At 28.1% G+C, this 71,230-nt stretch overlaps 10 protein-coding genes across 16 annotated transcripts; 5 read left to right on the plus strand and 5 right to left on the minus strand.

Annotated features, from left to right (window-relative positions):
- Window positions 1–288: 288 nt before the first annotated feature.
- LOC111041991 (serine/threonine-protein kinase SBK1) lies at window positions 289–4,984 on the minus strand. Of its 2 annotated transcripts, none has more exons than XM_022326469.1 (5): window positions 4,739–4,984; window positions 3,043–3,372; window positions 2,569–2,783; window positions 2,063–2,373; window positions 289–598 (listed from the first exon to the last, which is right to left on the minus strand). In XM_022326469.1, exons 1-5 carry the CDS (start codon window positions 4,841–4,843, stop codon window positions 309–311), a joined length of 1,251 nt encoding a protein of 416 aa, XP_022182161.1. In that variant the 5' UTR covers window positions 4,844–4,984; the 3' UTR covers window positions 289–308. The 2 variants fall into 2 exon arrangements, with proteins under 2 accessions (XP_022182161.1, XP_022182162.1); XM_022326470.1 differs by having other exon boundaries at window positions 289–595; window positions 4,739–4,983.
- Window positions 4,985–7,666: 2,682 nt separating this feature from the next.
- Window positions 7,667–13,488, minus strand: LOC111041973 (putative sodium-coupled neutral amino acid transporter 10). The gene is made up of 10 exons (XM_022326445.1): window positions 13,411–13,488; window positions 13,213–13,330; window positions 12,974–13,147; window positions 12,701–12,807; window positions 12,508–12,629; window positions 11,176–11,324; window positions 10,016–10,152; window positions 9,698–9,928; window positions 9,512–9,614; window positions 7,667–8,800 (listed from the first exon to the last, which is right to left on the minus strand). The coding sequence occupies exons 1-10, from the start codon at window positions 13,486–13,488 to the stop codon at window positions 8,127–8,129; spliced, it is 1,893 nt and encodes a 630-aa protein (XP_022182137.1). The 3' UTR covers window positions 7,667–8,126.
- LOC111041975 (ribonuclease P protein subunit rpr2-like) lies at window positions 10,228–11,182 on the plus strand. 2 transcript variants are annotated; one of them, XM_022326449.1, is made up of 2 exons: window positions 10,228–10,505; window positions 10,747–11,182. In XM_022326449.1, the coding sequence occupies exon 2, from the start codon at window positions 10,778–10,780 to the stop codon at window positions 11,159–11,161; it is 384 nt and encodes a 127-aa protein (XP_022182141.1). In that variant the 5' UTR covers window positions 10,228–10,505; window positions 10,747–10,777; the 3' UTR covers window positions 11,162–11,182. The 2 variants fall into 2 exon arrangements, with proteins under 2 accessions (XP_022182141.1, XP_022182139.1); XM_022326447.1 differs by lacking the exon at window positions 10,228–10,505 and adding an exon at window positions 10,579–10,631 and having other exon boundaries at window positions 10,747–11,169.
- Window positions 13,429–17,087, minus strand: LOC111041974 (serine/threonine-protein kinase 19-like). 2 transcript variants are annotated; one of them, XR_002605385.1, is made up of 7 exons: window positions 16,904–17,087; window positions 16,571–16,752; window positions 16,279–16,505; window positions 16,057–16,213; window positions 14,610–14,704; window positions 14,447–14,541; window positions 13,429–13,539 (listed from the first exon to the last, which is right to left on the minus strand). XR_002605385.1 is itself a non-coding variant. In XM_022326446.1 (6 exons), exons 1-6 carry the CDS (start codon window positions 16,920–16,922, stop codon window positions 14,502–14,504), a joined length of 720 nt encoding a protein of 239 aa, XP_022182138.1. In that variant the 5' UTR covers window positions 16,923–17,087; the 3' UTR covers window positions 14,402–14,501. The 2 variants fall into 2 exon arrangements, 1 of the variants encoding a protein (XP_022182138.1); XM_022326446.1 differs by lacking the exon at window positions 13,429–13,539 and having other exon boundaries at window positions 14,402–14,541.
- On the plus strand, window positions 13,888–14,585 carry LOC111041976 (ubiquitin-fold modifier 1). The gene has a single exon (XM_022326450.1). It carries the CDS (start codon window positions 14,070–14,072, stop codon window positions 14,343–14,345), a length of 276 nt encoding a protein of 91 aa, XP_022182142.1. The 5' UTR covers window positions 13,888–14,069; the 3' UTR covers window positions 14,346–14,585.
- A 3,874-nt stretch (window positions 17,088–20,961) lies between the features above and the next one.
- Window positions 20,962–22,370, plus strand: LOC111041989 (S-phase kinase-associated protein 1-like). Its single transcript, XM_022326467.1, has one exon. The coding sequence runs from the start codon at window positions 21,260–21,262 to the stop codon at window positions 21,746–21,748; it is 489 nt and encodes a 162-aa protein (XP_022182159.1). The 5' UTR covers window positions 20,962–21,259; the 3' UTR covers window positions 21,749–22,370.
- Window positions 22,371–24,575: 2,205 nt separating this feature from the next.
- On the minus strand, window positions 24,576–36,283 carry LOC111041963 (G protein-coupled receptor kinase 1). Of its 2 annotated transcripts, XM_022326428.1 has the most exons (17): window positions 35,002–36,283; window positions 31,663–31,739; window positions 31,381–31,457; window positions 29,955–30,056; window positions 29,482–29,556; window positions 29,351–29,412; window positions 29,218–29,269; window positions 28,939–29,130; window positions 28,684–28,849; window positions 28,352–28,493; window positions 28,118–28,292; window positions 27,523–27,635; window positions 27,289–27,451; window positions 27,038–27,206; window positions 26,712–26,965; window positions 26,426–26,590; window positions 24,576–24,599 (listed from the first exon to the last, which is right to left on the minus strand). In XM_022326428.1, the coding sequence occupies exons 1-16, from the start codon at window positions 35,112–35,114 to the stop codon at window positions 26,438–26,440; spliced, it is 2,085 nt and encodes a 694-aa protein (XP_022182120.1). In that variant the 5' UTR covers window positions 35,115–36,283; the 3' UTR covers window positions 24,576–24,599; window positions 26,426–26,437. The 2 variants fall into 2 exon arrangements, with proteins under 2 accessions (XP_022182120.1, XP_022182121.1); XM_022326429.1 differs by lacking the exon at window positions 24,576–24,599 and having other exon boundaries at window positions 25,270–26,590; window positions 27,523–27,623; window positions 35,002–36,282.
- Window positions 36,284–42,851: 6,568 nt separating this feature from the next.
- Window positions 42,852–45,337, plus strand: LOC111041966 (selenoprotein S-like). 2 transcript variants are annotated; one of them, XM_022326433.1, is made up of 5 exons: window positions 42,852–43,118; window positions 43,279–43,416; window positions 43,477–43,583; window positions 43,645–43,744; window positions 45,050–45,337. In XM_022326433.1, exons 1-5 carry the CDS (start codon window positions 43,052–43,054, stop codon window positions 45,133–45,135), a joined length of 498 nt encoding a protein of 165 aa, XP_022182125.1. In that variant the 5' UTR covers window positions 42,852–43,051; the 3' UTR covers window positions 45,136–45,337. The 2 variants fall into 2 exon arrangements, with proteins under 2 accessions (XP_022182125.1, XP_022182124.1); XM_022326432.1 differs by having other exon boundaries at window positions 42,855–43,118; window positions 43,258–43,416.
- Window positions 45,338–46,894: 1,557 nt separating this feature from the next.
- Window positions 46,895–52,443, minus strand: LOC111041964 (pre-piRNA 3'-exonuclease trimmer-like). 2 transcript variants are annotated; one of them, XM_022326430.1, is made up of 12 exons: window positions 52,084–52,443; window positions 51,196–51,430; window positions 50,843–51,127; window positions 50,557–50,776; window positions 50,106–50,207; window positions 49,931–50,038; window positions 49,492–49,591; window positions 47,522–47,621; window positions 47,362–47,451; window positions 47,189–47,271; window positions 47,010–47,117; window positions 46,895–46,945 (listed from the first exon to the last, which is right to left on the minus strand). In XM_022326430.1, exons 1-12 carry the CDS (start codon window positions 52,212–52,214, stop codon window positions 46,903–46,905), a joined length of 1,605 nt encoding a protein of 534 aa, XP_022182122.1. In that variant the 5' UTR covers window positions 52,215–52,443; the 3' UTR covers window positions 46,895–46,902. The 2 variants fall into 2 exon arrangements, with proteins under 2 accessions (XP_022182122.1, XP_022182123.1); XM_022326431.1 differs by having other exon boundaries at window positions 50,843–51,113; window positions 52,084–52,196.
- A 109-nt stretch (window positions 52,444–52,552) lies between these two features.
- On the plus strand, window positions 52,553–54,287 carry LOC111041967 (40S ribosomal protein S10). The gene is made up of 5 exons (XM_022326434.1): window positions 52,553–52,676; window positions 52,865–53,009; window positions 53,074–53,187; window positions 53,902–54,084; window positions 54,171–54,287. Exons 2-5 carry the CDS (start codon window positions 52,866–52,868, stop codon window positions 54,222–54,224), a joined length of 495 nt encoding a protein of 164 aa, XP_022182126.1. The 5' UTR covers window positions 52,553–52,676; window position 52,865; the 3' UTR covers window positions 54,225–54,287.
- The last annotated feature ends 16,943 nt before the right edge of the window (window positions 54,288–71,230 follow it).

Consider the following 71,230-nt stretch of genomic DNA (forward strand, 5'->3'; position numbering starts at 1 on the left):
AAGTTAAATATTTACCTTACCAGTTACCATTAATAGGCAATATAGACGACCATCGACCACGGTTTATACCCAAATGTATATAAAATAAAGTACATAATATAGTATAGTATGTAGCAATTGTATAATTAAAAAAAATTACAATAAATATAATTATAGGTACACTATTATATTAAAACTCAATTATATTAATGATAAAGATATGATGCATGTAATATTCACACATAACATATTTATATTAATATATACCAACATTTTATACAGTCTCATATATATTTTAACATTTGTATAGGAACCCCTGCATTAAAAGTCTAACCTTCGCGTTTGGTCAATGCGTATAATTCGTTTTCTTCGGTATCGTTGCTACCCTTACGCGATAAACTCAATTTACTGGTTCCTTCGCTAGAATCCTCTTCGTCTTCTTCTTCGATGACACTAGATTGGATCCACTGTTTGATACGTTCCTTCTTTGCAGCTCTATCAACAACAGCGGTTTCGATTCCACAGTTGGAAAAAGCTAACAGAAATTTCTTATTCTCTTCCTGGTCTGTTTGATAGCTGTATAATGATGGACTCAGTTCATCTATATCGTCTGAAACTACTTAAAACAAAACATGGTAAAAAACGATGAAAAATAATATCGTTTCTTAAATGTATCAAATTTAGACTTAACTACACTTCAAATATCTAAATTTATAATCAATTGTTTTAAGTTAAGTAAAAAATAAAGTATAAACATGAGAAGGGGAGTTATATTGTATACACGATTTCGTTAATAGTGTGGTATCTTTTGTTAATTTATTTACAGCTAATAATATTTTGAATTTAATAATTTTTTGATTAGTTTAAATGGAATTTTATTTTGCAATTCATTTATCGACTACAGTTTATAGAAATATAATACGTTAGTATATGATATTATAACCTTACACGGTTTATTTTTAACACGACATTTAAAAATTTTTAAATCAATTGTATTGCTTTTTTCGACGACATTACAGCAAAGCAATTTAAACATAATATAGTGAAAATAATTTTTACCCCGCTGGGAAGATTATTTGAATTTAGAAGAGTGGTTGCCTATATAATAATATGTCTTATAGTTCGTAAAAGTGAAAAGAGGAAATGCCTACTAGAAAGAAGAAAAATACAGTTAAGGATAATGTGATTAAAGTCACAGACCGTCTCATCTATAGATGTAGAGATCGAAGAGGAGGTGAATTTAATGAGCCTTGAAATTAATGGTGGAAGTAAACTGGGCCCAATTCGAAGACGGGTGAAAGTGAAGATAAACGTTTAGCAATAAAAACCTCTAAAAGTCTGAACCACGAGTAGAAAGGGGTGGTGGGACTCGTGGTGATATAATGTATATATTATGCAAGGGTGAAAGAGACATAATTGAGTAAAAAGGAGGATAACTTGAATTGTGTAAAAGTTGCGTAAAAGTTTACCGTGATACCTAGAAAGAAGCATTTTCAAAAGAGAAATACAATTTACCTTAATATTGTTATTTGTTCCTTAACAACATAACAAAAATAAGTACACAAAAATATAGGTCTAAGTAATTAATAATTATACGCCTAAGTAATCCATTTTGAAAATATATTATTAATACTAATATTTAGAGAAGAAAATTTGTTTGTTCGTTCGAGGTAATCTCTAGAACTATACTTGACCGATTTAAAAAAAATGTTACCATCGAAAATCTTCACTGCCCTAAGGATCTATAGGCTATAATTTAACTCGAAAAGTGTCCCATATTTTTATTGCAAATTCGAGATTTTTATATAAGTATTAGAAGAAAAATAATAATAATACATTTTTGTTATTATAGGATTATTATAGGTTACAAAATTTAGTATAGATTAATAAGAAATTAGCAACTGGTTATAACTTTATGAGATACCAATTTTAAAAATTGTTTCACCTATAAAAAGCTTACCACTATATATATTATAGTACTAAAATATGTAAGTAGGTACACCTAAACGGTTATAAATTTATTACAAAACAATCCATAATCCAGATAAAGTTTTCACCAGATTACGAAACAATGTAATATTACCTTTACTTTTGTCTAACATATATTTTGATAGCCACCGTTCATCAATAAAATTTTGTACTTCGTCCAAAACACTAGGCCTGGTCTGTACATTGGGTTGTAGGAACTTTCGAAACATTCTTTGCGCATTGGACGTCAGCATCTTGAACAGTTTAGGCCTCCTGAATGGACTCATTATGCCGTTGCTGGACACCCAATAAACATAACTAACGAACCTCGGGTCTTCGGAACTGGCTTTCTGCCACGGCAAGCACCCGGTCAAACACACGAACAGCACTACTGCAAACTGCCAAACATCGTGTGAAGTTTCTACTCTAAATATATATAAAACACGCAAAACGCTGTTATATGCCTACGTAAAACAAAATACGTTCAAATGTATAATGTATGCACGCTATTGCGTTTGTATATACAAGCACAGGCCATGAATAAAATAATAATCTGTGTTTGATTGATCTAAAAAAAATTGTACAGGTAAGTGTCAACCATCATAATATTTAGTATCATACTTGTATTTGTGTTCGGTGTCTATTGCTAGGATTTCGGGAGGCATGTATGGGATCCATTCGTTTCGCCGGGTTACCCAGTTGCCGTTTTTTCTCGTCTCGCCAAAATCACATAGTTTTATTCTTGAGAAATCACTTTTAAAAACTAAAATATTGTCTAGTTTGATGTCTCTGTGAACTAGATCATAACTGTGGATATACTGGATCGCAGAAACCAACTGAACACATACAAATATTTTACATTAATATGAATTATACATGATATATTAATATATATTATATATACAATATACTTATAGATCGTTATGTATTTACAAACTATGCTTTTACGGGGTGCTGCAATATTGTATTCCACTGTTAATTTACACGTATAATTTTGTTTTGTTTTGTTGCAATAAAGTTATTATTATTATTATTTAAGCTGTAGACTGTAAGTATACGAATAGTGCCACCAACGATTCAATTTACAATAACTACCTGTTTCGCAACGCTTTTACTGTGCAACTCTCCGATTCCGGTGTCGGATATGTTGGATGTAAGGTCGCCCAACGGCGCGTACTCTTGAGCAAACACGTAAAAACTGGCAGTCTGGAAGGCCACGTCAAACGTGGACACAATGTTACGGTGTGCGCTCAAGTGATAACTGAAATGGAATTCTCTATAGAAATCCTTAACGGCAGTGTAATTTTTGGGCAGTGATTTGAGCACCATCTCATTATCCGTGCCCCGGTGTTCGACCAGCAATATTTTCCCGAACCATCCTTCGCCGACGATTTGCACAATATCAAACGTTTCGACCAAATCTATCTAGAAAAAAAAATAGACATCATTTTGTTAATTGTAGTGTGTTTTTTCATCTACATCGATGAATATATTACATTAATCAACATGAGCATAGGTTTGTCAGCTTGTATGTATAGTAAAAACGAGATGACCACAATGACGCATATATATATAATAGTATAGGCGTACGATGGTAATTATTGAGTAGATAAATTGTTTTCTTAATTATCGTATTGAATCGACAATTTTGAAAGTTTTCAGTTGTCATTATATAGTAAAAAAATGGAAACAATATACAGGTATAAAATCTGCAGAGTTATGAAAACAATTTGGGCAATAATATGTCTGGGAGGGCCTGGGCCCCTAGCCCGGCCCCTGGATCCGTCTTTGATAATATTGTGTAACATTATAAAATTGTTTATGATTGATTTCTAAAGTCACGAGTTATGTATATTTATATTGTTTTCTCTGTTTAGCGAGAGAACACGCTAATTCTGAGCACCCCCTGGTGTCGCGAGGGGATGCGCAGAAAAACTGATGCTGGTCGTCCCGCGACATATTCTCTCGCTGGACAGAGTATAGATTTAATATAGCATTATGGCTGTAACTAAGTATAAGTTTAAAATGTTGGATTCTATTTTAGAATAATTAATCTGAGAGCAGGGTGGTTTATAAATGCAGTTTAAGTTATATTGTTATGACTTACAAGTAAGTAATATTAGGGTAAAAGGCGTTTACCACACACAATGCACTTGATTATTATTTATTACTAACTTAAATATGGGTAAGTAGGTACCTACCTAAATGGCTAAATGGTTTATCTCTGAGGGTTTATCTCGGCTTGACGGTATCATAAAGAGATAATATAGTGATAAGGATAACACTGTCAAATTTCCAATTTTGATTGATGTAATGTATTTGAATGTACTCACTACATATAGGTACCTACTATAAACCTAGGCAATGCGGTATTGCCATATCCGAGCATATACGTATAGACTGTTTAGTTTAATATAAGATTGGTACCTACTCTTTCTTATTTTTTTGGCTGGTGATATGGTAGATATGATGTGTCACGAATTATAATAATACTAGTTCACTGCATAAGTGCCTATGCGAATAGTTTGCTTAATAAATTATGCTGATATTAAAATAATGGATTAGAATTACGTAATACTTTTATTATTAAATTAAAGAGTAAGGTAGGTACGCCTAGGTAAATTAGACATTAGGACCTAGTTTTGATGTAAAAATTCTATAGAACCACCAAATAATTTAAGGTTTAAATTAAACATTCAAACAATTAATAAATATAAATAAGTAAGTTGCTAATGTTACAGACTACAGTAGATACCTATAGGCATACAATACGTAAGTACATACTATTTACCTTTTCCAATTCAAATTCTCGAATTTTAGATACGTTTCCTGCTTGTTTTAATTTTCTTGACACACCACCCGATTTACGTTCAAACTTAAATTGACTTTGTGACATGGTTCATATAATTTCACATATTAAATTGTTTATAGGAATAAATTAATAAAAAAATTAAGTAAAACGAACGTCAAATATAATTAATATTTCTTCAAGAGAAATGATTCAACACTTTTTAGCTTTTATAATACGTTCGACAATGCAGTATATTTATGTCAGACGCTCTATTTTAAGAACAATTATTTCCCCTTCTCCAGTTGTAAAAACAAAAAACAAAACAGAACTGCATCTCTTACAGCAATCTGATTCTGATAAAGATGAAACACTTTTAAAAGTAAAAAAATGTTATATATTTAATATTTCTCACTTGTAAGTTATAATGTTTTGTATTCTTATTAAAAACATAATACGACCAATATTGTTTTTAACGACAACTTGTCAAGCCGAACCGTATAAAATAAAATATAATAAATGTATCTTAAGGTGTTTAAATATTATCTGAAATTTTACTATAGGTACTATACATAGTAAACCGGAATGGTAACACAATACTCGTATGAATACAAAACAAAACTAACAAGTATAAATTATATGCATTAAGATAATTAGATGTGCCTATGGGTTCGTATAAAAAAATTGACATTAATAATAATATAGTAGGTACCTATTATATATGTATATGTACAAGTCCCATCGTACACCTATAGCTCAAAAGTAATTTTAAGCGTTTGAAATATTATAAAATATTTTTGAGTAGGTATCTATTACCTAGTAAAAAACGCCTAAGTCTACAACCTTTATAATTCATAGTTACAAGTCGAACACGAGGTATATTTTAATGTAAGTTTAAGACAGTATTTTTAAAATTTCCCAATTTGGTAGAATCTATTTTTCATGACAAGTTATGAATATAGTGATGGTATTTTAAGCTTTTAAATAAGTTAGTTTTTTTAGAACACATTTTATAATATCGGTAGGTGTATCGACGTATCGTGTATGGATATATGGTGTATAGGTAGGGGCCTATGTACCTACTGCTGTAGCCAGTAGGTGCACCACACTTTTAGTTACATAAAAGATTCATTCAATTATATTATAATACTTATTTCCTAAAGTAAATCGTGAAATAAGCACGAAGGTTAGGTTAGGTTAGGTTAGGTTATACCATAGTATGGCACTGACGTCTCAATATTGAAATTTAGGTCTGAACTCTGGTCTTTGAAGGTACAAAAATACTGAAAATATATAGGTAATTTTGTGAATTAAAAATCTATTTTGTAATTATTTATGAAACAAAACGATGAAAATGGTGAAAAATAACATATATGTCTATAAGTATAGAAACACGATAAAGTCACCAAACGGATGTAGGACACATTTAAAAATAGATTAAAAATGACGTGAATGACTCGATGAGGAAATTCGATGAATATAAAAAAATCATTACATTTTTGCATAACAGAAAAACTAAATACTAGCAGTATTGGTCATAATACAAATTTAATTGGTCAAATTACGAATCTGACAAAAACTCATAACTGAGAAAATAATAAGAATATTTATTTTGGTAATACCTACATTAGAATAAAATATTTGCGATCAACGTAAGTAGTTTAAATAGAAGTTTATTAATATAATTTATATATAAATATTTATTAATATATTAATAAAATTTGGGATTTAAGTAAAGCCGTAATGGGTTACCTGAGTGGCTGTGTAACTTTATACCCATGTCTATATTGTTTAGGTAAGTGAGTTATTAGCGGATTGCAGTGGTTAGCTAGTGCATCGAACTCAAATTGAAAAAAAAATGGGAAGTCGTTCAGCTTTATATAGTGGACAAACCTCAAATCAAAAATAAATTGATAGGTACAATAATTTTCCTCGTACTATTGAACTATTCATCAATCGATTAAAAATAAAAATAAATTACTGAAAAACGGGAATATTTATACAACAACGTAACTCGTAAAAATTATACACCTAAACAATAATTAATGAACAAAGGTTAACGATTATGATTTCACAAGTTTGTTATGAGCACGGACTAAGATGTATATCTTAGTCTGTGGTTATGAGTGATCTTCAAAAATTATCTTTTATTAAATTATCAAATATGATAGATATGACAATGTAAGCAATAACTAATATATAGCTAGTGTATAGCTAAGAAATACTAGGTATACGAGTTACCTATGAAAAAAAGTTTTAAGTCCCCACAGTAAATCTCGTTACAGATGCATTTTGTTTTACAACTACACTCTTAATATTTACACAACCTTAATTTTTCGATAATTATTAAATAAAAGATGGTGGAACAAAAGGGATAGGTATCGGAATATTGGATAATCGAAATACAATTTCAAACATTTTCAGAATTGAGTAAAAATGGTAGAATCTAAAAAATTATGGTCAACTATTTTGGTTGGTTTTTGTCTTTTTATGATTAAGATGAAAAAAGTGATATATGGAGCAAAATCATTAGGCCAGGAAAAATTTAGAATTTATTCGAAATTGAAAAAAAGCGAAAGATTAGGGATGAAGTGGATACAAAGTTGTCATATTTTAGAACCTGAAATATGGAAACAATTAAAGAGAAACATGTATTTATCCAACCAAAAGAAGTAAAATTTAAATATTTATGATAATAATTCTTAAACTATTTTCATTTTAAAAGATGAGGAATATCTAGGTGATGCAGAACATAAAGGAATCTAATACATAATTAATAACTATTATACAGTATATTTATTATTTAAAATATTAATAAATGTATCATATTAAAACAGAAAATAGACAATTAATAAACAAAATAAACTAAAATGCTCATGGACTGATAAGGCACATAGGTATGTTATGGTAACACAAGAAATTCAATTATAATTTAATCGTACAGATTTTTATGAAGTTTTTATTATACATAATTATAATAGGTTATACATTCAAATTTCACGTAGAAGCATATATTAAACAGTAATTACATTTGAATAGCCGAACAAATATTTTGTTTTCCATTTCATAGAGAGTACCCCGTGAATATATATAACTTTAGTAACATGAAAATAATAAATACAAATTGTAATTAGTAATTACTGTTAACCATATAGGAACTTTTAATTTAATACACATAACAATGTTGTAAATACTTAATAGTAAATATTAAAAATAATACAAATTTGTCCACAAAAAGGTTAAAAAAATATTGCAGCTTTAATAATTGTGGTAAGTACATATTAGATTTATATTATAATAGTTATATATAAAGTATTGCAAAGTATAGAGATCAACCATGGTGATGGGAATGGTGGGAAGAAGAAGTGGGTATGTTTACAAGGTTTAATATTCAATTTGATATACTTATATTTTCAATATTATCTATGTTATCAACATTTTTAACTTTTGGGACATCTTCATTTTCAGATTTTTCTTTTTTATTACAATTTTCTTCATTCTCGTCAGTATTGCTATGCACTGTTGACGTCAAATCTCGTTTATCTCTATTTGTTTCCATTTTGGTTTTATTGGGTCTGTTGGCTTCTTTCAACACTAACGGTAAAGGCAACTTATCTTTAACTAATTTGTTTTTTTTTTCATCCAAAGATATATAATTTTTTTTAATTTCTTGTTTTTTCATATCGCTCTTTAAGTCCTTTACATTGTTAACAAGTTTTCTTTTATTTTTTTCAAACTGTGTTTGACGAGCGCCTTTTAATTCTTCTAAAATTTGTTTGGATTCAGCTAATATTTTTTTCTCTTCTTTTTCGTGACTTTTTAACTTTTCTAGTAATTCTATTTCAGGTCTTTTTTCCAACTCCTCATCTTCTTTGTTAATTGCATCTTTACTAATAGTATTTCCATTATCTACTTTAACTGATTTTTCTTGTTTTACTTCAGAATTTGCTTTTATAATAGGTTCCACAGGTACAGGAGGTTCAACTCTTATCTCTTCGGATGTTTTCAATTTAGGACTTATGTCATGATGTGTATCCATAGGTTTAACAACCAATGATTCAGCTTCTATAACACAGTTTTTTGCATATTAAAATAAAAAAAAATTTGATGTTAATAGAAATATTATTAAAAAATAAAAATGTATGCCATGGTATATACTATTATAAAAATAATTTAATACAAATCTATATTTTAGAATTAAACCATAAAACGCTACTTTATATTTTTCTCTTCAATGAAAATAAATATGTTTTAGTTAATAAGTAGGGATGTGTGGATATCAGTTTTAGTACTGCCACCAGCCTTATTAATAAATCTATGATATTGTGATATTATTATTCTGATTCATTGGTTTTTTAATTTGGCATTGATTTAAAAAAACTCGAAACCACTAATATAAGCCAATATCAAGTATTTCCACACCCCTATTAATAAATAACCATGACAAAAAAAACATGCATCAAGCCCATAAACATAAATCATAAATATGTTATAATAATATGCTAAACCAATAACAGTATCATAATAAGACTAAAATGATCTATCTCAGTTACTAGAGTACAGTTAAAATACTATGAAAATAAGATGGAGAAACTATGTGATGTTCATGGTATAATAATTTATCATACAAAATTCAATTGATAGTTAATAATTACTACTGGTTACATTTTATTAGTACAACCAGTTAGGTGGTTAGTAGAAACATTTTAAGATAAATACATTTTTTAAATGTTATCTATTAAATCAGTAAAAATATTGTCTTCACTCCTACTTTACCTCTATGAACTGTTTTCACCGTATTTGAGAATGTTTGATGTATAGCGTAAAGATTAGCGGAAGTTCCCATTACCATAATGAAAATACCCACAAAAAATATGAACTGAAAAAAAATTAGTATATAGTTAATATTAGTTTAACACAATATTATTTATTATAATTTTCTATACAAGTTGACACACTTACTCTAGCCCAAAACCTTTCTTTAGGACATTTATTTGCCACACGTACTAAAAACATAGAAGGAAACATAACATTTATCATAACTCCTATGGTAGATCCAATCAGTCCCAATACGACTTCTATATTAGGCATTAATAGACCGGTAACTAAGGAAAATAATACTATAAAAAATGTGATGCATTTGAAAGGTGTTTCTGCAATATGTTGTCTTCCTCCAGATACGAGTACATAATCCTTAAGAAAACAAATTTAAAATTATATTAAATATACTTTATTTCAAATTAATTTTAAACCATATTGTTATCCAAGTTGTAATCTAACTTTTGTAGCAAGTAGAGAGTATATTGATGAACGGCATGGAAATATGACCAGAGGAAAACTAACAGCAATAGACATAACAAAACCAATTTTAATTATGTCACTGGACAGGCATTGGGAAAAACTAGTAAGAATGTTTCCTGTAAATAATAAAACATTTAAATAAAATATTTATTTGATATACACGATATACACAACAACAAAATATTACTATTCAATATTTATGAATACCTATTCTTTAAATTGTGAGTACAAATAGTACCTATACTACAATACATTTTTAAAAATAATTTAAAAATTGTTGAAAACCTTTTGTTGGCTACACTGACCATTACATGATAACCTTTTAAAAAACAGTCTTATCACAGAATTTTATTGCCATTTGCGAGTAACAACAATCATATTTGATAGTGTTTGAAACAAAATGTTGCTGATGTAAACAAAAATAATAAAATAGATCAGTGAAATACTGAAATATGAGCATTGAGGAAAGGTGAAAAATATTACAAAATATTATTTAATACTAGTTAATAATTTATAATACATCATTAAATAATTGATTATCAATCATACATTTAAATAGTATTAGTAAATTATATATTAATAAATCACAGGTTAGGTAAGTACAATTGATTAAAATATTAAACTATTGAAGAAACGTTTTCATAATTTATATTTATTAATTCACATAGATTAAAAATATGTAACTAATTAAGAATAATTCAATATTTTAGGTTATAAATAACTGTAAAATATTGTACTAATATGACAAAAACTGAGAAGAAAAAACAAGAATTCAATATGGAGATAAACCAAAATCGGATTAATTACTTATATCAATTAAGTACAGCTCTGGCTGAACAATGTCCTGGCTTGTCATCAACATACAACTCTATAATGAAAGGTTTATCTCAAAAAAGTTTACTAAAAATCGATCCAGAAATTAAAAGAAATATTTGTAAAGGTTGTGATACTATGCTAATACCAGGAAAAACTGTAACATGTCGTACAATAAAAAAGTCTAAAGGCGCAATTAAATGGTCATGTAATTTTTGTGGAAAGTCAAAAACTTTTAGAAAAAATAACAATAATTGTATGTGGTCAGAAAATTCTGATTTTTTGTTACAAACTATTATTTACGATGAATAAATAAAATGTTTTACCTGTTAATACTGAGTCGTAATGTGCAATATATCCTAGAATTCCAACACTAATGTAAACACTAGTGCACATATTCATTGATGATCGTATTACTGCATTTAACTTATCCAATGATTCATTTGTAATTGTTTCAAATATATCGAACAACTGTCTATTAATCATACAATTTTATAATTTAATTTAATATTACTAATTTATTTAAAAAAACTATCAACAAATACACTAACCTATTACAAATTATCAAATACTGAATGAAAATATTTTTAATAATTAGTAATTTCTTAAAGATATATCATACTCAAAATTATAAAAATAAGTAAAATATACATTCATTAAAGAATTAATTTTTTTATTTTATAAGAGATAATATTCATTAAATGTTTGGTCAAAAATGTATTCCAAAAATAACTATAAATATTTATGTTTAAATTAACTGTTAAATCGGATAAGGCATCTTAAACATTTGATTTGTTGTAGAATTAAAATGAATATACAAAATATTCTGAAATCATAACGCTCGTAATCAAGCAACTCTAAATTAAATAATATTTTAAGTTTTAAGAAAAGGATATACTATAATTTAATTAAACCATATTAATTATTATGAATAGAGCTAGGATTTTAATGACTTGCATTTTTTTTCCTTAAGTGCCATACAGTTCTAACCAAAAACTAAATTTGTTTTACGATACAAAAATTTAAAATGCGTAATTTTAATTTTGCATTTTCAAGCTCATTTTTATAAATATTACATTCACTGTGTATTTAAACTATTTTTGTTTATTTTAAGTTTTTTTATATGTGTTGTATAGGTTATCTCAATTAGTACCTACAATACTCTTATAAAAATAGTACCTTTGAACTTATATCGACAACATACCATAATATTATAGCTGTTATACCCATTTTCGATAAAATTATTGTCATATGTTGGCGAATGGGAAGAATTGAAACTTTATTAATAAAATAAAAATAAAAATATTTTAAAACTGGTTTATTTGTCGGCGAATTGGGATTTGGCAAAGTGGGTATGAATCGAAAAAGTAATATAATTAATTAAACTCACAAGTCAACTCAAATTTGAATATTATATTTGTTTAATTTACTTCTTAAAACAAATTTTTACCTTTTTGGTGTAATATATTATTAATAATAATATTTATTATAAAATTAAATTTTTTCACTTATCTAAGTACATTTTTTAAAGTTCACATTTTAGTATTTTTAGGTCATTTTTGCATTTATTTTAGTGCACTTTTGAGTATTTTTTAGGTCATTAAAATCCTAGCTCTAATTATGAACTAAGATAACTACAAATAATTTGTAATTCTTACGTTTGACAAAATAGAGACATTGAAAATATTGGTAAACATTGGAAAAGACCAACTGGTTTCCAAAAGTATATTTCTGAAACCCAAACAGAAGAGAAAAGTTTGTCAAAAGCTTCAATGAAAATCTGAAAATACATACCATATTATCAACAATTTAATTAATATTGGAAAATATTTATTAAATCTAAAAACATACCTTAAATACTAAACAAGCATAAAATATTATTGCTGCTGTACAAATTGTATTTAAACTATTGACGTCACGTAATAACCCCAACGGCAACACTACAAATGCAGCTAAACCTGTAAATAATTTGTATTAAAATAAAAAGAAGCAATTGCATAATATTAATTAAACCTAAGAGCAGTTCAATATTCTTAACATAGTCATATGAATATATAGTTTATATTTGTAAAAATAATGATTAATCCCAAAAAATATAATTTTTAATATCTTAAAATGTCTTACCAATCATAATGCTTGGACGAAGAGCTGTAGTATTTTTTATGTTAAACGTGTCACCAATAATCTGTGGTCCTAAATCACCCATAACAACAAAGAATGCAATACAAGTTCCCATTAGAAACATTATTATGCTCAACTCAACAGTGACTTTCCCCAATTTTCCAAATAAATGGAATGCTGAAATGAATAATATCAACCAACTATTAGTACCAAATTTTTTAAAAATAAACATTGTTGCTTACCTAGAAATTCAAAATCTCGTGTCCTCGATTTAATAGCAGACTTTAATAGAAAATGACAAGAGGCTCTTGACATAAAATTACTTAACACCAATAATAATGTTGAAAGTACTATTCCACACTATATATGAAAAGACATAAAGGTAACTAATGTTAATAATAGTTATATATTTTTAAATTATAATACAATATCATGTTTACCTCTTTATAACAAAATGGCATAGCTAGTATGCTAACACCAATAATGCTGTTAGCCAACGTCATTACATGAGCTCTCATTTTCAAAATGTATTTCTCATTCCTCTGTTTTAAATGGGTAAGTCATAGTAACTAGTAAGAAAATTCGCAAATTTTAAAACCAAACAATATTATTGTTATTAAATTTTACATTCTAAACTATTTCATTTTACTTCAATTATACTTTTAAAATTGTTATGTTCCATATTATATTAATTTTTAATCTTTTAACAGAAGTAGAATGTACAACATGTAATTGCCAATTGGATACATTTTATTATTCGCATATACATATTGCCTAAAATATTGTTGAATAGAATTTAAAAAACTGCCAAGTGTTAAAGTCAACATAAATAATATGTATGAACTCAGAAACAAACACGTAGTTATGTATGATAATACATTCTGAGAAACCCTGAACACCACATCAGCGGTGATAAGATATTAATTTTATGATAGTCGAGAAAATAGAAATAGTGAAAGGCACTAACAAGCATACAACTTAAATGCCTATTAATTAATATACTTGGCTGGCTGTAAATATCAATCAAATATTGTTAGTTGTACATTTTTTAACTTGTGTATAAGTATTTTCTGAAACAGTGCTATACAAACTGTGTAAAATGGGAGATTCTGTTCAAACAGTAGGATTCAAAATAACACTAACGTCAGATCCAAAACTACCATTTAAAATATTTAAGGTACCAGAAGCGGCGCCATTCACTGCAGTTTTAAAATTTGCAGCTGAAGAGTTCAAGGTATCACCCGAAACATCAGCCATAATTACAGATGATGGGATTGGTATTAATCCACAACAGACTGCAGGAGTTGTTTTTCTAAAACATGGAGCAGAACTGAGGCTTATACCAAGAGATAGAGTCGGATTAAATAAATGTTGATATGTAATTTAATATTGAAGTTTTAAACAAATTATCAAATAATCTGTTTCAGTTTGTATTATTTTATAAAAACATTTATTTTTTATTTTTCTATACAATACCTAAAAATAATTGAAAGTAAAATGATTCCATTCTGAAAGTAAGACAAATTGTTGTTCAAGCAATTCTTAAGAGACATCCTGATGTTGTATTCATTCTAAATATTAAATGTATGATCATTAATAAAATACTTATTATTTATCTATTGTTTATTAATTATATTACTTAATTATATCTTCTGATCCTTTAATGTCATGTAAAAAGTATTTAAAACCGAGTTCTTTTATCTTTGATACCTTAGCACAACGAACTTCCAGGTCCTAAAATGATAAACATATAACTTTTATTATAACCTTTATTAATGCATTATTGGTGTGTATTTAAGAAAAGAAACAAACTTAACATTAATTTAAGATGTGCCAAAACAATTTCCTAAAGTAAACATAGAATAATCATAAATAGGAATGCTATATGTTATGGATTTACTAGGACCCTACAGGCTTTTATGACTTGTATCCTGAAATGTGGTATAGAATATCCTGGGTTTAAAAATATTTTTGAATAATACTAATTTTTTATAAATCTCATAAAAAAACTATAACAATTAAAAAACACTTATCTATATGAAATGAATGCTATATTCAGTTATTTACACACAAATATGGTCTATTTAATTTTCCTATTACCAATTTGATAACAAACAGATATTTTGTAAATATTCCTGTTTCAAACTGGTTTTGTTAGTTTTTTTTTCAACAGTTAAGAAAGTAATAGGAATTTTATATTCTTGACCTCACTAAGGACCAATGTTCTACAAGAATCCATCCTCAAAGTTAAGATTAGGAACTTTTTTTAAACAATAAATGATAACTGCTGTTCAAGTTAAAGTGATGGCAAAAAAAAATAATAAAAAAAAATGACTGACATTTTTACAAACACTATTGTATTGCAAATTAAGTGAGAACTAAGATTGTTTCCTTAAAAACTAACTGTATGTGTCTAGATTAAATAAAAACTACAATTTAAATTATTTTGAGGAGTTGACTTAATTACTCAATCACAACAAATATTTATTTCAACACAATTAAGTTAGTACTAGATATAAATTGTATGCTCTGTTCGGCGAGAGAAAAGCTAAATCTGCAAATCCTTATGCAACACCCTATCATTGAGATTGGAGATCAGTTCCACTATGGCGGGGTGTCATGTGAGGATACACAAAAGAACCAATTTTTTTTAACTAGAAAATGGTGAGTTGACATATAAGATTATTTATTAAAAAATATATGGGATCCAAGAATTTATTTAATTTAAAAAATAAGCCATACTATCAAATGCTCGTGAAACATCTAGGAAGGCACATGTACAATATATTTTTTTTCAATGAGTAGGACGGGCATATGACATCTATTACTCCGTGTTGTAGATTGGGTAAAACGTGTTCAAATTGAGAATCAAGTAGAATGGAATCTTCAAAAATGATAAGTACAATTTGCTTTAGGAAAACTTTAACCAAATTTTTTTTAAAAAGAAATAGTAATAGATTTGTAAAATGGAATAAGGATATGGTCAGCCAGTTTGTTAGCCAGTTTATAAGGCTTGGCTGCTCGGGAACTAAAATAGTAGTAAGTAATTTATACCTAATCCTTACTAACAATTTAAAACAACTTACATTTTCTAATATCTCTTGAAATTTTCTACGTCTAATTATTTGAATAATATATTTTCGACCTTCAATGTAACGCCTAATAAAGTTACCAGATGATGGAAAAGATATCCAATAACTTTCTTGATTTCTAATCAATAAAAGTCCACAGTTGATCAATTCTCTGAAAATAAATATAAATTATTTATTATCAAGATAACAAAACAAACATTTAATTAAATTAATTACGTCAATTCATATTGCTGCAATTTAAATTTTTGCAGCAATGTACATTTTTCCACTCCAAATGATTTGATTGAAGGTAAAATGATGTTTAAAAATTTGTTCACACTACGATTTTCTGGATAAATATTTAAGGTATACTTAACATAATCTTCATATAAAATTAAGGCTGAAGAAGAATCAGAAGTTCCAATTGTGAGTTTTTGTATCTTGCACTGCTTTCTTAATATCTCCTATGGATAAAATTGAAATTATAAATTCTTATAATGAACAAAGAATGTAAAATATATATACCAACCAGCTCTTTATTAATCAATGTCTTATTGTGTATTATATCATATAGTTGGTGAATAAATACAACCGGAGGATATTTAAATGTATCCTTTTGAGTTACCGGTAATAAAGTTTTAATATACCTTATGGCTGCTTCTGTATCATTCGGTAAATCATTTATCACAATACTGTTGTCATCTAAAGATACTTTGACATTAAAACAATTTCAAATTAATCAAATATACTTTATCATTCAACAGATTATGTAGTATAGTCATTGTACATAATAAGAAAATACAAGAATAAAAATTGACTACCTATATTATGTTTAAAAAAAGTATACAATAGGTATATTTACCAATATCTGAAGTAGACATTTCCAATTCAAGGAAAATTAATTAAAAACTAAACGGATATAGTATACATCTTGTATCTTAATATTACTGATTACATCAAATTAATTAATTAAACCCTAGTTGGTAGAAAAAAAATATCAAGTATTAATTGAGGAATTTAAATTTTAAACTTTTTATTAGTTAAACACATAATTTTGTGGACAATAATACAATATATATACAATTATAAAATAATTAAGAAGTAACTACAATTTTTTTTCTAACTAAATTTACTATGACAGCATAACTTTTATTTTGCTCAATGACTTGTTGAATTCAGACTGAAGTACTGAACCTTATAGACAACTAGGTAGTAGGTATAACTGTATAGTCTATAGTTCTATACGTTAGACTGAGTACTGAAGTCAAGAATAACTGATAAGGGATATCTATACTCAATGTATAAATACATATATAAATATTTGGTATTATTGTGGTATTATATAGTCTGACGTCTGGGCTTTGGATTTCTTAATTATTTTCTGTGTATTTTTGTAAACAAAAATAATTTGTTGGTTGAATTTTTTGTTTTAATTTAACATTTTCCTTGATTTTTTCGAAGCTACTTACATAATTATACATTATTTATAATATATGTTATAATAAAAAAAATATTTTAGTGGTATTCTATTTTTAAATATTAAATAAAATTATATTAAAAGGGCCTTTATATCGTTTTTCCTTTGCCTATGGAAATAACTGCCTGAATCAGTCATAGAAGTTAATATTAGAAATTGGTTCTGGGGTGGGAAATAAGTTTTAATAATCATTAATTTTATCATCATTTTAGATATGCTACCCAAATTGCCAAATCGTCCTTCCTTAAATTGCATAGATCATATTATTATTATATCATAATATTGTAGATTTGTTTTTATTTATTATTATAAATTTATAAATTATATGGGTTAATGGATTAATAATGGTTTTCAAAGGCGATAATAAAAACAATGAAATTTAATTACATAAAATATTCATAAAATGAAGAAAGTCTATCTTTCGTTTTGTTTTATTTTACTAACATGTCTATAGTACCGTACCTATATAATATGTTATACTTATGTCTTCGGGATTCAATTTTATGCCAACTGATAAAATTCAACTATTTAAGAGTTCCTAAGTTAGTAAAAATGCATTATTATAAATTCTTGGATTTTGATGCACTTTGAATAATATTGTTTTCTGAATCTAACTACGCACGATGCTCGTTTAAAACATACACCTTTCATGCGATTTTTTATTGGAATATTGAAAAGTTTTTAATTTACATATTTGACAATTTAAATGTCGACTTAATTTTTAAAGCATTTTAGGATTTATAAAGTTTCTGAATCCAAAATTTGAATTTGAAATTTTATTTTAAGATTCTTTTATACATTCAATGGTAATAAGCAATAGCCAAAAGGCAGTACCTAGGCATACACTTAACATTAACAATAATATATATTTATAAAGTAAACAAATAATATGCCTTAAATATATTAAATAATTTTCAAACATAAACAATAGAATTTGATTTTATACGACGATAATTTGTATAATTTTTTAAAAATGTAATCTTTGAAATATATTATTACCTACATTTCCTCTAACATTTTCCTGATTTTTTTATTGAAAAAACCACAATATTAGGAGAAGTTCAGCAATCTAATGATAATAACTGCGAGTAACTTTATATTCATTCAGTGTCATGGACAGGAATTTTTATTGGGAGGGACGGATATATATTCATTATTTTTTAAGGTAAACCTTAGGGTTAGGGTAGTGCAGTGCTCCTCGCACTAATACTATATAAAAAAAGTAGATAAGTGGTCAATATTTAAACTTTAAATGCTTATAAAAAAAATGTGCGCACGTATATTTTCAATATTTTTAAATTGATATTATAACAACGTTTGACATTTTCAAGCTTTTTGCAGACTCAACTATAAATTTTATTGACGTATCTATATAGAAAAAACTAAAAATAATTGAAAATGTTTATAAATAACCCAAAAAAAGTCGAAACATTTTAGAAAAAGTTTCTAACTAACCTAGAAAATGTCCAACACAAAATAATTTAAAATTTTTGAAGAGCGTAGAAAATTGTATGGTCAATAATTTTTAAAAAATACCAATACAAATCGAAATTTTGATATGCCGATAAAAGTTCAAAATATTTTGGAAATTTGTGTTGTGTATAAAAAATGCTAATATTCGGTGAAAATTTCATGTAACTTTGGTAAAGTTATTTTTTTTGAAGTTGCACCAAATAACAAAATATTATTCGTATTATTCGACGTAGGTATCGATTATTTGAAAAGCAAAATATTTGTATAATGTATATGCTTTATTTTTAAGTGTAAGTACGTATGTTGGGTACATTCATAGGCGGAAACCCATTGGCAATTATTCTTGGAAAAAACCAAAATCGTGGGTGGCTTCGCTCCTTCACAATAACGATTGGACTTTTGGAGGGGGTTCGACGAAATTTTGGGAGGCTCAGGGATAGCCTTGGCCTTTATATTGAAACTATTGTTTAAGGATTGTTTACATTTTTTATTTTATGATATTAAATATTGCATCTATAAAGTTAAACTAGTAAAAATGCTTCCTAATAATTATATTTACATTATCGTCAAAATATTATAGGAAAAGTTATATTTTATTTCAGGGATTTAATTTTAACAGAATTATACATAATATCGTAATGTGAAACAAAATATTATCAAAATATATTTGTTAAAACATTTTCACATGGTTGTGACAATGTGACTTAGCAAGACGCAAGTAATATTGCGTAGCCGCGTAGGTAGTCAGGGCATTTTTTCCGAGGATTTTTATTTTGATTACCGGATGGGTAAAATAATATAGTATATTTTCTATTGTCTCTGCTATAATTTTATCTAACACAGAATTGTTATCAAATACATTATAATGATTAATGATATATAATTAGTTTAGCCCGTTTCACAATCATTCGAAGGGGTGAGTGGTGGATCAATCAATCTTTTTGAATTTTGAACTGCAAGTTTTAATTTCATTGCAGCGCCACTGCACGATGGCGACAGTCGATACTCTCAAAATATGTATCCCTTGAACATCTTTAGTTATTCAAAGATGTAGAATATAAATTTATATTTATATTATAATTAAAATCTAAACGATAAAATAAATCTTGAAAATCCTTAAAAAGGCATTTTAAGTTGCCAAAAAAAGCATTTATCAAATTTAATTCTAAAAAACAAATTTCAATTACACATAAAATTAAATATTAAAAAAGGAATTTACGACCATATATTTAATCACGTTACTTTCATTAAAACTCATACTAATAGGTGCTAATATAGGTAATTTTAATTTTTAACTTTTGGCATTTTTACGATTATAGAGAGCACTATACCTCACTGATTTATATTTACCAGTCAACTAAAGTATTGGAACGTGCTATAAAAATACGGAGGAATAATTCAGATAATTTTCACTTTCCTTGAGTCGTAAATACAACTATAGATAATTGTAGATAAAACTATTTTGGCATAATAACCATCGTTATTTTATCAGTCATACCTACATTAATTACTTGTTTTTTCACTGGTTGTATAATTTCTGGTAATATTAATTTAGTCCAAGTATAATATGCATAGAAATAAGTTAAATTTTCAAGAAAAATGTATAAAAATTTAGAAAAAAGAACCAAATAGGGGAAAAAGCAATAAAAAGCAGGTTTTGTGGAAAAAAGCAAAAAAAAGCAAAACAAAGTTTACTTCATTAAAATCGGAACGATTCAAAACGTATTTATATATAAGAATTATCTTTCTATCATACTCCCCCCAAAAGAAGCATTTGCTACAAAATCCTAGCCCTAGTAAATACCAAGTTTTAGAACTTCAGTTAATTATAGAGTAGGACAGTATGAGGTTTTCATCGTTTTCGACAACAGAGTGTAGAGTAGACCATCAACATTTCCGGTAAAATCACGTTGGACGCACTGTACTTTTATTTTCATTTATCCATATCCCGAATCACTGTTCCCTCTGTTCCACAATCCAGTATTCACTGTCTAGTGTCTACATTCCCATATGTGACATTTGAGTGTTTGACGTTTGTCGTTTTACCAAAACACAAGCCACAACTTACAAGCGTGAAGCGTGAGGTACTTTACACTCGAGTGCAGTTGATACATTATATCCAACTGATTCGAGTATCACTCAAAATACAATTTTAGCTTGTACCTTATCAAATATCAATATTTAATTTGTCAATTTTCATAATTTAATTATTTTCGTTTTTCTCGACTGTATTTTCACCCGCTGGTTAACGCATCACGTCAATACAAGATGCCTATGATAAAGCTGCAGAGTTCAGATGGAGAAGTGTTTCAAGTCGACTTTGAGATCGCCAAAGCTTCGGTGACCATCAAAACTATGGTGGAAGACTTGGGCCTGGAAGAGGAAGACGAGGAGATCGTCCCGTTGCCTAATGTGAATGCTGGTATATTGAAGAAAGTCATTCAGTGGGCAACCTACCACAAGGACGACCCACCACCAGCCGAAGACGACGAAGGACGTGAAAAGCGTACCGATGATATATCCAGTTGGGATGCTGATTTCTTGAAGGTGGATCAGGGTACACTGTTTGAACTTATACTGGCCGCCAACTATTTAGATATCAAAGGCTTGTTAGATGTCACTTGCAAGACAGTCGCCAATATGATTAAGGGTAAGACACCAGAGGAAATAAGGAAAACCTTCAACATCAAAAATGATTTTACGGCTGCAGAGGAGGATCAAGTTCGTAAAGAGAATGAATGGTGTGAGGAGAAGTAGTTAATTTTTATCTACAAATGTATGTACTTTTTTTTTTTATCAACAGCATCTATCTTAATTTTTCATTCAATAATAGACCATTATTTTATATTTATTTACTTTTTGTAATAGGAATTTTGTTTTAGTTTATATCTTAATATAAGTAAAATTGGATTAAAACATTTGTTGTACATTTTACCCGCTTTATTGTATTTGGCCTTATTACATTAAGTCAACTTAACCTATGTGTATATTTCACATTTTTGATTTGTATAAGTATTGATTAATTTATTTCTAAATTGCATGAAATTTTACTGTAAGTTCCAATATATTTCATGTCTATTTTGCTAAAAATGTATATTCATTTCTTGATAATATTCAATTGATATACCTTGTAACATTGACTAAATATAAAGTGTATTTAATCAATACTTATACAGTTCTATTTTAATTCATACAGATTCAAATCTCTTAAGTATAATTTGCGTAACTTAAAACATAAAAAATTGAAACATTCTGTGATAGACTTTTTTTTAATAAATCACCAATTGAAGCAGTTTTTTCTGTTTAATTAGATTTAATAGAATTAGTAATATTAAAAATGTACAAAAGATAAAAATTAATAAACTAATAAAATAGCATATTTTGTGTTCCATCTTGGTGATTAGATTAATGTTTTTAATAATTTTTCTTTTTATCTACACCACATTTATGATCGTGTTTTAGATAGTAAATATTATATTTTATACATGTCTATTACAAATGTTATAAGAGAACATGTGAATTTCATTACAATGAAACCAAGCGGACACTAGTGTCGGCTAGTGTTTTATTGATGTATTTATAAATCAATATTGTATCAACTTTCAAACATGAACGACTGCTCGGGAGATAGATTAGGTTTAGGAACAATGGTAACAACTTAAAAATCATTACCCATAATGTTCCAAAAGTCCTGGAACAGTATATTCATATAATGGCAATTGTCATTGCTAGAACTTTGTTTAATTTCTATTTAATAAAGTTGTAATCTTAAAAATTTAAAGTTAATTTTTATAAATTCCATTTGATATACCTACCATGGGTGTTTCACCAAGTAAGCTCACCCTTTTTTCTTCAATAATACAGTTATTAAAAATCTAATTTTTGTTATTTTAGAACTATTAAATTCTTGATATCTTTAATACTACTTAAGAAGGGAGTATCCTGTGGAGCTGCAAATTTCTATTTTTCAAATGGAAACATCACTTTTCAATTGTAAATTATGTATTAGACTTATCAGAATCAATACGAGTAGTTTATTAGTTATTTAACTTTGTGTTCTAAGGATAAAATGTCTGAAAATGGGCGAGTGGCGTTTTTAAAATGTTTGTCATTAATGCTTATAACTTTTAAAAGTGGCCTAACTACCCCCAAGTACAATAAATACTAGATCTAATTTGACGTATATTTTATAGTTTCATAAAACCATTTTTAAGAATTATTATCCTTAGTATAGGTACAAACATCTTAATGACTAAGGTAGGAACTACTCTTTAAAATGTTAACCACTTAATAATTTGCAGTAAAAAGAGGGTTTTCATTTGAAACAGAAGTTTGTAATGCCACAACTCACAAGATACACAAAAATCAAGAATTTAAAAATTCCAAAAATTCCTTATTTAAGCAAAAAATGGGGGTGAGCATGTTTGGTGAATAATTCTTTATTTAACTTTAGTAAAAATATAATCAAATTTAGTACATTTCTACAGGCTTCTTACATCATGTTTAACTAAAAAAAGGTATAGAGTATATAATATAAGATTTGTTAAAAGATATTATTTTCCATTCCAGGACGAAGATTTAAAAAAAAACCTCAGTAGACAAGAGGTATTTTTTTTTATTAGTTACCAAGTTGTATATTAAAATACTGGCAAGAGGATTCTGCTAGCAATGTTCAATACATTTTGATAGCATTATGGCATTTTTACTTAAGTTTCAAACAATACATCTATAAATATGTTAGTTATTGGAGTAGTTCCAAAGACGTTAAGATTTTGGAAATACCTGCGAAAGTTTAGAACATTTCCAAAAACGAGCAAATATTTGGAACAACTCCAAGTGGCTATCGAATAAAATACATCACTTGGATAAGACAAACAATAGACAAATATAGCAGAGGAGCAAAGGTTTACGTTGATAAAAATTCCCTGAAATACATTTTACGTGTGTACATTTAATGGGATTTATTGCATTACACTTTGATACATTTTTTTTTAAATTTTATTTTAACTAAACAATAATCATACATAACTGGATAATCGAGTCATATATATATTTTTTAAAATTCTAATCTATATTTTCATACAATCTTAATAACCTGATATAAAAGCAATCACGCCTAATTAAATCATATGTAACATAATATTAGATATATATCGAATCTAAATATTACAATATTCATTAAATTGAAATGTGTATACACGATGTTAATTGTGTAATTTATTACAATGGGATTGCAATACTAATTAAAACAAAAGTTGTAATGTTCACAGTTTTAAAGACTAGGTTAAATTAATATATAATATACATCATAACAAAATAAAAATAAATAAATATAAATAATAATACAATAAAATAAATAAATAAAGTAACAAAAGATATAAAAAATTTAAATGAATTAACAATAAAAATAATACTTTTTATTTATTTATTTAAATAAAATAACAATAAAAAGAACAATAAGTTGGTAGAAGATTTAAATATTAACAATTAAACCGTATGTTATGTTTAAATATATCATTCCCTTCTCGCTAATGGTCATTAAAATTTAAATATTATATTGAGATTATTATTGATTTAATTTGAGGTGATGACAAACGGTGTACACTGTCTAGATGTGAATAAAAAAAAAAAAAAAACAAAAAACAAAAACAATAGTAATAATATAAAATATAGTGGACAAAATAGTAATTTAAAAGCAATTTATTCTTTCACATTAAACCTAGTTAGGCCTATATAATATTATGTTTATTCAATATTTAATTATAATTATTTAAATTGGTAATTACTAATTACCTACTCCTCTAGACTAGGATATATAATATAATATTTACAAGTTTTAATAACATATGATGCAGGAATTTTAAAATTAAAATGTATTTACAAATTTTGTTGGCCACAATATTGTAATAGATATATATATTTTTTGATTGTCGACATTAAAAAAAAAAATTATAAGTTAGTTGGCATAAGAAATTTAAGTCATATTTTAACAATGATAAGGCTTATTTTGAAGTAAAATATTTCATTCTATTCATATTATATATCATTAATGAGGTGCAAATAAAGTGAAATATTAAGTCCTAAGAGTTGACAGTGATCAAAATATTGATGAAAATTATATGATTTTTTTGTTTTAACACATCGAAATTATCAGTCTTGTTATAAATACAATTGGATGACTTCAATAGAGAGCCATAAAGCGGATACTTAATATCAAAACACTATGATGTATTCCCAATTTGTAATGGTACATGTTAGTAAAGAAACCTCAATTGGATTAATATACATTATTTACCGACTAGACGTGATGTTGATTCAGTCAAAATGCATTTGAAGATACTGATAAATAAATTGAAATACATAGTTAAAAGAACTTACATATTTAATTGCAAATTGAAAAAGAATGTTATTCATAAAAAATTGAGTATCATTTATCTACTTTAGAAATTTAGTTTGAATTGGTTAAGTGAAGTTAAGACTAAACGGACAATATTTACAACTGAAAAGTTCTGCAAGGTTGTCAATTTACAACATATAATATGATTTCCATTCAATTCAAGCTACAAAATATACCAATGTTCGATAATCATATTTAACACATAACTTCTTCTCTCTCTCAATATCAAAGAATCGTCTTTATTTCTTCTTCATTATTCAATAATTAATAAAAAAAATGATGAAATCTATATAATAATATAACTAATGAATTACCATAGTTTTTGTTATTTTTCTAAAAAACTAAATTTTAAAACATTTTAGAATTTTTAGAGTATTTTTGAAAAAGTAACAAGATATATCATTTATTGCATGAACGACAATAACTTAAAATAAAAAATTCAAACAGTAAAATATAATATTATCTTACACATACTTAAGATATTGCATGCAAATTTTTGTTTTGTTTGTTTTAAATGTAGAAAATGTAATTTTAAATTGATACCTGGAAATAGTCATTAACAAATTGTAACGGATTCACAATACTTGACTCAATTGATTTACTGGCACGAATAAAGAAAAATTAAAAAATATGTATGTACAATAGAAAATACAATACATGATTGTAAATTTAAATTATAGATTTTATGGCACCAAATATCAGAAATACTTTAATATGTCATGAACTTCTTTTTTTTAAGTATGGTCTTCATTATGCACAAAAATGTATGTATTAGAAAAAATTGTACTAAAAAATTATAAAATGTATAAAAATAGTATTTTATTACATTGATCTATACTATCCATTCTCAATACAACAATAAGAAATAATGAAACACCACAGTCTTATAAAGTAGCATTACACTAACCTTAGCAAATAAAATCCGGGCAAATAGTCGACAAAAACTGGGAACTGAGGAAGGTTAGGGATGAAGCAGAACATTTAAATAATTCAAAGAGAAGCATTGAGATTCATCAGAGATTTGTTTAACCTAATACCTTATTATGTAACTAATTTCCGTTGGTGTTAGTGGTAGATGTTAGAGGATCAGCTTCTTCTTGAATAAACATTTTTCCTGGTTTTTTCAATTTTTTTAACAGATCATGTGTGGATTTATGCGTTGAGCGTAATGACAATGCCCACTCTTTTAAACCAATTTCATCCTATAATTGAAAATTGAAATTAACAATAACATGTATACAAACTTTGTGGGCACATTCGATACATGACACAAATGTTATCATTATAAAATAGTAATTCTTAATAAAATTAACTAAGACTTACGCTATTGGTGAGAACTAGTTTGCCATCTTTTCCATCTTTCATACGTAATACAATGCATTGCTCATTTTTAACAATTACTAACTCAGGACTGACTTCTAATACTTGGTCTAATGTGATAACTTCAGTTTTTACTGAACCTGAATCTGAATGCAACTCCAGCCGATTAGGGTACAGTTTAGCATACCTTGTTTGCCATGCAGATGCGAATGGTCCACCTAATTTTTTAATATATCCGTGAAGAATGCAGTCGGATTCTAAAGAAATCAAATGAATATTGTATGAATCAGATTTTGTTACATATCTGTTTTATCTTTTTACAAACATACCTTCTTCATTGTGTTCATTGAATTTTTTTTGCCTAGACTTTCTTTTTTGATCAGCTTTATCAGCCTCAGAATTTACTGTTTCAAATACTGTTTCAGCAACTTCATTTTGCCATCTTTCAGATATGGTTATAGAAAAGTTCTTATATAGTTCTTGATCAGCATCAGTTAACTATCATTAATAAATATCAAAAATCAGTTATAACCCATACATACAACTCCTCACTTATAAGAATAAGAAAAATGAAATTTACTTTGATGCCTTTTGTATCTTCTTCATCAAATGAACCAATATCAAATGCATCGGCAGCATTAACTTCCCCTCTAGGAGGTATGAGAGGCGGTGTATATTTTTGCATGTATACTTGTTGCCAGTCAAGTCCCGCAAAAAATGGATGTTCTTTTAATTCATCTGACCTGAAAAAAAAATAAAATGAAATGAATAAAAAAACTTTACTGACAGTTATAAAGGTTGACAATTATTTTACCCCCTTCCTCGACACCCAATTCTTTCATTTATATCACGTTGTAAAAGTCCTTCTAAAAGATCTTTTAAACTTTTTGAAAAAGAATCTGGAAGTTCTACATTCTGCAACATAAACTGTTTTTGTTAATTTGAATTAACAAAATTAACAAATACATATATTTTATTATATTATAAATAATAGTTTACAACTTAATTATTTTAATGTATAATAGATGCGTTAAAGTGGCATGCTTGAAATTAATTAAATTTATGAATAAGTTCTATATTATTAACTTATGGTATTGCTACTATAAAACTGCTGGAACAAAGAAAATTGTAACTCAATTTTACACCTTTTTTTTCAATTAGTCACTATTCTTTTTTCTGAATTTCCAACAAAGACGACAGTAACTGCATCTTATTGTATAGAACCACATAGGTTGATTTATGCTATAATCGGTTTTATTGAAAATCCAGAAAAACAGTAACAACAGATTGAAAAAACAAGTAATAAAATTGAATTATGACATTCTTTGATGCAGCAGTCGAACTATAAGTAAAAAATATAGAAGCTTATTTAAAAAAAAATTAAAAAGCTTAATAATTGAAAAACATACCATTGTTAGAGTCATTCGATCAATCTCGTGTTTGTCCTTAGTCTTATGTTGTCTAAATGGACTGTGACCCTTAAGTAGTTTGTATAACATACAACCAAAAGAAAACCAATCTGCACTTGAATCATAAGCTGTTCCTTTTGATAACACTTCTGGTGCCATGTAACCATGAGTTCCCCTAATCACAAAACATATTACAATTTTCATATTCAACCCATTCTATTTTATTTAACTTACACGCTAGCATGTGGTTTCTTTTTAGAAAAGTCACATGCTAAACCTAAATCTGATATTCGTACATGTCCATACTCATCTAATAGTATGTTGGCTGGTTTTAAGTCCCTGTAGACAATAAATCTTCGGTGCATATGCTCTAAGCCTGATTACAAGAAAAAATATATTAATAAATATGTATAGAATATTTAGTAGGTATCTTAATATATGAAATCCTATTTGCTCGGTAAATTTTTTTAAATATAATTTTAAGTATTTATATATAAACCCACACAACCTGACTGAGAAAATGGGTGTTTTATGACATATTTTTAAGAAATTCATATTATATTTACCTAAAATTACTTCAGCAGCATAGAACTTCATATCGAGTTCATTAAATACACCATGCTGTGCTAAATGGTAATGTAAATCACCACCATGCATTAAGTCTAATATGAAACAAAGCTTATCAGGGGTATGAAATGCATATGTCATACAGACAATAAAAGGACAGTCCACCTATAAACCAAGTTAAATAAAAAATTATTAAAGCAATTGCAAATTGAAATATAATATTCGTTGTATTAGATCGATATAGTTATATTTACCCCTGTACTGACTAGAGACAACATAATACGTTCATTTAAGGCAAGTGTTTCACCTTGTTTCATTTTTATTCGTTTTTTGTCAAGACATTTCATTGCATACATCTTGCCGGTATCAGCTTTCCGACAACCATAAACTTCACCAAAACCACCTCTACCAATTATACGGTGGACGCTAAAATCGTTCATGGTCAACTAAAGTAAAAAAAAAAAATAGTAAAAATAGTTTAATACTTTAAATAATATAAAGGTAATACATATATACTATATTAAATTACTTACCGAAATATTAAGTTCTAAATTTTTCCATTGACAAAATCTAGTATATTTATCACTAATAAAAAATGTTTGCAATTAAAATAGGTATAACTATAATGTTGAAATAGATGTACAATGTATATAAAAATGTTCATACCTTTCTAGAAATTTTTTAAAAGGTTCTTCCCGAAGATGATTGAATATTACTTTAATATAAGGCTAAAAATGAAAAATATATTATTAAGTAAAAAACTTTTTTCCAGTTTTAGTCCAGACAGTATTCCTTACTTCAAATAAATTAACAGGCACTTCATTTTTCATCAAATACTTTTGAACATGAGCGACTGCATCTTTGGGATAATTCTAAAGGATAATTAAAATCAATGTAAAACCATTTCATGAAATTATGATTATGAACCATTACATTTAAACAGAGAAACCACTTTGAGTTATAAATGTATTAGTTAATAATTTATAAAACTGTTGTGATGATATAATTTAGATTTTGATTAAAATAAGTAAATCTAGGCTGGAATACATTTATTGAGCACTGAGAAGGAGGACAATGTGATAGGCATTTAAATGATTCAAAAGGATGATCAAGGAAATAATTAGTACAACAAAATAACAAGGTGTTCAATTAAGAGCAATGGAGAGAAAAGTTGAGACAGAAATATAAAAGTATAAAGATTGTGTTATTATAGTTATAAAATGTTAAAATTGTTTAAACAGTTATAAATTAACATACAATTTTTACTTACATGAGTATGTGACAAAAGTTCTTTCATAATATAATTATCATAAATGTCTCTAGCTAATTTTCTTCTCTCATCAACTGATTCTAATTTTTCATACCTTTTGATCTGAAAAAAAAATTAATTGAAAATTGAACTCATAGAATATCAAACAAGTGTTTATATAATGAATTATGAAAACAAAAAACAATGCTGAAACAAAATTGTTTTATTTATAATCACAGATGTATTGCTTTATATATCTATTTATTATAAATTCTCAAAATCAAATGAATAACATAAGAGTTAAAAGGTCACCAAGCTTTTTGGTAATATACTGCAAAATAATTACTATCAAATAAGACACTTCCGCAATAAATAGATCTCTATCTCATAAAAAGCTATTTATACAATTAATAAATAATATAGTTGAGTATAAATATATCTTATGTACTATTGATTTATTGATAAAATTCAAAATTGTATTTTGAATACAATGTATAAACATGTATATAACTAGATAATTAACATATGATTGACATAATTTAATATATTATAATACAAATACATTTAATCTATTTTAAAGTTATTACCTATTACTATAAAAAATGTACACAATAACAAGATAATATTATTTATTAATTTCTAAATAAGTTCAACAAATACATAACTTTCACAGTACCTATGCATTAACTATCTAATTTATAATTCCATTTCTTTATTAATTACACTAAAAACATTATTGACTACCAAAACATGTATGATGTATTTTAAATTAGTATTTAGTAAGACCACAGATAGGTATAACGAACAATGTACGTATATAAAAAAATCTCAACAGGGATGTAAGAGTCAAGTTGTTGAGAATTTATATGGATAGCTCGCTATAGGCGTGTTTACAGTGTACAGAGGTCACTTATTAAAGTTACAAGGAAAGATGATGACGGGGGCTGTTTTGTAATGGTTCCACTTGACCATAAAGCTCACCCTATTTTCATGATGAAAAAACTTCAGTCCTCAGGCCTTCTTCCATTTTGCTTTATGCTGTCATATGCCATCTCAAATAATAGTTGCTTGGCTTTTAATAGTGGCAAAGCTTTGTATCCAGCGAATGAAAGTATATAGGGACTAAAAAACAATTTACTCTGGCATATGTATCTGGGTTTTTAAAGTAGTTTTTTTTTTTTAAATTATTATTATTAATTCAGCTTAAGAATTATTTATACATTACTAAAATGCATATTACTCAATTGTAACTTTTATTTAATTTATAAAAAAGATAATTTAATTTATTAACAATGAATTGACAAGGATCAATACTACTAGAATATCGATAAACGGGGTATCTTACAAAATAAAAACAGCAAAGATTTAAGACTTTGTTAAACAATTCTAAAAATTATTTAAAATGTAGATATTACATTTTTAATATAACTAAAGTTTCATTTCTTACCTCATCATAAAAGTTAATTTCAGGTATTTGCTCATCTTCGGGTAGATGTTCACAGAAATCTTTGAATAACAAGTACCCTAAACATATAAAGCAATAATATACATACACATAATAAATAAATGTTTAAAAATATGCATAGAAATGTAATCTGAATTTGTCCTTATTATTTTTAAAACACTGTTTTAGATAAATATAAACTTTAAGCAGAATAGAATAGATAAAGTATGAGAGCAGGTATGTTGGAGGACAAACACTGTGAAACACACTGTTATTATAAATTACCTAAGACTTGATTGAAGATTTTATCAAAATTAACTTCTTCTTTTTTTTCCAGGTATTTGTGCATTACACTTCGAACACTAAAACAAGAAAAAATAATTTACTATACAAAATATACAAATTTAAATATTGTTATTTACACAACTAAAACCTAGTAACTATTTGCTCTCATTTGTAATAGAATTAAAAATATTTTTATATTTAATAGAAATTATGTTTTAAAGATGGAAAGATAATTTCAACAAATGATTAAGAGAATGTAATACTTTTTTTTATTATTACAGCAAGTTTGTGTTCAATAGAACCAATTTGGGAAAGTTATCTTAATATTGAAGGGAGTTGACCTATTATTAAACTTAAAGGTGAGAATATTACCCATGCATCTTTGAGTTGCAATAATTTACATACTCAGTCATAACTCCCTTAAAAATAGAAATATTGTAAAAACCTATGAGCAAAAAACAGATAATTATCTAACTTGAAGTTTGACAATAGGACAATTTACTCTTGGATTAAAGCTAACTACACAAAATTGGTTATGCTGTATACACGTTCCTTATGTTGAATACTTTTATGACAGAGACAACATGTATGATGCCCAATAAGGACCCAAAATTATTTAGACTAAAATATAGAGTACCTTATACCTGTTACTTGAACTTTTTTATTATTAGCATATCTAGTAAGTAAATAAAAATTTAATTTAAGGGAATTAGAAGCGGTGATTTTCTATCATTCTAATACAAGTGGAACATAGGAATTTAGACGTGTTTTTTTTGCCAAATATACCATTTGATCTAATGAAGTGATTAGAATTCTAAAAACAGATTTAAATTTGTCGTCATGTCTACTTGAGATCAACTGTCCAAAATTTTTTGGAAACGTTAAAATTAAAAATTAAAAATCTAGGAAAGTCGATCACAAGCAGACTTGACCACATATTTAAATTTGTTTATAGAATTTGTATCGCTTCGCTAAACCAATCGGTAAGTCTGAATGAAACCATATCTAAATTCTTATGATCAACGTGTATTAGACAAAGACAGAAAATCACCATTTCCAATCCTTTTAACTCAATTTAAAATCTAAAACTACAAAAAATATTCAATATTAAGTATAGGTACCTAGTATTTTTTTTTAAACTTAATTCCTCATTTTAATAATAATTATAAAATGTAAGAATCATCTGCATTTCATAACTTTGCTATTGAAATGAAATCGGCTATGTTCTAAATTTCTATAGGACACTTTTAAGCATTACACAAATATACTCTGCTCTGTGCAAAATAATTATGTTAATGAATAATGTCCATATTTTAATTTATTTGTTACTTAAAAAATAAAAAACCATGAAAGCAAAACATTTAAAATGTTATTAAATTACTTGAATTAGCTTTAAAATGCTTTAGAAAATAGATAATTAATTGGACAGCGAAAATGTAGTTTTGATTTTTGATTTATATATTGTATATATTTCTAATATATGTGAGATGTGACTGCCAGTCTGAAAAATTAGAATTCTAGTAATGAAATTAATAAATTTGTCTTTCCAAAAGTTTTAAAAAATAGAAAAAATGTTATTTTAAATGCATAGCTTTGAGTTGAAACTTTAAACTATAGTAATTTTATTATTTTTTTTAAACACTCATCATAATTGTTTTATCATTTCAAAATTCAAAAACTTGTTTAACAACATAAATGGTGAATTATTGAAAAAAATTAAAGCACTTTATAAGAATAAACGCTTATAACAATTACAAAACCTTTTTAACATGCTATATTTACTACAACATATTATATTAGTATAATTTGAAAATATTAATTATTGATAAATACCCATTATTAAAACGCAAATATCTTTTACCAATAATGTAGGAATAAATATTCATAAATTATTAAGAATTATTATTCATAATCTGTGTATGTTGGTTAACAGAGTAATAATTATTTGGTTAATTAACGACAATTATGTTTAATAACAAAAACAATATTGCTTAGAAACGTCATATATCCATGTAAATAGTAAAAAAAAAAAAAAACATTAACTAAATTCAATAAGAAAAATAAAAACTCAACTACATTCAATTAAAAAATATACCTTTCATTTACATAGAGCAAATGATTTAGAGTTAAATGAAGTTAGAAATTATTTCATATGTAAGAGACAATTGCATTTCATAACTTTACTATTGAAATGAAATCGGCTAAGCTCTAAAATACTTTAGGACACAATTTTAACATTTGTATCAACTCTATAAAAACAAATGTACAACAATAAATAAATTATGTCCATTTAAGATAATATCTTTATGGTAGTAACTTTAATTTAAGATGACATAAACAGAACAATCTGTTATGAAATAAACTTTACAATTACAAATAATTTTATACCAGAATTTTTACTCAAATTTTAATTAATTTTTTTACTTGGCTGAATAATATTTGGTAATCCATGTACCACTTTCACTTTATAATAGTTTAAGCCTACAAGCTTAAGATAATTGGAGTTAATAAAACATGTATAGTTGAAATTTTTTAATGTTACTAGGTAATCAGCAAAAGAACGCTCTGCGAGCCGATCAAAATTGGTTCTTCTGTGCACCCTCACACATCCTACCCTCGATACTACCATAGAGGAATTGGTTTCGATAGCAGGATGATGAGGTGGATGAACAGAATAAGCAGGTTTTCTTGCTGAACAGAGAATACATACTAATTTAGTAAATGTATATAAAAGGTATTATTAAAGATAGCAGATAAAATCAAATTTTGTTTTTTGACCTACAAACAATTATTTACCTACCTATTCAAATATATTAAGAACTCATTAAAAACAGTTTCTTTAGTTATTTTTGCTATATTCTGACAGTTGTCACTTCAATTATAGGTAGATTTCATTTCAGAATACTCTTAACTAATTTTTACATTTGAGTATGAAGTAGTACTGAGTTCTACCTACTGTTAACTACGTTATTAAACAGTGATCTCTCAGGATGTTTCGCATTTATTGACTACAATTCTAAACAACGGATACGCCAAGTACATCTTTACTAAAGGTATGAAGCTATGAGGAGACTTAATATTTTCAGTAAGTACCTATTCAACAGCAACAACAGCCTAGCACTTCTAGGTCCAAACAGAGATTAATGTGTTTGTGGGACGATTTAAACTGCTCGTCGGGTCAGTAAATTTTAGCCCATCAACAACCCCATTGGTATTCTATGTAACACAATTTCTAAGGGTAGGTATAAAAAAAATCAGGAGAGGGCAATACTGGGACGAATGCGTACAGGTCAGTAGCAATCAACATTCAACAGTAGGCGCACAGGCAGGGCATATTACCTGGGATCTGGCAAGACGATTTTCTTGCTGGCTCTGGCCGCCGGCGTGCACTTGCTCTTCTCCATGGCCATCAGGTAGCTGACGTCGGCCAGCACGGCTTCCAAGTCGGCCATCGTGCTCAGAGGGTAGTTCACACGCGATTCGAACACGGACAAAACGGGAGTCCGTGCGAACGAACTCGACAGGTGACTGGCGATTTGATGGAAGAGTATCGCAATAATGCGATACCGTGGTAATAGCCGAACGACGTGTCGGACAACCACCACAATCGGCGGCGGCGGCGGCGGCGGCGGCGACGACGACGACGACGACAACGACGACCGAATTAACGACAAACACCACACCAACAACCTAGGCCACGACGGTCGGCAGCCTAGACTCGGTGGAAACCATTATCACTTGGCAGTTTTCACGGCAGTCGCGTTCGCAGCAATCGCGACGGCCGCGATCCCGTAAGACACGTAACAACCGTGGTCACCGTGGTGGCCGTCGTCATCGCAGCCACGGCAGGGGCCGCGGCGTTCGTCGGACATGACGACCACGGCTTATTGGACGACGACGATCCTGCGACGTCGTGATGTACAGTGTCACCCCGTTTGGGTTCCCGTCGGGTCGGATGAAATAATCGCAAAACAAAAATCCGTCCGACAGATGAGTCCGGGCGAATGTGTGTGGTGGTGGTGGTGGTGGTGGTTTTTGACTACTAACCGGCCAGCGGTGGTGGTGGTGGTGGTGGTAGTGGTCGGTCCGTGAAGTATTATTTATACATTATTGCAATTATTATTTATTATTATCGTTTATTGTGTGTTATGGTGTCGGACGGGTATCAGTCACCTGGGCGACGACAACGGTCGTTTAACCGACGGCGGCACGTAAGTGTACGTAACGCGAAACTAGGTCGCCCGCGCGCACATCACATTATTATTATCGTCGCGATATAATTATTGTCGTACGACAGGCCGACCACACAAAAGCACACCGACGGTCGACACACACACAAACTTACCTACACACCAACACACAAACTACTCACACCAACGCGCGCGCGCGCGCGCCCGCACACACACACGGGCCGCGAAACGTTAGCGGGGTACGCGGTGAGAGAGGGGTGGAGTAGGTGGACAGCCGTTCGTAGCCGTACTACAGTACGCGAATGCGAATGCGGAACGGCAAAAATCTCCGTCGAGTCCGTTGCACACTTGCACCGCCGCCGAAGCTCGTGAGCTCGTGGCCGCCTGCCGGTGGTGGCGTGGTGCGCTCCGGCCGATGCCCGCGAGTATCACTCACGTCTCGCTGCAGTCGCCGTGGCCCCCCTCACGCTCCTAGCGATATCACGTCCACCGCGCGTAACCAACGCGTGCGTGCTCGCTGATGTCGCGTGACGGCGAGTGCGTGCGACCGACGGCCAGGTCGTATCTGTCCGCACTCGCGGTTTTCGGTCGCGAGGTGCCGCCAGTAGTGTTATTGTTGTTGTTATTGTTGTTGTGCTGGCAATCCTGTGACTGTGGACGGGACGGCTCGACTCGTTTAGTCGTTTCAATAGGCACCCGCTCTCGTGTTCCCTGCTCTAGGGGAACGGAACGGACACTGATAACATGGGGGCGAGAACGTCCGTGGTGCGTCCCTCATTTCGAACGAGAACTCCGCGAGTGTGTGAGTGAGCACGCCAGTGCGTCCCGGTGACCGGCTGCTAATGTCGGGGCGCGGCGCGACGGGTTTCGAACTTTGCGCGCGCGTACTTAGCATAGACCTAAATATATAAATATATTAATGTCTACACCTTTTTTTTTATTCTAACCACTACATGGGGGTTGAACTGTTTGCACACGATTTGACTCGCACGCACCATCGTTTATTGACAACAAAAAATACAGCGATCATGCGATCATCGTTTAGAATGCCGGGAAAAAAGTACCCGTTTATACCATATAAAAAAAAACATAATTCTATATCTGTTAATTGTTATTTTTATTTGTCACAGGTTAAAAAATTAGATGTAAACGTACATCAGATGTCATCATTATATTACATTATAATATTATAGTCACAGGATCACAGCATAGCATAAAAATGGCTGAAATCCTTATCTGTATACGATATTTAGTCTCTAAACATAGTTTTTATATAGTGTAGGTACGCATATGAGTACTTTGGCATAAATTATAAAAACAACCCATTATTGTTATGTAACTATCGTCTATCAATAATATTTGATGAGCATTCATAACAGATATTTTGAAATCCAAGTGTACCTAAGTACTTTAACAATTATCTATAGTTTTTTTTCCGTTTTTTTTTTACCATCGTTTCATTTGGAATATTGAATACTGCTTGGGCTAGTGTGCATTTGTAGTCTCCGGGGTCCTGCAAGCAATCAACTTTTATAGATAGACCGCATTTTCTCGATCGTTACAAATCAACATTTTTTGTAAGACGCTTTTGAAAACTACTGGGGATTGTCTCAAATGCACAAACTGTAGATTCACTTTCCCACCAGAAAAATTACTGAAGCTTAAAATCGAACAATTATTATTTCAATTACTTATCACGTACACAGTCACGAAAAAAGAAAAATACACATCATTGTAAAATCAATCGCTCCGCTCAGAATCTAAAATGTGTGTACCTCCTTTCCTTTACTATGACCTGGTGGTCGGTGGTCAAATAAATTGGGCAGCCTAAAATTTGTCAACTATTATAAAACTGAAATGGCACCCTAACCCTACTGTAGTGCTGTCGATAGCAATAGTTTTCAACTTTTTTCACACAAACTGCAAGCTGCAGCCTGCAGTGCTCTTCATAAAATTATCTTGGCACGCGCCTTATGGCTTAAATCCATAAACTCAGTTTTCTTCAACGGTAATTATTTTTTAACGCCAAATTAGATGGACAAAATTGCACTTTATTATACATTACTATTAATTAAGTTATATGAACTTATTTAACTTATTGTGCTGTATTTTTGTTAAGTAAAATTATTATAAAAAAAACTTTCAAAGGCTCGTGCCTCACCTAGAGAATGTTTAAGGCACACCGGTTCAAAACCACTTGTCTATAGCCTATTATATAGGTAACATGTTATAAGTATAACAAAATATAGTAATGTTGACTAAAATTCGACTCCACTTATGACGGACTGACGAAATATTCGAAGCAACGCAAAATATTTTATACAAGTATTAAGTATACCTATATTTATAATAAGGGCACAGTTAATCTACATTTTATTTTTATCTACGTATACGAATTGTTAATACATACAACACGCAATAAACCTAAACATAATAGGTACCTATTTTGGCATTATTAATAATGAAAAAATTGATTTGATACCTATCATTAAATGTAAATAATAATACTTTTATTTTTAATTTATAGGCAGTATACCTAATGCAGTAGTATTGTTCTGTGGTAATACCCAATACAGACTTTTTTCAAGTTGGTCATATAGTAAATTATATTATATTTATTGTTTTATAATGTCGAACGTTTGCTAAGATAAGCACGATACCTATTATACAATATTATATTCATTAATAATTCAAGGTTACTTGAACCTTTGGTTACTATTTACCCTAATCATAGGACATAACTATTTATTTCTACTTTAAGTTTTCGGATAGTTATAACTTATAACTTATAAGCCATTAGGGCATGATAATATTCCTTGAAAATAATATGCAATACAAATATTTATAATATAACCCTTTTGTATAATTAATTATCTTATATATACTTGTATATATAATTCAATTACAATATATTTTATAAACAATTGCAATGGCGCAATATCTATTCCTAACTAGGAAAAATTTTAAAACTCGTTTGAAACCGAGTAGTATATAATAATAATATATGTGTATTTTGTTTATTGTTGTTGCACTTCAATTTGCAGCTCAGTGCTTAGAGTAATAAAAAAGCTAAACACTACACTACAGAGTACAGACTATACACAGTTGGTATATCTAAGGCCACGGAGACAGAATACCTATAAATATATTATTATAGTTTATATAGATTGCCGCTAATGCTTGAACTTGTTCCAACCTTCAAGTCTCCATCATCACAGCAGATGTTCGTGTTGCTGGTATCCAGAAACAACCACCGCGGATATTTACTATAACACTCGCTTAGTCGCTTAATCATACAAGAAAAAAATAATCTCAAAATAATAATATGTGTACCTAATTAAATCACGAAAGTTGAAAAACTATAGGTATACACATTACAATAATATTATATAAGTAGGTACCTATATAATATAGTACACAATAGTGTTCATGACTATTATCATTGATTATACATATTAAATATGTATAATCAATGCTATTATTGACTTCTATAAAAAAATAAAATACACTCGACTCCACACATAAAAAACATGTGTGCTAACACACTCACATGCAATGCTTTAATTATAGGTACCATAATGTACTTACCTATTGTATGGATGGCCATAGGTAGTAGACAGTAGGTACTATAATACCCAATAACCGACACCACGGGCACATTATTTAACATATTTCATATTTTCATAACCGCTAATTGATAATTTATTATTGTGCAGAACATGCGCCGATTTCCGAACCGCGAGCCACGCGCCGTGAGATCCCGTGTGGCTTTATGACGGTCGTTGTAATTATCATTCATTTATTAAAATTTATGATCTATTTTCTGTACCCACATTAATAATGGTTGAGAATGTATAGGAAATATTAAATTTAATGACTAAATAGGCACATGTAATATAGAACCATAAAATGTATTGTTTGTATTCAGTAAAAGCTAAAAATCATATTTTTTTTCGGGCTTTCACAAAATAGATTGTGAAGATCCTTATATTATTAGGCTTGCCATTCGCCCCGGTTAATGGAAGCCAAGCGAAAATAACTTTAATATTGTATTATTTAAAACATATAAAGAATAATATAGCTGTATTAAAAACAATCTATTCAACAGAAAAATATCAAAATTAGCTTATATGTTATATAACTAATAAATATAAAATGCAAATGAAATAAATGTAGTTTATGTAAAAAAATTGTATAGGTTTATTGATTTTAAATAAAAATATTTATTATTTCCATACATACATATAATTTTACAAACTATACTAAAAAAAGGTCATTTAATATCATGGATGTTCTGGTTTGGTGATTTTAAAATCTGGCAACCCTACTTATAATATAGGATATAGGTACAAATTGTATTTGTTAAAACTGATTGGTACATAGCAAATAAAAAATTCCACTGTAAAAAATATATAATTCTATATTATATAATTATTAGAACAATTAATTATAGTTGTTTAAATTTTTTGTACAGATGAAATTTATTTAAAAAACTGAATAAAATAATACCTTCTTAAGACGCAATACGTAATAGCAGCTAACAAATGATTTTGTACTAAATTATACCGTTGCCCCTAGTAGGCCTTTTTCACGGCAGTTGTTTATCCAGTTTTTATTAAAATATACATCATAATAAATTATATCGATTGTTTTAGTATTTGTAATATAGATAAGTACAAATAATTAAATTGTTCAATAAATTATACGCTAGTTTAAACTCTAAAATGTTCAATAATTACTATAGACAATTATATTTTTTTGTATAATACCTATTCCAACTTATCAATGTATTGATATGAATTGATGAAGTTGTATTCATATTTATTTTAAAATAGACAACTTTAGCAATATTTTATTCTAATCTTAATAAGTTTGATATCAAAAACAAACGTATCAATGAATTCTCAAGAGTCAAGGTGAAAAAGTCCTATGGACGGTATATCTTAAATCGTGCCCTATAGGTTGTATATAAGTTGCTAAGTAAAAGTCTGAATACAATTCTGATTGGCAGCTTTTATAATGAGTTCAAACAGTAAATCCTAGCATTAACAAGTAAGACCTTTCGATCCTAGTGATAAAGCTTTTACGTTCATAATATGAAAAGGTATATCATTTGCATTAATAATAGAAGCAATAAGAATTTTAAATTATATACAAATTAGTAATTACCCATTAAATAAACATTTATTTATTATACTTAAAAAAATTATGTACCTACTTACCTGTAAGTATTTCACTATTTTGATAGGTGCTTTGTAATTATACAACAATGCTGTACCTAATTTTTCAAACCTATTTACACAACCCTGATTTAATCTTTAGGTACCTAATAATAATATCATATCTGCAAAGCAGTATTTGTTTATAATGGTGCCTTGGCAAATCAATGTTAACTCCCATAATAAAAATGGACTTGCATAATCTTATTTAACTCTGTTTTTAATTAGAATTTTGAATTTGCAAATAGGCAAAACATCATATTTTTTTAAAACATTTTTTCGTTTTCTTTATTTTTGTTCTCCGAAAAGTTTTTTTTAGTCTAGGTAGGTACTTAAAATATTCAATATAACATAAAAAAATTAAACATTTTATGGTTATAACTTATTTGTTAAATATAATAATATTATACACATTTTATTATAGTTATTCTTATTTGGGCAATTGAACCATTTTTAAAAAATATGATTACTATTTACTACGTATAATAATATTTAAGAGGCTTTTTCTTAAATAATAATAATAATATTATTATTTTACATATTAGTTTAATATGCAATTATGGGTGTTTAATAAGTTTATATATTATAAATGTATTTTATATTTTATATTCGTATGTAAAGCGTGATAAGACATTTTTGAATAGGTACACGGGTTTTTTACTTTTAAATTTTTCCTTCACACAATAAAATATAAATACACTTCAGTACATGAGTCTTGAGTTTTAGAAGTAATGAGTAGGCTATTATATATTTTATTTAACGCTATTTAATTATGAAATTTACACTTCTGTTATAATTGCGCATTTGCACCCTGTAAAGCACACTCTTGTCATGCCATGATTACAGACGTACGAACCATACGGCCCTGTATACATAAACGAACTATAAGAAAACAAATAATACATTTTTATGGTCCAAGTGACCCTGTTTCTACTATATAAAATGTTATTTGAAGAAATAAACATAAAAACTCATGTATAGGTAGTAAAATTAATAAAGTGATAACATTTCTGAATTATTTCTCTTTAAGTATGTTTCACATCGCTAGTCTCAATTTTTTTAATTTTATATTTTGAGTTTAAGACACAAAGTTGGACTTGATTACAATTTCCAATATTTAAGTTTTTAATTATTATTTATGTACATTGTACAATATATTAAATAGGTATATGACTAAAAAGAGTGGAAGAGTTGCTATTGTAAATTAAAATTCAAAAGTCCTCCACAATTCAAGCACGGAAACGGAATGGGTCAACCACTGTACTATATAATTCAGTGGGGTCAATCGACTAAAAAGACGTGTCCGGATCATACTTGAGTAAGTACGTAGTTCAGAAGTTGAATCTCGATTGTAATGTATATTAGGGAATCCGGATAGAAGCCCGGACGGTCACGGCAGCGCAATCTGCAGCCGTGGTTGTCGTCTTCAGCGGTACAACGGAAAGAACCGCCCGGGCTCATTTATATGGCCAGATGGCGTCGCCATGTGCGAATGTACAATTAAAACATTGATTGTTCTGTTCACGATGTAAATAAAATGTTTTATAAAATGGTTTCATGAACATCAGAGAATTTTGAATGTTGTCTTATATTTCTCTATTATGTTGACATTCGCATGTTCGATTTATTCATAGACCTAAGTAATATTTATTTAGTACAAGGTCTATGGATTAATTCATCTCGAGTCTGGGCTTTATCACTTACTTGGTCACACTGTTTCTGATAACAGAAATTGTTTACCAATATTTAACATCAACATAAACATATTACATAGCGACACGATAATAATTTATTATCTTTAATCATTGTGACAACCACTGAGCCACGAACTATGATATAACTTACTCTTTGCTGTCAAATTCATTAATAAAATAGGTAGCGAACTTTCGAGTGGTTGTCGGTTGACTGTTTTTAAATTTACTTATAGAGCTCGTATTAATTTAAGGTTTTTAGAAAATAATCAATAGTGGAGGTGTAAAAATGGATATGGAGGTGGAAATAATTAATGCAGATGAAGAAGAAATTTCATATTTTGAATCTATTACAGGTGAGACTTTTTAAATGAAAATGTCAAGGTTGTTGAAATAAATTATACGTTCAATTATTAATTATTCAATACTATAAATTACAATTTGTGAATTTGGATGATTAATTAAAGACAACAAATGTCTTGTTTTCCAATATAGATTACCTATGGATATTTTTAGGGTTAGTTCAAAATAATGGATGGTACTTTCTAGCTTTTATAATACTGTTGGCATATTTAGTCCCCAAATTATGGCCTCATTATTTAAAATGGTCAGAACAAAGAGCACTAGCTGCATATGATGCAGACATTAAAAAAAGTATGAAAACTATTATTGAAAGAAATGAATAAAAATGTGATAACCATGTACAATTTATAGATCCAGATTTATTTAAACAAAAACAAGAGGAGTTACAAAAAGCTAGAGCCAAATTCCAAGAAGAATATGAGAAAAAAGCCAAAATAGCACTCGAAAAACAAAAAGAAGTACAATTAATTAATTTTAAATGTTAGTTCTAATATAAATTAATATGTAATTTTATGCTAGAAAGAGAAAAAAATATTAGAAGAAAAACGAGCATTATTAAATAATGGAACGGGTGGACAGTCTATTAACAGTTCTGAAAAGCCAAAGAAATCTAAACCAGGTAACATTTATTTTTAAATTTAAGTTTTGTGCATTAATTAAAAGCTATTTTCAATGGTAAAAAGAAAAAATTTTTTAAAAACTTATCTCGTATCAGTTATATTTGATAATTCTAATTTTTTTGTTTACTTAACTAAATTTACCCAAGTTTTAATGTATTACCTTGAAGTATATGTCCAGTGGTCGCCGCTTATTGGACTCGCGGTTAATTGATTCATTCTCTTATTAGACTCAAAACGGCTGGTCTCGTTTTGCACATATACTAACACACAGAAAAAATTTGTCTATTCAACTCACACACTGTTTAACAGGGTCGGGTCATTTGAACATTAGATAAATAAATAAAAAATGTACATACACTGAACAAAAGGGTTATAAATGCGAAATAAGTCGGTACTGGTATTTTGAGCTTCAAATTTTACGTGGAGGGAGTCTGACGATTTTGATATATTCGAGCAACATAAATCTTACGAAGATATGATTATGAAGTTGGCCGAAGAAGGGAAAATCCAATCAACCCTAGATGGATTTTTATTGAAAAATGAATTAGATTTTACATACATTATTATATGACATATTATTTTATTTTTATTTTTTACATGCATACCTTGAATCTCAATAAATATTTTTTAATTAAATAAGTTTTTAAATTTAAGGATTTTTAAAATTTTTTTGAACCAATCGCCTTATTGACTAATTCAATTAATGGACTCAAATGGTCAGGTCCCAAAGTGAGTCCAATAAACAGCGACCACTGTATTTTGTAGATTATTAGAACTACTAGTAGGTCAGATACTATGCTTATTTAATAATAATTTTAATTTATTTATTTATTTATTTTTTTATTTTTATTTTTTTTAATTGATCCTGAGCCCGGCAACTGTGGCCATTAGCTATTAGTAGGTACTGTAGGTTTTTGTATTGATGGTTTGTAGGTTTTTTTTGGAACGGTAGGGGGAACACGTGTGTGTTTGTTTTGGCAGAATTTCGAATGGGGCACCCGTAGGTTTCTGCCATGCCCCGGGGGTGGGGGATGGCAGCACTTGCTCTCCGGTCACCGCGACTTGTCCGGAGAAAAATGCCGCCCGGTGGCCAAGGATCGAACCGCGACCGGCTGCGTCGCAGCGGAAGAGACAGACCACTCGGTCACCTCGTCCCCCCATTTTAATTTAATTTTCATAGTAATGACAAATACATTAAAACCGATATATTAACTGTACGTGTAAATTACTAAGTTGATATGCCAAATTTGGCATTGATTCAATATCCATAACTATATTAATTTCAAACATTTTCTTTTGTTTAGATTACAATCCTTTAATGGGATCTGGCAGTGGTTCAAATTATAGACCTCCAAGAAGAAGTGCATGTTCAGGAGGTGGGTGTGGATAAAAGCAAAAATATTGAAAAATAAATATTCTACTCAAACAATTAATATCTGTGTAAAATGTATATCTTATAATATTACTAATAAATAGTTAATTTCTTCAGCTCATATTATGCTAATTGTAATCATAAACATACAATACATTGCATCTGCACTAGAGTAAATATTAAAAAACTTATAATACTAATATTATTATAATTTTATAGGCATCACTCCCATTAAAACAATTATCTGGGAATATAATAATAATATTTATGTAACCAAGAATTATAACACATTTAGTTAACAAACTTAAATTAAATATTATATTTTACTATTGATTTTAGAATAAGATATGATAATGCAATAAAAATAAAGTATTGATAAAATGTTTTAATAAATGTAAAATATGTAGTTGAAATTCATTATTGTTATGAAATATGAACCCACTGTCCACTACTGACGTATTAGTAATACTAATTTGATCAAGCATGAGGAATTGTGTATTGGACCACATTGAGACAATTATGGAATTTGTTGAATTCGGTGCCTTGTCCGTCCAGCATATTATTGATAGGTCATCAGTCTTACAACTTACTTAAGAGATTATCTTATGTCTTATATCTGATGCACTTAATATTGTTTTTCAAAACTAGCTATGTGATACTTGTTTTCTTCTATGTACGTTTGAGTTTTTAAACGAGAATAAGGATTTCAAATCTTTTGATTTTAAGGAAATATCAATTTTTCTACAATTACATTTTTTTTATGAAAGTATATTATAACAAATAATAAAATATGATAATTTTATCCATAGGACGATGAAATTTTTTTGAATAAGTTCACACAATGTCAATAACTAGTAGCAACATATATTTAAAATCACCAAAATTTTCTATAGAAACATTAGAATTGATATACCATAGTATTTTATCAAATTGAATTAAAATATTTTTTTGATTAAAAATTATAAAAAAATTAAATGCATTTTAAAGTAAATTATTAATTTTTTGGGGGTTTTTATGAGGCATTGAATTCCGTTTTAACCATCAAGCCTGGATTAAGGTGTAAAACAGTATAATGCTGTAGATGAGATGGATTTATGATACTTGAATTTTTTATTACAAAAAACTATCTTTAAAATTTATTTGATAAAGTACATCAGTGAGTTAGTGATATAACCATGTATTTGTACTATGTTTGATTTAAATTGTTCAAAACAATTGGACCAGAGTGGTAAGACAAACAATTTTAAATTTATTACATATATATTTAAAATAAACTCCATGTAATTTAATTTTTATTATTTACTTTTCGTTCATATATTATATCTAATATACTTTATAGTTCATCCAAGTTGAGTAATAAAGGGTTTTTGTATATTGAATGGAAGTAAATAAAAATAAAAAATTGTTAACCTAAGTTTGTGCAATAAACTGATAAACAAATTAAATATTAATATAATATTTTCAGAAAGGGCTAATAAAATAGTTAAGACATTATTCGAGTCTTAAGGACTACAAAGGTCTTAATCCTGGCTTGCTTACTATGGGTATGTAATAATTAATAAAGTATATGTATTTGTTAAATTATTGTGCGTGTCTGTTATTTAAGTGTTGTGAATAAATAATTATGACAAACAGTTTCTAGTTAAATAAATATAAATATTACCATTTAGTAACTTGAGCATTTTTATTTTTTATAAATCTTTCAATTTAATTATATAATATTCTTATATAGTTATATAACATCAAATAAATTAAGATATTTAGAATTTGTACTTACATCATTAATTATTTCCTTAAATATTTTAAAATTGTTACACAAGTAGTTATTCTGAAAAAAAAAAAATGATATTATAAATGTTTGACTTTTTCAAAAAACAAAAAAAAATACTAACATAGCTAAACTGAGGCCAATAATTTGTTTGTTTGTTTTTTTTCTTTGATAAATTGAATAATTCTCCACCTTGTAGTCTGCCTTTAGTTTATAAATGATACGACTATGCCTATTAAAAAAAATTAAAAAATATATATTAAATAGGTAATAATAATTAAAACAAATCAATTGAAAACATACATGAAAGGGAAGGCAACCAATGCAGTATAGTTTGAAAGTAATTTTATATCAAAACTACAGATTTCATTGAGATCTTGTTTAAGCTGAAACCAAAAATATAATCACATCACAATGAAATTAAACAATACAAATATAACATATCATTATTAATGCAACTTAATTATATTATTTACTTTTTTAAGATCCAAAGCCTTATACAGAATTCCTTTATTCTGAATAATTAAATAATTAGTTTGATTATGATGATCAGCTGCCTCTAAATCCTTTATTAAATCATATTTATTGAGTTGGTATAAAATGTATAATTTTTAATGTATCATACACCTGACTTACCAAAATATTTGATATTGACCGACAGGTGAACAATTTGTTTTTAGAAAATTCTATTGACTTTAAAAGTTCTGTTAAGGTATATCTCATACCCGTTTTTTCACTATAAATTGTCATTAAAAGTTAACTATTTTAAATGTATAGTTATATTTTAAAAAAACATAGTTAAATTGAATAATGATTATTCACAAAAACAACTAGTTTATATTTGTTTCAAACACCATTAAAATAGGTATTGGGATAACATATAACACTCTGAAATATCCATTGTATAGGACAAAATCTTCAAGTAAAAAAAATTTTAAATGAGTTTTTTAAGAGAACATTATTAAAATTGATATCATTTTTATTAATTGCAGTGGCAAATATTATACGTTGGTTTCTTATCTCTTTTAAACAGTTTTTTTCTATACAATTAGTAGTACATTTTCTCTAATATAATCATATTTAAAAGAAAATTGTTCTTAATATCAATATATTATTATGGTTTTCAAAATATGATTATATCTATTTAAATATTATATAAAACGGACAGATTTCTCTACAATTTAGACTTGAAAGTAATGCTAACTAACAATATAATTATTAATTTATGAAACCTTGTACATATTATTATTATTTTATAGTTATATCATAATTATTTTTATAAATTTGATTTAAAAAAGGGCAATGTATCTAAAAAACAATGTATTTTTTTTATTAATATTCTCTTTTTATATAGACTTTTAATATATTTTTTAAACTTGGATATTTTGTCCTAGATTCATTGGAATCATATTGGTACTATTTCTAAAATGTTATAACTAAAAACCAAGATAAAATTTATAAAAATTTAAGCTAATTTGTGTGATTAATTGCTGACTTTAAATTTAAAGAAGTTAGTATAATACAACAGTATATAGAAATATAGATATATACAGGGTAATTCACAAAGCTTGCCAATCCTCTTTTTATTGCTTCAATATGCACTTATTTAAAATCTTAAACTTGGTATTTTTAAATATATCTTTGGACCACATTTTTGAGATTTTTTGAACTACTTAAGAAGTGTCTTACAGAGTTACAAACTCTTGTTTTTCCAATTAGAACACCCCTTTTCAATCGCCAGTTATACAGTTTTGACATATCGAAATAAATAATTCTACTAGTATTTAATGAGTTATTATAGTTGTGTGATCTAAGGATGAAATGTCCATGGAGATGGATTTATCAGAAATTAGGGCTATGGTGATTTGAAAATTTTAGTCATTAATATTAGTTATCAACATTAATAGTATTTAAAATAGCTCAAGTATAATAATACTAGTTCCAATGTAACGTTCATTTAATATTATTGTAAATCCATTTTTAAGAACTATTATTCTTAGCATGGCTAAATAACTAGGTATGGTCGCATTGAGACGCATTTTAGTTATGGGCTGCACACGTACTAATATGCAATATATTAAATATCTATATTGCATGATTTAACATAGAAAGGAATCTCAACTAGCAGTGATTTTTAGATTTATATAGCCATGAAATTAATAATTTTGTATTGTTTTGTTAACTAATAAATCAAAGTGATAATATGCACTGCCAGTGGCGGGCACGACACCTGCGTATCATAAAGTTGTGATCATACCTAGTTATTTAGCCATGATCCTTAGTACAAATATTTTGATAATGAAGAAACTACCAATTTTGAATTAGATACATTAAAATTTAAAACAAAAATTTGTTGAAAAGCAGAAGTTTGTACCGTCATAGGACACTACTTAAGTAGTACAAAGTTTGAATATATTTATAGTATATTTCAAAATTTCAAAAACCATTATTTATATAAATTTATTTTTAAAGGATTAAAATGGTAGTGAGCATGCTTGGTGAATCACCCTGTATATTGTTACAAAGTAATTTATTAATTATAATACATTAAGAGCAGCTAATATAATTTTTAAATATTTTATTTTTATATACTGAATTAAACTTACGATTTACTAGAAAAGCTTTTAATAATATGAATCATTCTAACAAAACAATAACCTGTGTAGTAGGCATCCCACCCAGCATGATGTAATTTCATATCTTGAGCTAGAATATAAAAAATAAATTTTTATCATTAAAACGCAATGAAATTATATGTAAAAAATATTGATTAAATATAAATAATTGTATGATATTTAAATATTAAAAACACTTTCAGTTTAAATTATTACACAAATATTATTTCAAAAATAAAAACAGGCAGAGTTAAAATTTATTATTTTTACTTTTATATGAAATAAATATTACTGGTTCTTGTATATTAATAGGCTTTTACTAAAAACAAGACAAAACAATACTTTTTATTTTAAGTTTCTTAAAAAAAAAAAGAAAAACCATTTTTGATCCTTAACTAAATTTAAATATAATAAAATGTTATATTCTTACGTTCTTCAATACCGATCAACTGAATACATGTATTATCTGAATATTTTTCGCCGTCTCCATCTTTTAAATATGAATATATTTCTGAGAGAGAACTTCCTACCCATTTATCTAATGAAACAATAATTCCAATTTAATTTATAAAAATCATGAGTCAAATAAAATGAACCTTACAAACCATTTTTAGATACTATACGTTTAACTTCCTTGCATAATAATTTAGTATCATAAATTGATCCAAAATTTTTAGATACAAAATTTTGGAAATCTTTGAAGTTCTCTGAAAAATTAAATGTATACATTATGCAGGTATAAAATATATATTTGATTTAATTTATAATGCTTCATAAACTTAAAAATATTTTGCAATAGTTTTATTTATTGTAATTGGAAAACTTGATTTGGTACAATTAACAATTTTATATGAAACAAATCAAAGAAGACATAGGAAGAACCACTTACCAAGAACTGAAGCTAAGACGGATAGGGATAAGTGGAGATTCATCAGTTTATAGACCAATCTAAGGATTGAAAAAAAACTAACTACCTCAAAATTAAAATGTGGAAATATTTAAATTAATTTAGTATTTTAGCTTAATAAATATGTATAATTATTTATATGTATTTACCAGGTAAGGGTGTGAAAAATTGGTTAGATAAAATCAAAATATCTAAAGCACAGTTATGTCCAATTATCGGTTTTTTCAACTTTGATATAAGTTTCATTAAATATTTGATACCCATCATTTTATTTAATAAACTTAATTTTAGATTTTCATAAATTTTTTTGTTCAATGCTTCTGAATTGGAATTGCCTTCTATTTTCGTAATATTTAATCCTAGTTGACTCTTAAAAATATGAATAAAAAAATTTTACAAATTATTATAGGTAAGTTATTTTCTTTATAACATTACTTCATCTATGAGTATATATTTTAACTTTTTCAGCAGATAATATTGCATTAGGATTATGTACGCAGGGTCATTGCATCCATTTATTTCCAAAAATGTCTGCTCTCCATAGTTGGCAGTATCATACCATTGAGAAACAATTTTTAAAATTTTCATTAATTCTTCTTCAATAGAACGAAATTTTATATACGTTTCAAAATATTTGTCAAAAAATAATTCATCCAACATTTCTGACTTTATTTTTAATTCTTCTTTGTCAGTTAAATATGGTACCCTGTTATGAAACAACTACACAAAATGTAATTAAATGATTACACAATATTAATTCAAATAAATAGATATAAAATAAGATTTACCTTATTAAAATCAAAATTATATTTGCATAAGAATTCAACACATGATGTTTGAAAATTGACCACACTATCAGATTTATAAAAAGTCTGAGGGTATGTATAAAATGTGTAAGTGCTTGTTTTAAATGTTTTATTTTCAGCATCATAATTATAAATCGCAATACCCAATTGAATACAGGTAATATCAGATACTATTTGGTGCAATTTATTGTATCGTTCTTCAGTTGTATCAAATAAACTAGAAATACATTTATGATGTTAATAAATTATAATAATTAATTACAAAAAATTATCATAAAGTATCTATGAATCACAGGATTTTTCAAAAGATGGTTTAAAACATAGATTTATGTAGGTAATGTACAAATATGGATATTCATATTCTACTCCCAAATTTAGAAATGGAAATAATTGGCTTTCTAAACTTAATATTTTTTATCATCAAGTAGAACACTGAACAAATTACAGGTTTAAAAAGACAAAAACATTTTATTCTTTATGAAGGCACATATCACTTTCCAGTAATAGATCATTAGAAAAAGCTGTCAACCATAATTGAATTTGTTTTAAGAAATTATTTCGGTTATAACTGAGCTTACTTAGCTCGAATAGTTTGTATTGAGTTTCAAAGTTCATATTATAAATAACAATATCCCGCACTGAAGTGCAAACTACGTGTCTACTTATCCAAATAACCTATGTATTCTGTGAGGCTATAAGGTTTAATAAAACTTGAGTTTAAGTAGGTAGGCATCTATATTTTTGGATAATTTTGTTAGTAAATATAATTCAAATATCTTATGTCAAACCATATAATATTTTATTACACAGATATTATTTGACCATGTTATACCCGATGATTTTTATTTTGGATTTCTGTAAAAAACTTACCTAAATGGCTTTGATGCATTGTCGTTTAATTTGGAGAACTCCATATCTAAGCTTATAAAAGCACATTCTCTGATTGCGTCTTCAATGACCGGTAATTCGGAATAAAAATTTTCACAAGTGATCTCGCACATAATTTTAATGAAAAATACAATTTTATAAATAATAATAAATATTGCTTCTAATTTCTAATCTGTGACGAAGCATCAAGCATGAAAACCTTGATATTTGAATGTATAACTGTTTTAACTATAAACCTATAAACTAAAACTATAGATTTATGGGAAAAACCTATATTAAACAATTATTAAATAATTTTATAGTATGTCTATGAGTATAATGGTGATAAGAGACCGCGACTGGACAAGTAAAACAGAATTGTCATATTTTACCGCGCAACGAGATTGTGGTAACTGTTATCATAGTTCCTTATACCGCGTTAGCAGTTAATACAAATGTTGTCTATTGACAAAAAATATTTTGAGGTTGGTCGATTGATAACATAGTCTTGAAGTCTTTTCTCTCTAATTAATTGTGGTATTTACTACCCAGGTTCATCCGGTTGTATTTTAGAATTTTCATCCACTAACATCCAAGTAAGTATTTATTTAATTTACAAGTTTACTTTTTATTTAATTGTATCATACATTTCTTTACGCCATTCCGGTTCGATAAATTTGATTTTTGACGGAAATCGAAACTTATACTTTTTGTATTGTGTACTTCATTAATTGTCTTATTAGACATTTGTACACAAGTAAGTAATTAATACTTTTTTTAACAGAATGTTGATGCCAAAAAAGAATCGTAGGGCTATCTACGAATACTTGTTCAAAGAAGGTGTTATGGTTGCTGAAAAAGATTTCCATAAACCAGTACATCCCGATATTGAAGGCATTCCAAATTTGCAAGTTATCAAAGCTATGCAGGTAGCTAAGCCACTTATCCTGTGTTAATTCTGTATGTATTAATGTTGTTTTAAAATGTATTTAGAGTCTCAAATCTAGAGATTATGTAAAAGAACAATTTGCGTGGCGTCACTATTATTGGTACTTGACGAACGAGGGAATTCAATACCTTAGGGATTATCTTCATTTGCCAACTGAGGTAAATACACAGTCTTATAAATTTACTTTAATGTTTTGTTATTAAATATACTAACAATCTAAAATATTTGGGTTGGTACTATCAATTCATAACTTACATTAATTACTGTTGATAATTATGGTTTGTAATCGCATACACTAAAAAGGCAGTAATATGCATGCAACTATACTCTTTGAAAATGTTCAAATATGCAATGAAAACTCTTATATGTGTAAAAAAAAATATCTTAATCAATTAATTGTTGATTTTGAAGCAAATCATTATCTTATCCTAATTTTTTTGATGTCAAACTGGTCGAATAACATTTTCCTGTTTAAGTGTTAGTTTTCATTAGACTCAAATCATTATTTTTAATTATTTATCCCTCTACTCATCAAATTAATTGTTATATGTATAGTATTTCTAAATTCTCAATCATTTTTCTCATCAAATGTGGCTCTTCAGTGAATTGAAAAAATAAATCTGCACTTTACATAAAAAAAAATGCATGAAATGTTTTTGTGTAGAAATATGTAATAATAAAAAAACGTAGTTTATTAAATTCTGTTGCTCTGGAGCATTTTTATATGTTTTCAATCATTTAATATGTCATGGTGAGATGATATTCAAATGTATGAATCTACAGCCCTGATAATATTAAATACCCTTTGTTATTTGTTTTTATATTTTGTATAGAAAAAATATTAATATGATTTTATAAATGTTTGTCTTTAGATTGTTCCAGCTACACTGAAGAGACAAGCTAGACAAGATCCAAGAGGACCCAGAACCACACCAGGAGGAAGGCCTGAAGGCGGTCGGTCAGGTGAAGACAGAGCAACATATAGGCGGGCTCCTGGTGCACCTGGAACAGACAAGAAAGCTGAAGTGGGTGCTGGTACTGCTGAATTGGACTTTGTAAGTATAATAATGATACATGAATAACTTGGATTTTATTAATGCGACTTAACATATTATTAATCCTACATTTTTTATTAATTCAGAGAGGACCTGGTGCATTTGGTGGATTTGGCCGTGGCAGAGCTCCACCCCAATAAATGTAATTAATTATATTAATTATAAATAAAAAAAATTTAAAATAAAAAAAAGTATAAAATTTACAAATTTGTATGTTTTTTCCGGTATATCACTTATTTATAGTAATTTTAAATTTAATATACTCATCTGTTGGTTTTTTTAATTCATCTTATATAAAATAATTATTTTTATTAACTGGCTTCTGCCTCTTTTACACACAAATAATATGAATGGCTAATGACCAACTCGGGTATATATGTTACATATGTATGCTCTAAAAAGTTCAAATATGAAGTTGTTTCTATAAAAATGTTATTTATGTAGGAATAAACTTGAAAAAGCATTCAATTATTTCATGTTTTCGAGTTGAAACTTAAAGGCCCGGAAAATTTTTGTTAATAGAAAATAATCTTTTAAGAGCTACATTTACCAATGTAATTGGTGTGTACTTGATAAATATAAGTTAGATCTTGGTGAAGTCAAACATGTTGGAGATGGATCCACTAGGGCAGTGTTTCTTAAACTGTTTCGTGGAACCCTGAGACACATGTGCTTTTTTCAAAATTTTAATACATTACAATTTTTATTTGCAAATTATCTTGACTTAAAATGGTGCATTGAAATTATTGAAACAAAGTAGTGGTTCTAATTGTCAAGTTGTAGTAACTAAATAATGGTCAACTAAAAAAAAGTTGGGATCCACGATAAGATTGTTCCGCATTTAAAAAAATTGGAGAAACGCACTAAGTATAAATGATATTTGTTTTAGTAAAAAAACTGGTAAGTTTTGATAAAACGTCATCCAATCTTTTGCAAAATATTTTCTCTGTATCTCCTTGAACAAATTTTAATTTTTTTGAACTTAGATCACGATACCTACTAAAAGTATCTTTAGTCTGCGCCTCTGTGGTCTTAATTATCGCTATTTTCTACGTATTCTTATTTCTTAGTCCAAACGTCACAATCGCTTACTATGGCCACGGTCAGCTCTTGGTAAAAAAAAATCTTTTATTATTAAAAAAATGATAAATAAGACAGGGGTGACCATAACTAATTTAAAATTAATACTCTGTATAGGTTAACTCAAAACACAAGACGTTCGCGGAGACTATTTTTAAATTATTTAAATTACAGTTTTCAATTACCTATTGAAAATTAATTTGTTGATTATTAAACATAATATGCTTAAAACCTAAAAATATGCAAAATCATAAATTTGGTAAAATATGCTACATACCTAAATGATTATAATTCAATTGTATGTATACTACTTGAATATGCAGCCTCCTAAGACATGCAAATGAATGAAGTAGCGAGCACTGGTAATATGGTAATCATTTTACTCAATTCAAAATAAGAGTACACTGCTTTCATGCGAGTTAAATGAGGTCCTCAGGACCCAAATTGAAATGCCTCCAGGTGAAAGCAAGCCTCTCTGTGATTGGCTATTTATTGTGTGAAGAGCATGTGTGTATTGAATCAGTTTTCTTCCACTGTCTGATAAACTTTTATTTTGAATAAAGTTTAAAACAATTTATTAGGTACTTGAATACCTATAGCACTGAAGTGTGCTAAACAAATATTACAATTATTTTTTTAATTAAGTATTTGTTCAATTATTGTCTATAAATACATTAGCATGGTAAGGAGTTATTATTTGTTGTTGATGGGTATCATTCTTTCACAGGTATTGAGAGAAATTAATCAATATACAATTATATGCATTAGTAATTAGTATCATAATTGTGAGCCTTTGGATTTAATATCTTAAATGTTATTGTTAAAAAGGCAACCATTATTTAAAAATTGGGTCCAATTTTTATTATTTAAAATACTAAAAAAATATACTAATAATGATTGTCCATTGTCCTACGATAATTTTTGTATATTTATAAATTAATCACTTATTCCTCAACAATAGTTTAAGACATGAATATTATCTTACACATTATCGAATTAAAAGGTTAAAATTACTACTGTTTTTATAATTGTAGGTAGGTATACCATAATAATAAATTGAAATATCTTATTTTATTAAATTTTGTGTAAGGAGGTGTGCTCTATAATTATGATCTTGGACTAGTGCCCTGTCCTTAAAGTTAGAAAACAAACAAGTTAAACCATTTTTAGTCAAGTGACTAATATCTTAGGAGTTCTTGTTTATACTGTATTTTTTAACTTTGAATTACATAATTGGAGGCTGAATTTAAAAATATGTGGGAACTTGCTCTGCTGTATTATGGGTGTCGAGTTTACCTTGTCACTGTGATAAATGTATCAAATTTTATCAGCCTATATTTCTTAAGATATTTTATTATTATTATTATTTCATGTGAGTACCTACATAACATTACTAGCTGTGAAAATGTTGTTAACCTAATGTAAATATTAGGTTTTTCAAACAATGGCGTCGGTTCATTTCAATTAGAATTAATTATTAAATGTACGGGAGAGATATAGTCGGCATAGCAAAGGTGCTCAAAATATTTGGCAACGTTATTTATGTACGAATTTACAATATGCTAAGAGGTACATTATAGTATAGAACTATAGAACATCACTTTTGCTATGACTTTGTAATTTTTAAATTGTGTGTAAGAAGGTGTGCTCTAACCTAACCTACTGACTATGAAGTCTCTATTACCTATATCAACTTATTTATGTATCAGCGTAAAGGTTTTAATGGTTTTATACACCATATAAAATTGCTACTGCTTTGTTTTATAATAATTACAACAATCGCTATAGACTAGAATTTAGAAACATTTTTTCGTCCGTCCTCTTAATACTTTAAAAATGGAATATTGAATACAGTTAAAAAATATATTTAAATTTGTAGTTTATTTAATAAAATATAGCATAATATAAGATTATCATCTCTTGACTCTTTTAATAAACCTAATCCTAATGTCTCAATAAGGACGTACCTAATTCGTACATTAATTTATATATCATGTACATTTTATGCGTTATTGATATGACTATTTCTTATGTGTTTGGTATCTAGTACCTAGTACCTATATACAATCACAGAACAATAATACAATGGGAGTCTGTTTCCCGGTATCTCATAATATGATGATATATTGTTATCTTCAATATTAAAATAATACTGATTAGACGACGTTGTAGGTATAGACAACCAAACGTGCAGTACTTGAGTAGTTCTGCTCAGATCAGGCAAAAAGGCTTGTACAAATTATTTATATTTTAAGACCATATTGTAGTGTAGGTATTATTACAAAATTTTAATTTTTTTTCGGATATTATTTATTAATTCATTATTTTTCTTAAGGAAACGACGTCGTACCCACCATTTATTGTCTCCGTCTTACACACGTATAACATTTAAAGGAAAGATTATTATCTGAGGGCCCTACTTAATTTTTAATTATTATTATTATTTTTAAGTAAGTTATGAATATTGTAAAATTTACAGTTTCAAGAAAGTCATAACTTGTAGTTCTAGGGGTGCAAAGCCCCCTTCCCCCTCTATTTGTGCTGATGTAGAGAGCAAAGATGTAATGTTTGAAATCAATTTTCAGTTTTAAATATACCTGTTCCTTGAGAACAAAACCTCTCGTAACCTACATTTACAAAAAAAATGTATTTTTATAGTTTCTAATTTTTTATGTGCCTGTTATGTACATTGTATATTACTTATAATCTATATACTATATTAATATTATATAATATATATTTATGTGTTGATGAATTCGTCTATATTTATAATGCCACAGTCTACAGAGTCGATCACAAATAAACCAGCCAGATTTTTTCAGAATAAAAGTAGCCAAACCTGGAAGTGTATTGACGTTAAAATATAAACTCGGCCCTGGATTACCTTTATTGTTGGGTCAGGCAATTGCAGGTAATAAAAAGGTCGATGGTACATAATTCTGACCGATAATGTATAAATATAAATATATATATATATTAATGTATTCAATTAAGTACATATATAAAGTTTCGAAACACGACCCAATTTCATCTGCATTCAACAAATAATGTATCTTACGGTGTATAAAGTCCAAAGTTGAGAGGAATGAGGGAGGTGCTTATATAGTGTAGAAAACAAAATATAAATGAATAAGTGTTTGGAACGCGTTTCCATTAAAAATGTACATTTTCTATTTTCCACCAATACCCGTTTTCACTGAATTGACAGTTTCCAGATTTCCACCGAAACAATATCTATAATAAAATATAAAAATTGTTACACTGTTAGTTTATTTAAAATACTGTACAATATTGAAAAATAGTTGGTGTAGGTATAGTATACATTTTAGATTTTACATTTTAGAGGCGCTGGATGTTTTGGTTTTACAATGTGCGTGTTTTAAATTATTTTTTAAATATTTTTGTAGATTCTGAAAAGATGTATTGATGTGATTTTTTTTTTTTTGAAGACACGTAATAGAAAAATTGTTTCGATTTTCATCTTCAGCATCTTTTCGGGTAGGTAAATGAACCTAGTTGCTACTTTGAAGGGTCAACAGTAAATTTTTCAGAATATTTTTATTCATTGGGAAAGACCAAAAAAAAAAAAAAATGCAAAGAAATGTTTAAGGAAAACAAGTTTTTCTTATTTTGTAGAGATTCAAAATTGAATAACAGTAGATATTTGAAAATGCCACCAAATATTTGTATTATCATTTTCTATAAGTAGGTTGTAGGTAAATGGTATAATTAAAAAAAATATTAGATTCTTTCAGAGCTATTTATTGACTTTTGACATTATTAATTTTATTTCTTTAAATGGTTCCTAATAAGTTTTTTTGACTTGTATAAAAAAAAAGTTGAATAAAAATCCATTATATTTTTTTTATGCGAGGATTTTAAGTAAGAATTTTGACGTGTTTCGTATTTCGGCCATAATCGGGAAATTTTTAAAATTATTTTCATGAATTTCTTAAATTGTTAATATTCACGCTTAAAAATTGAAAATGAAATATAAGATTCCACTTAAGTTTTATTATTCGAATTAATAAAAAAAAAAGTTGAGTTTAACTCAACAAATATTTTTTATGAGTGTCTGCAGTTCTAAGAAATAGGATATTCAAATTAACGATTTTCTTATTTTGTTGGAATTCCAAAACAAATGACAGCAGAGTCTACAGTGTAGACACTTGAAATTTTCACAAAATATTTTTTTGACTCTTTCTGAACTATATTCATACTATACCGGGATTATTTTATCATTGAACACTCGTAATTATTTCAAAAAGAATAAATGTTATTGGAAAAAATTATTGGCTTCGTTTGTAGTCCACACAAAACCACTTTTTAAATTATCTTATAAGTTTTTTACCTTTTTGAATTAAATATCCAGGTTTAATTTCATCTTGGAAAGCAAAATATTTTTGTAAATATTTTGATACATACAATTCTAATTTAGGACAAGTAGTTTATGAGCCTAAAGTATTCAAAGTTTCGATGAGCGAAGTGGAGTGGTACGCGGTTAACCCAAAAAATGTTGGTCCACTACTTAGCTCATCATAACCTTAAATACTTATTAAGTTATTAAGTTATAACTCATAAACTAATTATCCTAAATTTTTATGTTTGATATATACCATGACATAAAAACATTTAGCTACATTTTATGTTATTGCCTATTTATACTACGAACCAATATTCATATACGGTTTTACAGCGTTTATTGACTCAAAAGTAAACAATAAAAATAATATATTTATATGATATAAATGCATCCTGTCACCATTGATTTTATAATAAAAAATAATTAAATAATTAAAAATGCAATGTTTTCGACAAAAATGAATTCAACCATTGGTTATATTATATAGTAATATAGTATTATATTAGTATAACAATATTATAGTACAATTATAGTTCGATGATTCACCTATCGTATTACTAATAGTAAAATATAAATATATCATAAAATAAACTACTTAAGTAATTTATGCTTACGGTCTGTCTTCACTCAGAATTATTTTTTGTAATGATTTATCATTGAATTCAAATTTAACACATGCATTACAGAGACTTACTAAATTATGAGTTACATCCCACACCTACTAAATACTTTACAACAGAGCGGTTATCTAATTTCTCCTTTTTTTCATGCAATTTTTGTAGTAGAAAAAAATGATTTGATTGAAAATAGTTTTGTTTAATTTTAAGGTATTTATACAATTATACCAGGAAACTATTTACATTTTACACCATTTTAATAAACTAGGTAGAACGTTTATATGGTACGTCGGTACGTAGGCATTGACTTAATACTATATACCTTATAGGTATCCCTCAGTACGGTTTTTCGTATAAAATTCTTATTCACCACTAACAATGCTTACAACCGCTTACTCAATGACAAAGATATACTCAATATCTGTTTACAGCTGCAAAGTGACTTCTCCGGTTTTTTTTTATTCAATTGTTATTATTTTTATAAATTCCTATAGCCTGTATTTATTTATTATTTTTGTTTGCTTATTGTATTAATACGTACAGTAAATATACTTGTTTTTTTAATTAAACTATATAATGTTCCTACAATTATAGCTTTTAATAGTACATAAATTGTTTTGGTGAAAACTCAGAAATTGATCAATATTTAATTTAGTGGAAATGTGTTATTCCCGGATAACTGCTGAAACGTACATAGAGAAATGCATATTATGGTTATTCACTTTTAAAGTTTAAAATTAAATAAGTAATTTGTCGTAGGTAGTTAGTTGATATTTTGAAATAAAAACATATTATAATATATACATACTATAATATTAATAATAATAATAGTATTAATACATTATAATGGAAGTAAAAAAAAAAAATTTATTGAATAGTAAAATTAAAAAAAAAACGAGTAACTCGCTCTGCTTTAGGATTCGCGTTTAGGTCACGGTAATGGAAGTGTTAAAGTTTAATCCAATGATACGAACTTAGCTTGTATACGAAAAACCATTCTTAACGGAAACCATATCAGCCTCTATAAAGACATTATATAAATAATAATATATTTGTATTTAATATATAATATTTAAGTTTTTTAAGTAATTACATTTTTCTATTTGTTAACCAGTAGTCTGTAGGTTTAACTAATTTTGCAAAAAACACTAAATAGTAAATGCCTATGCCCTAAATTATACTACGTCATATAATATGTTATTGTAATTAATTTATAAGTCAATACTGACGTACGTCGTACCGTAAAATGGGGTGAATACTGAATAGGTTTGTAGAACAACTTGAAATTTGTTTAGACAGTAATTTTTAAATTACATCGTGTATCCAAAATAATAATATACGGTATGGCATCAAGTTTTATGACTGGTATTTTTTTGATTAGGGAAGTACAACACAATAATTAAAATCGTCGTGTTATGTTTTTATTCCCAATTTTATGTATGAATTTCCAACGCTTTTATAAAAAAAAATTGTATAGACTTATGCATAATTTCTTTAAAGGTTAATGAGAAATTGTGTCTGTATTTTTGATATTTTTAAATCGCTATATGTATAAGAAAAACTTTTGAGTAACCTTGTAGTATACAGTTAAGGATTTAGATGTGCATTATTATTGATTACTACAGATAATAAAATAAAAAAATTATGAATTTTCAACTTCAAAATAATTTGTAAATTTTCGTGACCTTGTCTTATTTCAATGGCACATACATCGATTGTTCAACAGTGCCACCACATGTAACTTACATTTTCACAACCAGATATAGATGATTTGAATTTATAGATTCAATTTTTTTTTATTGGGTATTGACAATGTATATTTGACTTTCATTCCTGAGTCTTGATGACGGTAGGTAATCGGTTTGTTTTAAATACAAATTGTGTTATTGCAAATTTCACAAATTTGGGAGTAGGATACGGCCTTATCCAAGATAAACGGAATAACAGATATCATATTTTTTGTTCACTCAATTTATCGCACGAATGATATTTACTACTTTACTATATAATTAATTAAACTTTTGTTCGGCTCACTTAGCTGGGTTTCCTTAATAGATTTTAACACTTGATATTTTTTGCACATCTTATCTTTACATATAATTTTAAGGATTGGGGATGTATAAAATATAAATGCAATACTCCAGTACATAATATTATGTATATAAAATATACCATGGCTTAACTTTGAATAATTCTATTTTAAGATATCGATCGTTAATTTCTACGACTTGACAGTTTTTTTAATACAATGCACGGAGCTTCGATGACATTAAATTAAATTCCCACCGTCCTCCTCATTGCCGGTCATCATGTTTTCCCTGACTCGTTATCGGAAGATATCCAACATTTTTTACCTATTCAACCTATCTACATTATATATTTACATATTTTATTTAATTCACTGTACCTAATTATTAGGTACAGTTGCGCGTTATTTGAATATTCAAAATAATTAAACGTATGGAGCGTTAAATGCTCTAACTGATGGTTCATATTGTAGAATGATATATAGTGCATAAAGCAACACATCGGCTGCCTATATTATATACACACTAGCACACTACACTCCAATATTCCAATCCCAAAGTCTAAATAATATTGATATACTATTGTACACTTAAACTACGCAGTGTTATTATGTAATGATGGGCTCCGCTCAGAGACAGATTTACATAATTGGAATCCCTAACCAAGTATTTTTTTCATCGACGAGTAACATTTTAAATAGACCTTTTTTTAGTAAGGAAAATACGCATTTTGAATAAACATATTATACGAACTGGTAACCGTTTCTGTGCTTTGTTGGTAGGTATAATAGTATTACGAGAAATGTTGCACGAATACTAACAAACGATACTTGACAAATGATAACCGACCAACATCAGTTTAACATTCTCAAATAATATTCGACCGATATTAAGGAGATTGGAAGTCTTGATATTCTGTCTTTGTCTAACACACGTGGAACATAGGAATTTATACGTGTTTTCACTGCAACGTACAGATTGATAAAAGCAGATTTGAATATTTCGTCAAGTCTACTCGGGAACGACTTTCCCAGATTTTTAATAGTTTAATTTTGACTTCTCCAAAAAAAGGTAACCTACACATGCGATTTATTATAAACCAGTAATTTCTACACGTATCTACTCTTAATATTTTATTTTTTACACATTGTTTGTGTATTTTTAACGTGTATAAAATAATCGCTCCACTCCATTATAATAGAACCTATAATCATCGATTAAATATATATAAACCTAACCTATATGGCTATGTATTATACCTGCAGCTAAAACCAAGTAATAATGCTAGTCCGGAACAACAAAAAACCATCATTGACCGCTATATGTAAAATAATATAAAATAATTTATATTGTTCTATGAAATAATTACCAAATAAATATAATATAATATATTCCATGCCCGGTATTCAGTACGGAGGTGTCAACTATTCTTAATATGCGTTTACTTAGTTTGTATTAGCAATTCTGCGGCAGGTTTGATTGTAATTTAATATAACGTCTGAGGTGTAGGTGCGAGAATACATTGATTTTTAGACTGTTGGAGATTTATTTACAATTATATATATATATAACCATCGTAGTTATAAGTTACAACTGGAAAAATACGAAACGATTTATGTTAATAACATAAATTGGATATATATGTCCAATGTTAAAAACAACAACAATTTAATTCAAAAAAATTTGTTATATTTTATTAAAGCATGGGGAATTACTATGAATGAACACATGTTGTAAATATTGGTGTCCTCCAAAAATTTGTCATCCAGTGTAACTAGCCGTCTAGTCCTTCTCTATCGCCTCCTTTAGATGGAAAATTAGATTTCCATGTACGTATTACACAACACTAAATTATAATATATTATTATAATCTTTCCATCAGACTTTTTTTTTTAAAACGTTTTTACCGCACTTCCTGCCCCCGTGAGCGTATGCACATATTTTACGGTACTTATATCGCTATCATCATTATCATCATCATCATCATCATCATTATCATCATAATCGCATGATATTATATTGGGTCCGTCTGATTGTAGTACAGAAAAAAAAAAACGTACAAAAAACCTACACGATCGACGACAACAACAATAAATTGTCGTATATTATATATTATTATAACAACCCGTGACGTTTTCCGGCTTCCGATGCCGCTGCAGATATACGTAGCAGTAGCGGTCGTATATAGCGAACTAACGACGGCCTCAGCCCTCCCACAGCACCGCCTGTCCTGCACGCGAGTGCACACACAGGCGCTCGCACGAACAAATATAAATAATATATTATTATTATTATTTTTATACACTCGCCGAAATACCTAAAAACCTTTTATTTAAATTTATTTTCGTGCATCGGCGACGAACACACACATTTCGGTAGGAACCGTGTACCGCGTGTATGTATATGGTATTATATACCTACTCATACCATATAGTACATACACATTACACACACACACACACACACACAATATATATATATATATATGTACACTTTACGTACCTCCGCCGTCGCTCGGGATTTACCCTGTGCGCACCATCCCCCACATGTATACGTACATATACGACCGTCACCGTTCGGTCGGCCTGCGCACGTAACTGTGCCCACCCCGCTGCCCGAGCGAACCGAACAACAAAGAAATCACGGCGGAGGCTGCTGCTCATATGCTGCATCAGCGCCCCCTTTTTTACTGGGTCACCGCCGCGCGTATGCGTGTGTAGGTTATAGATACACCTTTTCGTATTGATTATAGTTATAATATCATCAGCCAGCAAACGGACCAGAAATGTATATATATAATATTATCGTAGCAGTGTTGTTACAGCCCATAGTATCAACTTAAATATAGTCGTGTTATGTTTACGATATAAGGTCGCGGAATTCGACGAGGCGGAGACGTCATAATATTTTTGTCGTATTACAATGTGCCCGCGTGGCTGTCAATTACTTACAGCCCTACACAATCTTATACACGTTGTATAGTGGTGTGAATCTGCAGCGAGTTGGCATTTATGTTTTTGAATAGTGATGGATGCTGTGAGAGACCCAAATGTAAGCATATTTCCTATTTCCTTTCAAAGGCGTATATCGTATACGATATTAAACAATACTTTTGTAAAATATAGATACCTGCACACGATACCCCGAGTTCGCTGCATATACATTATACATTATACCTATAACATGTATATATAGTAGTATATTGTACATGTTATAATATATGTATAACTCGTTATAGGCACGAATATTATTATCGATTATGCCATAAAAGTCTTGCACGACAGGACTTTTCGAATCGCCCTGTATGAGTATACTGCAGGGTGTAACAGAAAAATATAGCTGGCAAACGTAATCAAGTAACCATATTTTGTAATAATTTTTTTTTCTAATCAGTATTTTTTTTTTTTTTTTATTATCATATATAACTAAAATTTAACATACATTAATTATCTAAGTCAATTTTTTTTTTTAAATTGGTTAGTATAAAAATTATTGCATGTGGTTATATATGACATTACATATTATTATTAATACCTATGTCAGTTATTTCTGCCACCGCGCCCTATATGGCTACATATGATATATTATAGCAGTGTACGCATTACGCCAATAATAATAATACAAATAATAATATTATTGTTGGGGCAAGAAATATCGACTTTGCCGCTAAACTACCGTACACCAGTATTATACATATACAACCAACCCCATCTACTCCGTCCCCCTCGCCGGGGAGAGCCCCGCAACAACCTTTTAGTGGGGTTTTTGTCTGTTCCATCGTAAAGTTCGCAACCGTCTTTGCTGCCACTACACACACACACACACACACACACAACACTCGGTCAAGGTCGCCGTATCGCCGCGCCGCTATATATATACGTTCTCACCCCTATATAGACCGTTTCACGCACACTCCCTAGCGGCGAACTCGCAACCACCGCCCAACAATTCTCCCACCGGGGCCAGGCTGCCAATACTCGAGTAAACACTGTTCACCTTGATGTTGATAGTAACATTAAATTTGTACAATATGGTACATATTGTTATTAAAATAATATAATATATTATGCTAATATTATTACAATTTTACACAGTAATATTATAATATTAAGTTAGTTTGTATAATATATTGTTTGAAGTTTTATGACGTATAATATGCATGACGGCATATCGATAGGAGAGGGGAGGGAGTACTGCACAGAGCACGACTGTTCGCGATCGATCGACACCGACTAAGGACTAGTGACTACAATATAATTATAAAATGCGTACGCACATTTTGTACTAATGTAGTGTATGTAGGTACGCAACTTAATATAATCGTAGGTAACTTTGAAACTTTGAATTGTATAATTTCAAATTTCAACTTATCGCCTAAGACGGTTCTAGTTCATTTACAATTTTTGTAGTTATTTTAACAACTTGTCATGATATTTTATAATATTACCTACTATAAATAACTAATGCGTGTGTACAGGTATATATTATATTATCTGAAATCATAATTATTTAAAGGTCACTTAATAATTTTAATAGTATATGCAACAGGTAGTGCATATTATGATGTACATATATAGTATATAATAATATATTATACAATATTGTACAATATTTATATAATAACGATAATGCATTTCGTTTAGATAATAAGCTTCAAAAACCTTTACTGTGTTAATTGCGTGGCCTGCGCCGAGAGCTTTTATTTTCATTTTATGCCAAGTGCAATGTGCAGACGAAATAAATTAAAAAACACATACAAGTATAGATGTATATTGTACGTTGTATAATAATAATGTATGTTTACTACGTCATTTAATGACAGTCATTAATATTGTATATTTGTATCAGTTGGTTGCGTAGGCACTCGTCGATGCCGTTTAGCAGATGATAGTACAATATGTACGACGCCACTGTTTCTTGGAAATGGTTTTATGTTTTATGGTTTAATCAATACAATATTATAATACACTAATGGCCTTACGTATATATATATATATATTATATGCATATTTAATGAAAAGTTAAATGTGTTTTTTTTACGGAACTAAATTGATTATATTATAGGTATAAGAGGACAGTCGGTCAGTGGGCATCGACTTCAACACCAACGACCAAGACGGTCTTATTAACTCTACTATTATCACTACTATATCACGGGAGTGTTATACCTACACTTTTACTAAATAATACTAATTACTAATTAGTAATTACTCCTATTATTATCATGAAATATAATTATTCATTTAACAAACATTTGCAATGACACGTATATACCTAATCGAACATAATAATATAGTTATTACTTTTCAGACGCACTCTATTTAAAATGAGCAAGTATGAGTACTAAAGTACCTATATAGTATATACGGTGTACATATTAAATATACTTATATAGTTAGATATAGTATACTCGTATAATATGTCATGTTTATTTTCATCAGTTGAATGACTAGGTATACAAATTGTAAATATACCGGAAAATGAGTCTAAACAAAATATGAATTCAATTTATTTAGATACTTACTATTATAAGTTATTAATTATTATTAATAGCAATTCCGTAGCACTTCCTCCGGCGTACTTAAAAAATTTATCAAATATTGAACCAAACACCAATAGTTACAGACTTACAGTGTAATTTAAGTACCTAGCTAAGTGGAATGAAGTAAATTCTCATTTTGGTACTTGGTATCAAAATGTCGAAAAAAATACTATTGAGATTCAAACATACAGAAATACAAGCTAACAAACAATACTATTATATTATAATCACTAATATTCCTACATCACAATATATTTAATATATTTTCAGAGTGGTAGAAAAGATCAAATTATTTCTATATATTATGTGTACCTATAACGACTGAGAAACGAGCAGCAATTAAATTTACTTAAACTATACCTATACACATTATATATAATAAAAATTAAATTAATATTGTCAATTATATAAAATAATTACATCATGCTGTATAGGTACAATTATTTTTATTGTCTGAACCCGGCTGCATTGCAAAATAAAGTTTTTCTCTTGCGGTAGTACCATATTATATTCGTTGGTTTTTAGTATTAAACAGTATACACACTGAACTTTTACTTTTTATTGATTCTACTGAATTATACATGTGTATAGCTTCTTTTCGTCTTATTCAAGCTTCAAAAGTTCAAATATTTCTGTTTTATCATAATATCCCTTGTCCATTCCATACGCCTTTGGGATTGAGCCACTCTATTATAAACACGCGTATTATTGCTTACAATATGATCATCATCTATACATGGACTACGGGGGTGCATTTGACCGAGTTAATAGGACTACCTACGTATAAAATAGATGTATTTATAAATATATATTTAAATAGGTCCTCTGTCAGTATACATTTTCTGCATAGTCACAGTTTTTGAATCCGACGCACGATAACTTCTATAAATATATCGTTTGCGATCGGTAGATTATAAAAACTATTGACATTCAACCGTCACTCGATGAAGATTGAATTCTTTAATTACGTGACTGCATCAGGTTTGATACCTTAAAAAAAACTATATTTGCATTTGTATTATGTAATACCATTATATATAGTCAGTATGACACTATACACTGTTTATTTGAATTTTAAATCATAAGTATCAATCTTTCATTTAAATTTAAAATTTACTATTTTTTTTATTTAAAGTTGTTAGAAAAAAAGTAGAACTGCAGTTTGCCAGATTAAATTATCAAACCATTGATTTGCAGCTGGCATAATATTTATGAAATTGTTTGACATTATAGATAGATACTTTGATAAGCGTAAATAATAATTCAAAAATAGGACATTTCATAACAAGTGTAACACTGTTTATTAATGACAAATTAGTAACATCATTTATAAATTCACATAGTTTTGCTTTTGATATAATAATGATGATAAATATGAAGAATTCAGTGAATGTATAGGTACAGTAATATATATATTTCAGATAACCTAAAATTAAGCACCGTGATTTAAAAAAATAACTGTGCGTATGATACTAATTTTTCCTTTTTATTTTTTAAAGTTGAAAATATTAACATTATTAAAACTGAACTAGAAAAATTAGCTAATAGTACGTAATATATATGTTAAATATAAACTTACCGACACATTATAGTTCACAGCGTTACGTTCTAGTATAAAATTGTTAAGATAACCCTCCCGTACAAAGGTGGGTACAACGTGGTATAAATTTATTTTAAGCAGAATCAATTTTGTGTTGTTAGCTTTAATATTAAAACAAACTGGTTTATTATCAAACTTAAAGATGATTTAGCGTTTTGAGATATTTAAATTTTTATGTGAGTTATGTTCATCTTCAAATATACGCTCTAATATTTGTAATATATTATCAGAGCTATAACACAAAATTGGTTCTGTTGATCGCAAAATGTGCCATGTTTGTAAGGCAGGTTTATAGTCATATTCTTTAGGGATAGTGTCCTCTAAATAATTGTATTATTATATATAATTCAAGAAAATTAATTTAACAATTATCATAGTTTGCTGTCCAGGCTGACGGTTAATGGGATTGCCGATTGGGTTATTATCAACATTTACTATTTCCCTCGTAAGTAATACTAAACGTTTAAGCAGAAATGCACTAGAATATATTAAAACACATAATTTGATTAATTGATTAATATTTTTTTATGCTAATTTTTACTATTTCATTTCTGTAGAAACAAACCTGATATTGCATATAAATAACATATGTTCTTAAAAGTGAGATCAGATATTATGCAGTTTATTTTTCTCTGTATTATGAATTTATGATGGTTTTCAATAAATCAATAAAAAATGTTTCTTCCATAATTTACTTACTGAAACAAATACACACGATACACAAAAAAACCCACATACCTATTACCTATTATTAGTTCTAGCGTTTTTATAATCAATCGACTCAATACAAATTATTAACTGTTGACTAGAAGGATATATGATAGAAGGCAATTCAAAATATAAGTATAAAATCGCATGAAATACCTATATGTAGGTACCAATTTATATGAATAACATAAAAACGTAATTATTGCATTGATATGTTTAAAATTTAAATCTAATAAACTATATAAGCTAAACAAACGAAAAAATTATAATTTTCTTAAATTGTTCTGACCCCTGCAGGGATGTATATGACCACTTTCTATTATAGCCAAGTAATTAACTGAACTTTTGCCAATTTAATTGCTATGTGAAGAATTACAAATAGGATGGCCAGAAAACTAATCCGAGAGTCATAATGCAATAACCTTTAGAATAGTGTATAGATAGATAGGTAGAATACCAAATTTTTTATTAATAGTAACATATTATTAGGTAAACAAAAGTTTAAATTTGTTTTAGTTAACACAAGAGCTAATTTTCAAACAAGAACTAATATTTTAAAAAAACAGTGTTTTTTTTATATTGCATGTAATTGTCAAAGACGGGTTGCAATTTATTGTTGTAGTTAATTTAAACGATTTTTATTAGGCAGGTAGTTAATATAAATTACAAAATATGTGGTATAGTTGTGCACGATTTTGTTGTGACAAATTGTTAATAATTTGAAATCTATAGCAAACATAAATTAAGTACCTATCAACAAACAGTGAAAAAAAAGTTTAAAATAATATATGTTTTTCAGTTATTAATTAGTATAATAAATGCATATTGGAGGGACCTTGAACTTTCCTAAGTATTTGCTATATTGATAAAATGATGTTTAGATTATTTTAGGTAGTGCAAGTGTTCATAACTATATTATGTCTGTCTATACGGTAATTCAATATCACGTGACTTCATGCCCGGTCGATACTTCGTTTACTCGATCTATAATCGTTATAGTTACAGGTATATTAGTATCAATATAATTAATTTTGTTAAAACACAATTTGTATCGTATAATGATCTAACATAAGAAATTAATTCATAACTACATGCTTATAAGGTATTATAGTGTATTACGTAGGTACTACAATTGCGTTTAGCTGTGTAGATATAAGTGCGATACACAATTAATTAGTAAGAGTATTAAAAAATGTAAATGTATTACAT

This window comes from Myzus persicae, unplaced genomic scaffold (assembly GCF_001856785.1).
Source record: "Myzus persicae strain clone G006 unplaced genomic scaffold, MPER_G0061.0, whole genome shotgun sequence".
Classification (NCBI taxonomy): domain Eukaryota; kingdom Metazoa; phylum Arthropoda; class Insecta; order Hemiptera; family Aphididae; genus Myzus; species Myzus persicae.

What these genes read in the sequence shown, in the direction of transcription:
- LOC111041991 (XM_022326469.1), bottom strand. Translation starts at nt 4,843, where the DNA reads ATGTCACAAAGTCAATTTAAGTTTGAACGTAAATCGGGTGGTGTGTCA. An exon ending in GTAAAAGCGTTGCGAAACAG is followed by an intron (nt 2,784 to 3,042) that starts GTAGTTATTGTA and finishes GTATGTGTTCAG; the next exon opens with TTGGTTTCTGCGATCCAGTA. An exon ending in GACACCGAACACAAATACAA is followed by an intron (nt 2,374 to 2,568) that starts GTATGATACTAA and finishes ATATATATTTAG; the next exon opens with AGTAGAAACTTCACACGATG.
- LOC111041975 (XM_022326449.1), top strand. Translation starts at nt 10,778, where the DNA reads ATGACAAAAACTGAGAAGAAAAAACAAGAATTCAATATGGAGATAAAC.
- LOC111041973 (XM_022326445.1), bottom strand. Translation starts at nt 13,488, where the DNA reads ATGAGAGCTCATGTAATGACGTTGGCTAACAGCATTATTGGTGTTAGC. An exon ending in ACGAGATTTTGAATTTCTAG is followed by an intron (nt 13,148 to 13,212) that starts GTAAGCAACAAT and finishes TATTCATTTCAG; the next exon opens with CATTCCATTTATTTGGAAAA. An exon ending in ATGCTTGTTTAGTATTTAAG is followed by an intron (nt 12,630 to 12,700) that starts GTATGTTTTTAG and finishes ATGTATTTTCAG; the next exon opens with ATTTTCATTGAAGCTTTTGA.
- LOC111041976 (XM_022326450.1), top strand. Translation starts at nt 14,070, where the DNA reads ATGGGAGATTCTGTTCAAACAGTAGGATTCAAAATAACACTAACGTCA.
- LOC111041974 (XM_022326446.1), bottom strand. An exon ending in TTCAAGAGATATTAGAAAAT is followed by an intron (nt 14,705 to 16,056) that starts GTAAGTTGTTTT and finishes TTATCATTTTAG; the next exon opens with GACCTGGAAGTTCGTTGTGC. An exon ending in GGATCAGAAGATATAATTAA is followed by an intron (nt 14,542 to 14,609) that starts GTAATATAATTA and finishes TTTAATATTTAG; the next exon opens with AATGAATACAACATCAGGAT.
- LOC111041989 (XM_022326467.1), top strand. Translation starts at nt 21,260, where the DNA reads ATGCCTATGATAAAGCTGCAGAGTTCAGATGGAGAAGTGTTTCAAGTC.
- LOC111041963 (XM_022326428.1), bottom strand. Translation starts at nt 35,114, where the DNA reads ATGGCCGACTTGGAAGCCGTGCTGGCCGACGTCAGCTACCTGATGGCC. An exon ending in AAATTAACTTTTATGATGAG is followed by an intron (nt 30,057 to 31,380) that starts GTAAGAAATGAA and finishes TTTTTTTTTCAG; the next exon opens with ATCAAAAGGTATGAAAAATT. An exon ending in ATTTAGAACTTAATATTTCG is followed by an intron (nt 29,131 to 29,217) that starts GTAAGTAATTTA and finishes TTTTTACTTTAG; the next exon opens with TTGACCATGAACGATTTTAG.
- LOC111041966 (XM_022326432.1), top strand. Translation starts at nt 43,052, where the DNA reads ATGGATATGGAGGTGGAAATAATTAATGCAGATGAAGAAGAAATTTCA. An exon ending in TGATGCAGACATTAAAAAAA is followed by an intron (nt 43,417 to 43,476) that starts GTATGAAAACTA and finishes TACAATTTATAG; the next exon opens with ATCCAGATTTATTTAAACAA. An exon ending in GCCAAAGAAATCTAAACCAG is followed by an intron (nt 43,745 to 45,049) that starts GTAACATTTATT and finishes TCTTTTGTTTAG; the next exon opens with ATTACAATCCTTTAATGGGA.
- LOC111041964 (XM_022326430.1), bottom strand. Translation starts at nt 52,214, where the DNA reads ATGTGCGAGATCACTTGTGAAAATTTTTATTCCGAATTACCGGTCATT. An exon ending in ATAATTTTGATTTTAATAAG is followed by an intron (nt 51,128 to 51,195) that starts GTAAATCTTATT and finishes CATTTTGTGTAG; the next exon opens with TTGTTTCATAACAGGGTACC. An exon ending in AATATATACTCATAGATGAA is followed by an intron (nt 50,777 to 50,842) that starts GTAATGTTATAA and finishes CATATTTTTAAG; the next exon opens with AGTCAACTAGGATTAAATAT.
- LOC111041967 (XM_022326434.1), top strand. Translation starts at nt 52,866, where the DNA reads ATGTTGATGCCAAAAAAGAATCGTAGGGCTATCTACGAATACTTGTTC. An exon ending in ATCTTCATTTGCCAACTGAG is followed by an intron (nt 53,188 to 53,901) that starts GTAAATACACAG and finishes GTTTGTCTTTAG; the next exon opens with ATTGTTCCAGCTACACTGAA. An exon ending in GTACTGCTGAATTGGACTTT is followed by an intron (nt 54,085 to 54,170) that starts GTAAGTATAATA and finishes TTATTAATTCAG; the next exon opens with AGAGGACCTGGTGCATTTGG.